Source organism: Perognathus longimembris, chromosome 17 (genome assembly GCF_023159225.1).
Source record: "Perognathus longimembris pacificus isolate PPM17 chromosome 17, ASM2315922v1, whole genome shotgun sequence".
Lineage (NCBI taxonomy): Eukaryota > Metazoa > Chordata > Mammalia > Rodentia > Heteromyidae > Perognathus > Perognathus longimembris.
Window position 1 is genome coordinate 15,281,225 of NC_063177.1, and position 56,012 is coordinate 15,337,236.

A 56,012-nucleotide genomic window follows, 5' to 3' on the forward strand; every position below is an offset into this window, starting at 1 on the left:
TCTTTCTGATAGAGGCATAAAATTCCATTGTGTATATGTACCACATTTTCCTGATCCATTCGTCTACTGAGGGGCATCTGGGTTGGTTCCAGATTCTCACTATGACAAATTGTGCTGCGATGAACATTGTTGTGCTGGTGGCATTACTGTGATTTTGCTTGTGGTCTTTTGGATAGATACCCAAAAGTGGGGCTGCTGGGTCATAGGGGAGTTCTATATTTAGTCTTCTGAGGAATCTCCATACTGCTTGCCAGAGTGGCTGGAACAGATTACATTCCCACCAACAATGAAGTAGGGGTCCCTTTTGGCCACATCCCCTCCAACAATTGTTATTGTTAGTTTTCTTGATATATGACATTCTTACTGGGGTGAGATGGAATCTCAATGTTGTTTTGATTTGCATTTCTTTTATGGCCAGTGATGTAGAGCATTTTTTCATATGTCTCCTGGCCATTCTCATTTCCTCATCAGAGAAGTCTCTTTGTAAGTCTTTAGCCCACTTGATGAGGGGGCTATTGGTTCTTTGCGGTTTTGTTTTGGAAGAGGGTAATTTTTTTAGTTCTGCATATATTTTAGATATGAGGCCTTTGTCCATTGAATGGCCCGTAAAGATCTTCTCCCAGTCTGTGGGCTTTGTGTTTATCTTGCGAGCTATGTCCTTTGCCATGCAGAAGCTCTGCAGTTTGATGCAGACCCATTTGTCCAACCTTTCTTTGATTTGTAGCCTTTCTGGGTCTTTGTTAAGGAAGTTCCGTCCTGTGCCAAGGAGCCCAAGTGTTTCTCCTACTCCTTCCTTTAGTGTTTTCAGGGTGTCTGTTTTGATTTCGAGGTCTTTAATCCATTTGGAATTGATTTTGGTGCAGACTGATATATAAGGATCTAGTTTTAGTTTGTTGCATGTGTTGAGCCAGTTTTGCCAGCACCATTTGTTAAAGAGGCTATCTTTCTTCCATACTATTGTTTTAGGTCCTTTATCAAAGATTAAGTAGGCGTAGTTCTGTGGGTTCATTTCTGGGTCTTTAATTCTGTTCCATTGGTCTTCGGGCCTGTTCCGGTGCCAATACCAAGCTGTTTTTATTACTATAGCTTTATAATACAGCTTGATGTTGGGTATTGTAATTCCTCCAGCACTGTTCTTTCTGCTTAGGATTGTTTTTGCTATTCTAGGTCTTTTATTGTTCCATATGAATTTCTGGATTGCTTCCTCTATTTCATTAAAAAATGGTGTTGGGATATTAATGGGTATTGCATTGAATTTGTAGATAGCCTTAGGCAATATTGCCATTTTGATTATATTAATCCTCCCAACCCAGGAGCATGGGAGGTTTTTCCATTTCCTTAGTTCTGACTTAATTTCGTTTTTTAAGCTTTTAAAGTTCTCATCAAAGAGGTCTTTCACTTCTTTGGTTAAGGTTATTCCTAGGTATTTTATGTTTTTGGGGGCTATGGCAAAAGGAGTTGCTTTCCTGATTTCAGCCTCGGTCTTCGGGTCGTTAGCATAGAGAAAGGCCGTTGATTTTTGAAGGTTTATTTTGTATCCTGCAACTTTGCCAAAGTTTTGGATCACCTCTAGTAGCTTGGGGGTAGAGTCTATGGGATTCTTTAGGTATAGGATCATGTCATCTGCGAAGAGAGAAAGTTTAACTTCATCTTTTCCTATTTGGATCCCCTTTATATTTTCTTCTTGCCTAATTGCTCTGGCTAGGAATTCTAGTACTATGTTGAAGAGCAGGGGAGAGAGTGGACATCCCTGCCTTGTTCCTGATTTTAAAGGGAATGGCTTTAGTTTTTCCCCATTTAGAGTTATGCTTGCTGTTGGTTTGTCATAAATTGCCTTGATTATATTCAGGAATGTTCCCTGGAATCCCAGTTTTTCCAGGGCTTTAAGCATAAATGGGTGCTGGATTTTATCGAACGCTTTTTCCGCATCCAGAGATAAAACCATGTGGTTCTTTAGCTTGCTCTGGTTGATGTGGTGGATTACATTAATTGACTTGCGTATATTAAACCAACTTTGCATCCCTGGAATGAAACCAGTTTGATCATGGTGTATGATTTTTTTGATAACCTGTTGAAGTCGATTGGCCAGAATTTTGTTGAGAATTTTTGCGTCTATGTTCATCAGGGAAATCGGTCTGTAGTCCTCTTTCCGTGATGAGTCCCTGCCTGGTTTTGGGATGAGGGTTATACTGGCTTCATAGAATGAGTCTGGTAGTGAACATTCTCTTTCAATTTCATTGAAGAATTTGAGAAATATTGGTGTGAGTTCTGTCTTGAAGGCCTTGTAGAATTCCGCAGTGAATCCGTCTGGACCTGGGCTTTCCTTGGATGGGAGATCATTTATTGCTGTTTCTATTTCAATACTGGATATGGGTCTGTTTAGAAGGTTTAAATCTTCATGTTTGAGTTTGGGGATATGAATTTTTTCTAGGAAATCATCCATTTCTTCCCAGTTCTCGAATTTGTTGGCATAAAGGTTTGCAAAATAGTCCCTTATTATTTTCTGAATTTCAGTTATTTCTGTGGTGATGTTACCTGTTTCATCTCTTATCTTGTTTATTTGAGTCTGCTGCTTTCGTTTCTTGGTCAGGTTTGCCAGGGGTCTGTCTATCTTGTTGATTTTTTCGAAGAACCAACTCTTTGTTTTGTTGATTCCTTCGATGGTTTTTTTCGTCTCTAATTGATTTAATTCTGATTTGATTTTAATTATTTGCTTCCGTCTATTGACTTGGGGTTTGGCTTGTTGTTCTCTCTCAAGGAAATTAAGGTGCTTCTTTAAATTATTGAGTTGCTGTTTCTCCAGTTTGTTGAAGTATGCACTCAGAGATATAAATTTTCCTCTGAGTACTGCCTTTGCTGTGTCCCAAAGGAGCTGGTACTTTGTGTCCTCAACTTGGTTGAATTCCATAAACATTTGAATTTCCGTTTTAATTTCTTCAATGACCCTCTGATGGTTCAGCAGTGTGTTGTTTAGTCTCCATGAATTATAGAATTTTCTGTGGTGGCTGATTGAGTTGAACTCTAATTTTATTCCATTGTGATCTGAGAGAATTCAGGGAATGGTTTTGATACTTCTGAATTTGTACAGATTTTCTTTGTGCCCTAAGATGTGATCTATTTTGGAGAATGTTCCATGTGCTGCCGAAAAGAATGTGTATTCTGTCCTTGCTGGGTGGAATATTCTGTAGATGTCGGTTAAGTCTAGTTGGTCTATGCAATTATTTAGTTCTGTGGTTTCTTTGTTCAGTTTTTGGCGTGTTGATCTGTCCAGAGGTGATAGTGGGGTGTTAAAGTCCCCAACTATCAATGTGTTTGGGTCTATGAGTGTTTTTAGAGTCAGTAGTGTTTGTTTGATGAAGTTGGGTGCTCCTGCATTTGGTGTGTAGATATTTAGAATGGTTATATCTTCCTGTAGGAGAGATCCCTTTACTAGTATGTAGTAACCTTCTTTGTCTCTTCTTACCTTTTTTAATTTGAAGTCAATTTTGTCTGATACTAGGATTGCAACTCCAGCCTGCTTATGGGGGCCATTTGCTTGATAGATTTGTTTCCAGCCTTTCACTTTTAGAAGATGTTTACTTTTGCTGGATAGATGTGTCTCTTGGAGGCAGCAGAAAGATGGATCTTGATTTTTGATCCAACTTATGGGCCTATGTCGTTTGATTGGAGAATTAAGTCCATTAATGTTGAGAGTTAGGATTGAGAGATGATCGTTTGTTCCTTTCATTATCACTATCTTGCTTAAAGCTGTGTCTTCCCATTTCTTTTTTTGGCCAGTCCTGGGGCTTAGACTCAGGGCCTGAGCACTGTCCCTGGCTTTTTTTTTTTTTTTTGCTCAAGGCAACACTCTGCCACTTGAGCCACAGCGCCACTTCTGGCCATTTTCCGTATATGTGGTGCTGGGGAATCGAACCCAGGGCCTCATGTATATGAGGCAGGCACTCTTGCCACTAGGCCATATCCCCAGCCTCCCATTTCTTTTTTCTTTTCTTTTTTTTTTTTGGCCAGTCCTGGGCCTTGGACTCAGGGCCTGAGCACTGTCCCTGGCTTCTTCCCGCTCAAGGCTAGCACTCTGCCACTTGAGCCACAGCGCCGCTTCTGGCCGTTTTCTGTATATGTGGTGCTGGGGAATCGAACCTAGGGCCTCGTGTATCCGAGGCAGGCACTCTTGCCACTAGGCTATATCCCCAGCCCCAGCCTCCCATTTCTTGATCTGATGTTTACTATTTAGGGTTCATTTCTCTGTCTGTATTGGGATCTTGATTATTTTCTGCAAAGCTGGTTTGGTGGAGATATATTGTTTCAGTTTTTCCTTACTGTGGAAGACTTTTATTTGACCTTCGGCTATGAACGAGAGTTTGGCTGGGTACAGAATTCTTGGTTGGTAGTTATTTTTATTTAGTGTTTGGTATACTTCATTCCAGGCTCTCCTTGCTTTCATGGTCTCTGCTGAGAAGTCTGGGGTAATTCTGATTGCTTTTCCTTTATATGTGATTGTTTTCTTCTCCCTAACAGCTTTGAGAATTTTTTCCTTGCACTCTACTGAACCTGTTTTGATCACTATATGTCGGTGGGATGTCCTATTCTGGTCTGGTCGGTTTGGGGTTCTAAATGCTTCTTGTATCTGTATAGGCCTTTCCTTCTGGATATTTGGGAAGTTCTCAGCTAATATTTTGTTAAATAGGTTGCCTATCCCATTAACCTCTTTCTCCAAGTTTTCCTCAATACCTATTATCCTTAAATTGGGTTTCCTGATCGTGTCTTGAATCTCCTGTAGTGATCTGTTTTGTTGATTGGACTGGATTTGTATTGATTTTTGATCTTTCTCCATAGAATCTAAGGAATCTTCAGCTCCTGAAATTTGCTCCTCTGCTTCAGTTAGTCGGGACTGTAAGCTAGCTACTTGATTTCGAATCTCTTTTCCTTCTGACTGGTCTTTCCTGATGATTTCCATGTCATTTCTTAGGTCTTGTATGGACTTCTTTCCTTCATTAACTTCATTACTTTGGTTTTGAGTCTTGTCTCTTAAATCTTTAAACTGGTTAGCTATCTTTTCATTTGACTCTTGAAGTTCATTTATCTTTCTATTTGTGGATGCCATAAAATTCTCCATTAATTGTTGCTTTGCCTCCTCACGCTCTAGAATAATTGACTGAGGAGATTCAAACTTTTCATTTATCATGTTTATCAGTAGACTTTGTAGAGCATTTTGGGGGTTCTCTTCTATGTCTTTGATTGACTGCTCTGCTTCCTGCTTGTTTTGAGTGGGGGATAAGACTTCATTGTTTGCCATCTTTCTTGTGTTCCTTCTGCCCATTTGGACTGGGAATGCCAATCTACAAGCACCTATGAGCACCGTTTAAGACCCAAAGCAGCCCTTATCAAGCACTGTTGTGTAAATTTTACAAGTTCACAGTTATATACAGATACCCTGTATACCTGTCTATAAAATTAGATTTGGTGTTCCTAAAGAATACAATTTCAATATAGCAACTGATCCTGGGCCCTGTAATCAGTAGTTACTTATTTACTGTTACAACCCTATAAGCAGTTCTTGTTTTTATATTAAGTTCTTTTAGGACTGGCTTTCTCTATGAACCCCTTTGATTCACTCAGATTAAGCTGGGATACCCTCTATCCAATAACCAGGAGTCAATGGAAACTGGAGGTCCAGGCAGTAAGTCTGGAGGTTAAGTTGGAGGTAGTAAAGAGAATAGAATAAAATGTATTGGGGAGGGGTGGTGGTGGTTTTGGTTTAGTTTCAGTGACGTGGAAATGTGGAGAAGAGTAGAATCAGTAGAAAGAACAAGGTTAAAATGATTGACAATGGAGAGTTAGCAGAAAAGAGTGGTGGTGTTATTCATAGGAAAGTAATTTTTAGAGAAAGAGAATGCAAAGAGAGAAATAAAGTAAAGATAGTGGAAGACAGATGCACAAAACAGAGAAAAATTATTTAAAAAATAAAAAAATAAAAAGGAAAAAAAAAACCAGAAAAGGAACAACCCAAACAAACAGCAAAGAAAAAAAAACTTGATAAAACAAACAGGTAAAAATGGAAAACAAAACAAACAATCAAACAAAAAAACTGACGACGTTTCAGAAGTGAAAAGAAAAAGAAAAAAAAATGGAGTCCTCCTTGTCTGGGTGGTCTTTCCCGTCTCTGGTTTCCTTGCAATGGTCTGCAGTCTATTTTGCTGCTTGGCTGTGTTTGACTTGATTTCAGTTTGCAGGGGGTGGTTCTGTTCTGATCCTTCACCTCTGTTGGTGCGATCCTGGGTCTCTGTGGTTTGCACAGCTTGCTGGCAGTCCTTGGCGTCCTCTGTAGATGGGGACTTGAGGAGTCTCAGGAACCGTAGCTCCTCTGTCTGCTGTGGGGCCGCTGCCTTTAACGCCTGGCTATGAATAGGCTGTGGACTCAGCAGAGCGGGGCACCTTTGGCCTGTTTTATCCAACTGAGAGTTGCTTGCCTGGGGGAGGCTACTTGCTCCTGGGCGGGGCGGCCTCCTTGGTGGAGGTGGCTATGGAGTGCAGCTCTGTTTCGGGCTGGGAATTGGGCTTCCTCTGTGACGGGACTGTTTAACTTTCTCAGAAACTGTTTGTTCCCCTGTCTGGTGTTTCTGTGCCACCGGGAGCTGCTCTCTGCATTCGCTGTAAATTTAGAAATTCTGGCGGGCAGGACGGGCAACTCTGGCTGAGCCGTGGCCCAGGACATGCCTCCCTCCTGGGCAGGGTGTGTTCTCCTGGGCGGAGGTGACTCTCACAGGTCGGTCCCTCTTGCCCTTTTCAAAGATGGCTACTTTGACCTCACTTTCCCCAGGCCCGCTTTAGTTCCAATCTGGTCTGACCCAATGCCAGTGGCAAAGATGGTGCTTTGCTCTGGTGGTGGGGGAAGGGTTGCCTTCCAGAAGCTGCTCTGTGGGCGCGAGTGGGAATGTCTTTCGTGGGGTACTCACGCTTTCTCTGTGATTTCAGGTCGTCCGTGCTCAGCCGCCGTCTGGAGTATTTCTCCCTGGTCTACGCTGTGTGCTTTAGCTGCATGGCTTGCGGGTTGCTGTGCCAGGCGCTGTGCCGGCGCCGGCACTGGCGTGGCAGTGGGATGCTGCCCGGAGCTCAAATCTGTGTTTTCAGACGAGCAAAGTCGATTTTTCCTTCCTGGCCAGAATCCCTGTACTGTTAGAACTTACTGTAGCTGTCTTTCTAGGCGTAAAAGTTTCTATGGGGTGATAAAACTACGGTGTCGGAGGGAGCGCAACTAGTGCTCTGCAGCTCTTCCGCTGTCTTCTCCCCGGACATTACATTTTGATAGGAATTGAATTGATTGCTTTAAATAGCACACACATCTATATAATAGTAATTCTGCTAAGGCATCGGCCTTATGCTTTGTGGCATCAGTGGCATTAGCCACTGACACCTGGGGGGAAGCATTTCTTCCTTTTGCATCTTATAGACTAGTTTGAGGAGCATTGCTGTTATCTTTTTAAATTGTGCCATACTGGGGCTTGAACTCAGGGCTTGGGCACTGTCACTAAGCTTTTGTGCTTGTGGCTAGCACTCTACCACTTGAGCCATGGCTCCACTTCTTCCTTTTTTTGTGGTTAATTGGAGACAAGAATCTCAGACTTTCCTGCTCAGCTAGCTTTGAATCTTGATCCTTAGATCTCTGCCTCCTGGGTAGCTAGGGAATACAGACCTGAGCCACCAGAGCCTGGCTGGCTTTTCAAAGAACTAACTTTTGTCTAATTGTTTCAGTTGTTCTTTTAGTATCACTTTTGTTGATTTCTGCCCTGACATTTGTTATTTATTTCCTATTTCTTTTGGGTTCAGTTTGTTCTTATTTTCCTAACAGTTTGAGATACATGCTAGGGTATTGCTTTGAAATTCCACTGACTTTTTATTTATTTATATTTTTATTATCTTTAAGTAGTTATACAAAGGAATTGCCACTTAAAGCAGTTTATGGCTACAGTGCATCTTCATAAAAATCAAATTCCACTGACTTTTTAAATGTAGGCATTCTTATCTAGCAACTTTCTTCTCAACACTATCTTTTCTATGTCCTAATGGTTCTGATAACTTATGTCACCATTTTCATCTGATTCTAGGGATTTTTGGATTTCTTACCTCATTTATTTACTGACCCACTGATCAATCAAAAGCAAATGATTCAGTCTTCAAAAGCTAGATCCTGTGGCATAATTTATCGTTATTAGTTCCTAGTTTTATTCCATTGTGATTTGAGAAAACTCAGGAGGTTAGTGCCATTTCATGTATTTGTTAAATGTCCAATGTTGAAAAACATTTGCTTCAATTATACAAGAACTCACAGCTAAAAAACCAACAATTGCACACTAAAAAAAGCATCTCTTGGAGTATAATTTTCCAGGATCACCTAGGCAAGACAAAAAAAAAAAAAAAGTCCTTCTCTTCTATATATTGACCAGTTCTGTAACACACCCTTTTAATAGAAGGTCCCATGGTGAGAGAAAATGTCTGGAACAATAAACATTTCGGTGTTAATGTTAGTATGTCTGTACATTTATTGGATCAAATCATGTAAAAGTCCCAATTGCGAGCACCAGAGGCAGAGGGACTTTCATTCTTAGAGCAGACTCTACTCATCTTACAGAAGACTCAAATCTCAGTAACAAGAATTCTGGATCAAATCAGAACTGTATGAATTTTAGTTCATCCATTCATCCATTTCTTCAACTCTCATTAGCAAATCTCACAGCTTCTCTTTTTCATTCTCCTACTATTTCATCCACTCCTTACCACAGGACCATAGTCCTAGATGAAGATGACACTCTTTCTCCTTTCTGTGCCTCAGTCCCCTTCATCACAATTCATTTACGTAGTAGTGCACAAGGACGGAGATCTGATCATTTTTCCTGCATACTTATTTTCAAAGCTACAAATAATACATTATTTCTCAACTTGTTTCTACCTCTATAGTCCTATGAACTAAGCAGTAAGGCTGGACTTACAAGTCATAATTTGCTGCCTCTTATCTTGCACCTCTGCATTTTCTCCTGAATATTGCTGTCCTCTCTTTATGTTTCTTTCCTCCATGTATCCTTCAGACTTATCATGTCATTTGCCCAGCGGAACATGTTGTATGTGTCTAGATCAGGTGAGACCTGCTTCTGTGTTCCCACAGCATCCTGATCCATCCTGATCCATAATGATCAATACCCTGGAGCACTGGTTTCTAGCTGACTTAGAGTTTATCTGATCGCAAATTCCATGCAGGTCAGGTCATGTCTGACTAACGAACACAAAAAAGCCAGCACTTGGGATGGTGCCTGAATATCTTTTTGTTGTTGTTGTTGTTGTTGGTCTTGGGGCTTGAACTCTGGGCTTGGGTGCTGTGCCTGAGCTCCTTTGCTCAAGGGTCTACCAGTTGAGCAACAGCGCCGCTTCCAGATTTTTCTGTGATTAATTGGAGATAAGAACTTCATGGACTTTTCTTCCCAGGCTGACTTCAACCTCCAATCCTCAGATCTCAGCCTCTTGAGTAGCTAGGATTACAGGAGTGAGCCACCAGTACCTAGTGGACTTTGGAGAGATTCCCAAGAGACAGCCTTTCAACAAAATCTGACTCCATGTAAACAAGACCTAGGAGAGGCACAGTGCTAACAACAGACACATTGTGCCAGTACTGGGGCCCAAATTCATGGCCTGAAGTTCTTGCCTGGCTTTTCTGCTCAAGGCTAACACTCTACTATTTCAGCTACTCCTGGATGTGGATGCAGCTTTTTGGCACTTCATTGGAGGTGAGAGTCTTTGCTGCTCAGGCTGGTTTAGAACCACAGTCCTCAGGTCTCAGCCTCTCGAGTAGCTAGGATTATAGGCTTGAGCCACCAGTGCCTGGATGGATTAGACTTCTTTGAATTTTTTTTTTCCAATCCTGGGGCTTGAACTCAGGGCCTGTGCACTGTCCCTAAGCTTCATTGTACTCAAGGCTAGCACTCTACCACTTGGGCCACAGTGCCACTTCCCACTTTTTCTGTTTATGTGGTGCTGAGGAATCAAAACTAGGGCTTCATGCATGCGAGGCAAGCACTCTACTGCTAGGCCATATTCCCAGCCTTTCTTTGACTTTTTGTATGTTCAAATATGGAGAAATTTAAGAAATAATAAAATAAGAGAATTTCCACAGTTCATGTTCAATTCTTTCTCAGGTCAAGATTTCCTCACCTTTCTAGGAAAATCTTAAAAGCACTCATCACTGTCATTATCCCAACCACCCTATATATGTCATACTACCTCCCAGTGCCATGCATCACAAGGCCATAAACTGACATTTGTGTGTGTGTGTGTGTGTGTGTGTGTGTGTGTGTGTGTGTGTGTGTGTGCCAGTCCTGGAGCTTGAACTCAGGGCCTAGATGCTGTCCCTGAACTTTTGTGCTCAAGAATAGTGTTCTATTAACTTTGAGCCACATGGAAGTTTCTGGCTTTTTAGTAGTTAATTAGAGATAAGAGTCTCACAGTCTTTCTGGCCCAGGGTTGTTTTGAACCTTGATCTTCAGATCCATGAGCCATTGATGCCCAGCTAGCTGACATTTTAATTGCTTTTTTCAATCCCTGTTCTTTGCACTTGGCAAGGTCATCATCAGGATGAGGTAGTGTAGAGCAACCAAGTTTTCCTTGGTAATCAATATCAAGTACCAAGGCTGAATGACACCTCTGTCATTTACATATTGGTTTAGAGAAGAATCCAGACAGTCTAGAGATGTGGACCATTTAAAAAAGCTTATTTATTATCCTTTTACTTTTCCATCTTGAAAAGTGTCTGTCCAGTTCCATTGCCAATTATTTTTCATTACTTAATTCTTTCCATTCTTTATATATTCCAGCTAGTAAGCCCTTGTTGGATGAATAACTGGCAACAACGTTCTCTTATTCTGTAGATTTTCTCTTCACTCTATTGACACTTTCTTTTGCTGTGTGGGAACTTTCTGACTTCATTCAACAGAATTCATCAGTTCTTATTGTTATTTCCTGAGCAATTATGGTCTTGTGCAGTAATTCTGTACTGATGGCTAAATATTGAGGAGTTTCCGTTATGTTTTGCTAACAGTTTTCAAGTTTTCTTGGTTAGGTGGTGTTTAGGTCTCTTGGACCTTTCTGCCCAGTCTGGCTTTGAGCCAATCTTGATTCAAACAAGATTTAAACCTTTTGAGTAGCTAGGATTATGTGAGCAACCTATGCCTAGCAGTTTTCAACTTTAAATTCCTACAGTAAGTCTTTAATCCACTTTGAGCTGATTTTATGTGTGTGTTGGTGGGGGAGGGGTACAGGGTGAAAGACAACTATTGAGCTTCACTCTTCTACCCAGCACCATTTTTTAAAGAGGCTGTATGGTCTTGAGTGTATGATTTTTAGAGCTGTACCTGCTTGACCTTATTAATGGCATACTAAAGTTGCACTTCATCTCAATCATAATGGCTACCATAAAAAAAGCAACAAATGATAGTAAGGATGTAGGGAAAAGGAATCCTATTCTGTAGTGGGAAGGTAAACTAGTCAGGTCACAATGCACACCAGAATGGAACTTTCTCAAAAAGTTAAAAATAGAACTTCCAAATAATCGAGCTCTGCCACTTATAGATATATACCCAAATGAATCAATATCTGCACACAGTAGAGAAACCTGCATAACCATGTTTATTTTGCAGTATTCACAATAGACAAACTATGGAACAGACCTTCTTCACCACTAATGAATGAATGGAATAAAAAATGTGATGAGCTGGACACTGGTGGCTCAGGCCTATAATCATAGCTAGGAGACTGAGATCTGAGGATCACGGTTTGAAGTTAGCCCAGGCAGAAAAGTGACAGTGAGACATTTATCTCCAATTAACTACTCAAAAAACTGGTAGAGCACTAGCCTTGAGCAAAAGAGCCCAAGGCCTGGGCAGGCTCTTAGTGTGAGCCCCACAATGGGTAAAAGAATGTGATGTTTATACAAAAAGATGTTGGTTCACTTGTAAAGAAGAGTGAAATTATAGTATTTGCTGTGATATGTATGGAACTAAAGATCATTGTGTTTAGTGAAATAGTTCAGTTCCATAAAGAAAAATATTATTGCATGCTCTTTTCTCATTTGGAGAATCTAGAGGAAAAATGAAAACATCAGTGTCTGTAGGGAGCGGATCCAGCAGTTATTCTCACTTTGATCTCTGGCTGTGTTGCTATCACCAGGATATGCTAAGTGCAAGGATATTTGTTTACTAGTATCTCTGCCACTACCCGGAATTGCTTTGCTATGTCCGCTTTGCTATGTCTGCTGGAGTACATTCCTATGTTAATCAGCCTCAGCCTGTCTTTACTGCCATCAAATGTGAACTTCAAAGCCTCTTTGTGTTCTTGAATTTTAGCAACCCTATGCTATTCCCTGGTTCCAAAACTGCATATAAGCTGGAAGTTAAGAATAAACTTGGCTGCAGTCTTGAGTTACAATCTTAAGTTGCAGACTTCCCGACCCCATCTTTGCCTCTTGTCTTTTTTCTCTTGTCTTGTATTTTTCCTTTTCTTTAATCCTCGCCCCCCTCATTCAGGATTCCCTTTTCACTGCTGGCTGGCTCCGGCAGAGTGGTGCCCGAACAGGGACTTGTACATTTGGAACGAGGGCAGAGGACCCCGCTCAGGTAAGGACGTCTGATCACTTGGGAAGGAGAGCGGGAGAGTGAGATAGTCAGGAGTAAGAAATTATGGGACTAAGTAAAGGCTGCATGCTATATGTGCAGGCCCCCAAAGGCATGCTTCATGCCCGGGCAGTGAAAGTTGGCCAAAGTCACTTAGAACATTTCTTTCACTTTGTTGAGGAAGCATGCCCCCAGTTCCCAGAAGAAGGAACCAATAACTTAGAAACTTGGTAGAAAATTGGAAAAAAGACTCAGGAACATTATGATGCAAATGGCCCTGAGAAAACCCCAGTGGATGCTATTATTCTTTGGTATCTGGTCCGAGATTGCTTAGATCTTAGACATGAATGGATTAGATTCAATCAGTTGATCAGAGAAACTGAACAGGGATCTGATAAACGTTGCCCAGCCCGGGAGCGTATGCTGCTGCCCAGGAAGAGCTGAGAAAATTAATAAGATCTGAACCCAATGGGCTAGATATTACATTCCTGGGACATTGCTTGGGACAATTTTATGGGCATAATTTCACATCATTGTCACTCCAACAAATTACTTCACTTTGCCTCTTCTTACCATTAAGTGAGGGCAATGCTATTACGGATAAAGCTACTCAAATTTTTCTCACTCAAATTGACTTAGCAAAGCAATCACATGCTGCCCACCATCAAAACAGTCGTGGCCTTACATCAGCAATTTCATATCACACGTGAGGTGGCTTGTCATATTGTAAAAACTTGTCCCAACTGTACTACCTTCCTACCTGTGCCCTCCAACGGCATTAACCCTCGAGGCTTAGTGGCCAAACATGTTTGGCAAATGGATGTTACCCACATTCCCTCTTTTGGACGGCTCCGCTTTGTCCATATTACCATAGACACTTACTCTAATTTTACTATGGCTACTCCTCTTATCGGGGAAGCTAGCAATCATTGTATCTCCCATGCCCTATGCTGCTTTGCTACTATGGGACTTCCTAAACATATTAAAACTGATAATGGTCCAGGATATGTTGAACGAGCTTTTCAAACTTTTTGCAAATCTTACCAAATTGTTCACTCTACAGGAATTCCCTATAATCCTCAAGGTCAAGGAATTTTTGAATGGGCCAATGGTTTGTTAAAATGTCAAATTTCTAAATTAAAAGGGGGGGGGGAATTATACCCCTCCTCTCCTGTTAATATTCTTTCTCATGCTTTATTCGTACTAAATTTTTAAAATTTGGACTGTAATGGCCTTTCCAAAGCACAGCGGTTCTGGGAAAAGAGAGAACAAAGAGCTTTTGCCAAAGTTAAGTGGAAAGATCCTTTAACAGGTGCTTGGCACAGGCCCGATCCAATATTGACAAGGGGTCAAGGACATGTCTGTGTTTTTTCACAGGATGACAATGATGCCCGCTGGCTACCTGAGCGTTGCGTTCGGATTGTGGAAGCTCATCAGAATGGTACAAGCACTGACCCACTGGGCTTACATGCCAGATCCACCGATTGTGCACCCTGTGACTTGGGAAGGAGCTGAGGTGTTCGTCCATGTCAACAGATCAGCATACAGAACTAATTCTCAGCTGGTGGACTGGTCCGGAGCCAATCTCACTAACAAGTACAACCCAGGTCTGTGGTGGATGAATGGACACCCTCAACGTCATGTCTGGACATTAGTGGCTGCCCTAAATAATGTCTCCTGGCCCACTTCTTCTTTAAAAAATATTATGAGTTGTGTAACACCTCCTTATGCCATTATGTATGGACCTTTTAATATTTCTATAGGAGCCATGTATTTCAATGTTACTTATACTAACTGTTCTTTTACAAATTGCTTGTATAATGGTCTTACTGATTCTGTAATTGTTATTAAGCAGCCTCCATTTGTCATGCTTCCTGTGAACATATCTTAAGCTTGGTATGAAGAAACAGGTAGTCAAGTGTTAATACATTTAAAAGAGCTCATGCACCCTAGACGATATATAGGGCTATTGGTAGCAGGCATTGTAGCCTTTATTTCCTTTGCTGCCTCAGCTGCAGCAGCTACTGTGGCTTTGACACAAAGTGTGCAGACTTCTCACTATGTTAATCAGCTTGCTCATAATACTATGCAAGCCCTGCACTTTCAAGGCAGAATTGATGATAAGGTAGAACAGAAATTAGAAGCATTGTATGAATTTGTGTTGTCTCTGGGAAAACAAATTCATGCTTTACAAACTTTGCAATGGGTGCGCTGTCATGCTGGGTTTGACTTTATCTGTGTGACCCTCCATAAATATAATGGGTCAAAATATCCTTGGGAACAAGTTGTAGCACATCTAAATGGTATTTGGCACCATAATAATTTGTCCTTAGATCTCTTTCAACTCCATAGGCAAATAGCTGGACTAGAACAAGCTCCACCTCTGGACTCTAAAGTGGCAGAAACAGCAAAAGAACTGTTTGAACAACTTCAACAGTATATCCCTTCCTTGACTAATGTTAAGGGGCTGATAATGACATTGCTTGGCCCAGGGATACTTTTGCTGATGGTTTTCCTATGCCTTCCTTGTATTGTACACATATTGCAAAACTCTTTCATGAGTGTAGCCAGTCAGCTGCATAAGATCAAGCTCCAAGTGAATGAATTTTCCCCTGAGAGGAACCGCAGCCAGAGACGGGTGAGAGGGGGTCTCAGTCTGACCAACCTATGACAGGGCCTTCAGCTTTGCTCAGAAGACGATCCCGAGGACGGGTAAGGCAGGCTAGGTGACCCACCCAACCTAAGACCGGAGGGTTTGCTTCTTTAAACAAAGATGGGTAGATGTAGGGAGTGGAGCCAGCAGCTATTCTCACTTTGATCTCTGGCTGTGTTGCTATCACCAGGATATGCTAAGTGCAAGGACATTTGTTTACTAGTATCTCTGCCACTACCCAGAATTGCTTTGCTATGTTTGCTTTGCTATGTCCTCTGGAGTACATTCCTATGTTAATCAACCTCATCCTGTCTTTACTGCCATCAAATGTTGTGAACTTCAAAGCCTCTTTGTGTTCTTGAATTTTAGCAACCCTATGCTATTCCCTGGTTCCAAAACTGCATATAAGCTGGAAGTTAAGAATAAACTTGGCTGCAGTCTTGAGTTACAATCTTAAGTTGCAGACTTCCCGACCCCATCTTTGCCTCTTGTCTTTTTTCTCTTGTCTTGTATTTTTCCTTTTCTTTAATCCTCGCCCCCCTCATTCAGGATTCCCTTTTCACCGCTGGCTGGCTCCAGCAAGTGTTGGGGACACTCGGCTTCGAGTGCTTCTCCCGCCGGCAGGCGGAGCAGGGGGATAGGAGTGGCTAACAGCCACACAGCCCCAGGGCAGGAGAAGAGGCGGCCAGTCAGGACCACCCCCTTAAAGCTATAGCCGGTGCCCAACATCTCCCCCTTTTGTTTTTTGAACAGCAGGAGGTGCCCTACTTGAGAGTGCACCTGTTTTAGGTTGCCTTCCCCATGGGAGGTCGTACCTGTCTTTAGCTAACACCCTAGCTCTTCAGGCAAACCTACCTGCAGGGCCTGCCAGCCCAATGAGAGAACTCGGGGAGAGTGGGATTGGCATTCGAAAGAAAGCCCTGTTATTTCTGCCTTATGCCTGCGAACCACGGTAAGCAGCGGATTCTGATGGGTGTTGTGACTAACCTCATGGGATTCCCAATTGGTTAAAAGCAAAGGCCACTGTTGTCTGGACAGCCCTAGCCCATTGCTTACAATATAGGAGACCAATTTGTCTAGCGAAAGGCAATGTAAACATGATGCAAATGGGAACGTAAGGCGGATATAAGCACAAGCAATTGTAACACAAGGCAGATGTAAGCATAAGCAATTGTAGCACAGGGCAGATGTAAACATAAGCAATTATAGCACAGGGCAGATGTAAACATAAGCAATTGTAACACAGGGCAGATGTAAGCATAAGCACAAAGCAAATGGAGGGCCTCTCATCTGGCTCAGTTCAGAGGAAATAGGAGTTCTGGCCTGTTTCGGTGCCACTCAAGATAACGCAGACAGCATTCCCTTTCCCCGGTGGTGAGGTAGAGGCAGGTTCAAGCTTTGGCGACTCTGGTGGTCCACAGCAGCCAAGGTGCTGGTAACTTAACGCATGTGGTTAGTAAACACTTTATCATAAACATTGGAGCAAGGTGCTAAACCCTTACACCTATCTTGTCAACACTTTATCATAAACATTGAAGTAAGGTGTCAGAACCCTCAGCTCCTGTTTCCCTCCAATGGGATCCCCTAAGTCTAGCAGCAGGGGGAGAGCAAAAGGGGAACAATAATGCAATACCCCTTTCCAGTTCTTGTGCAAAGCCGTTGGCAAAATTGCCACCGCAAAACATTGAGCCAGAAAGACGCCAAGGCGGAGTCCAGGAAGCGAACAGGGAAGGGAAAATGGCTGCCTCCGGTGTCATCTACCGCTGATGCATGCAGGCAGGCTTCCCTTATTTCCATGGAAGAGCAGGGAGGAATCCACCACTGTCTTTGTTTTCTCCCTAGAGAGAACAAGGAGAGACATTCCTCAAGAGCAAGTGCCCTTGGGTGGACATTTTGATGAACAATATTTTAAGTCTCTAGCTGCTATCCAGATTGGACTTGGTTCTCCAGTAAGGAAAACGCATGCGAAGCCCCTTCTCACACTGATAAGTGGGTCTGGGCCTCGCCATGCTCCTGTTAGGGGGTCCTTCCAACCGACTTCCACCTTTAAATAAGGTGTCTGGTTTGACCAATGTCTCTGGAAAGTTGACAGAGGTTGGTCCTTGGAGAGATTTAAAATATTTAATGTAAACATAGCTATCCTTAATTGGTCATGGGGGCTGCCCCCCTTTTTGTTTTAATAATTGGTCCTTTAGGGTTTTATTATGCCTCTCAATTATGGCCTGACCCCTCAGGTTGTATGGTATTCCAGTGGTATGTTTAAAATTCCACATTTGGAAAAATGTCTGCAATGGCTTGCTAATAAAGCAAGGTCCATTATCTGTCTTTACCTGTAGGGGAAGCCCCAGGATAGCAAAACATTGTAGAAAGTGGCTTTCAGCATGCCAGGCCCTTTCACCTGAATGGGCAGTTTCCCAGCACGCGTGTGAGTGGGTGTCTATGGACATAAATATATATTTTAACCTTCCAAAGGGAGCATAGTGGGTTACATCAGTTTGCCAAATAACATTAGGCTTAAGGCCTCTGGGGTTAACCCCAGAAGATTGCAGAGGTGGGACCTGCAGAAATGGCATACATGATCTGCACGTCCTGATGATCTTTTTTAAATCCTTCACAGGAACTGAAAGGAACCTCTGATGTAGCCCTCTCCAATTTAAATGCGTACGCTCATGGAGTCTTTGGGCCATTTGAAGGTTTTGAGGCTGTGTAACAGCTGTAGCTATAACAGTCCCATTAGTGGCCAGATGATCAGCCATTTGATTACCTTGTGCAAGGTTCCCAGGTAGTCCTTGGTGCCCGCGAAGGTGCTGCAAGAATATAGGCTCAGCCCATTCTTTTAATAGAGACCTGACTTGGATCATTAGAGGAGTAATTGGATTTCTATCTAATTTTTTTTTTTTTTTTTTTTTGGCCAGTCCTGGGCCTTGGACTCAGGGCCTGAGTACTGTCCCTGGCTTCTTCCCGCTCAAGGCTAGCACTCTGCCACTTGAGCCACAGCGCCGCTTCTGGCCGTTTTCTGTATATGTGGTGCTGGGGAATCGAACCTAGGGCCTCATGTATCCGAGGCAGGCACTCTTGCCACTAGGCTATATTCCCAGCCCCTATCTAATTTAATATATGAGGACACCAGGGTTGGTAACAGATTAACTACATACAAACTGTCAGAAAATAGGTTCATCGGCTGTTTGACATGGGTTAATGCCAGGGCAACTGCGTACAGCTCATTAAACTGTGCAGACCCCATAACTGCCTCAAAGTAGTGGGTGTTTTCTTTCCCAACAGCAGGGGAGGAGGCAGAATATACCACCGCGGCAGACCCTGCCCTTCCCCCATCTGTAAAAACATTTACAGCCTTGATAAGAGGCCTGGTAGAGAAAAGTATGGGAGGGGTCCACTGTAACCTGGAAAATGAGGTTACCCACCTCGAAGTGCCATAATGGCAGTCTAACTTCCCCATAAAACCCTCCAAGGCACTAGACACCTGGTTATTGTTTCTTCTAACCCATTCAAAATCTGACAGCTGGTAGGGAATGACTAGCACATCAGGATCTTGCCCACAGTGTCTCAGAGAGGTATCCCTGCCCTTAATTACCAGGCCAGCTAGCTGGTCTAGCTGGGGATAAACCCTGGGAGGTCCTCCTACTGATGTGTGCACCCATTGGAGAGGCTCGCCTGACTGGGTAATAACGGCTGAGGAAAGCTCTGAGCTGGGAAGGATCCAAAGGCAAAGGGGGTACTCAGGCTTACAGCGAGCCAACTGTGCCATATTTAGGGCCATTTGGATTTTTTGGAATATTGCTTGAAGTGATGGGTTATTGTAATAACATCAGTGGGGGCTTTACCCTTTAGAGAGTCATGGAGCGGAAGCAGCTCCTCTGTAGGCAGATGAAGCCAAAGCCTTAGCCAATTAGTCTCACCCAACAGTCTTTGCAACTCCACCAAAGTAGAAGATGACTGGAAGGATATCTGGGGCCTAACGGGGCAAACAGAATCTAGTCTAAGTTCTGCCCCCGAGATCTTAAAGAGGTATACCTTCTGAATCTAGTCACTGGCTATATGCAGTCCCCCTCTTTGCAGGAGTGTTCGTAACCTCCTATAGGCGGGGTCCAGCACTTGGGCACCTGCTGCCCCAATAATGATGTCATCCTTATAAAATAATATCTGACTGGCTCTGAAGAGGTTGGAGGACCTGTGACACAAAATGTTTTGTTTTGGTTTTTTTTTTTGGCCAGTCCTGAGCCTTGGACTCAGGGCCTGAGTACTGTCCCTGGCTTCTTCCCGCTGAAGGCTAGCACTCTGCCACCTGAGCCACAGCGCCCCTTCTGGCCGTTTTCCATATATGTGGTGCTGGGGAATTGAACTGAGAGCTTCATGTGTAGGAGGCAAGCACTCTTGCCACTAGGCCATATTCCCAGCCCCCAATGTGACACATAATGTTGACAGGAGGCTAGACTATTAGCCATGCCCTGAGGTAGGTAGGACTACCCACTCATACCTTTGGTCTGGCCCCTGGTAGTTAACTGAGGGGACGGAGAAGGCAAACTTCTCACAGTCCTGCAGGTTAAGGGGAATGGAAAAGAAACAGTCCTTGATGTCAATTACAATGAAAATCCAATCCTGAGGAATGGAGGGGATCCATGGCAGCCCCTGTAAAGGGGTGCCTGCAGGAATTATCCGCTCATTAATTTTTCTTAGGTCCTGTAACATCCTCCATTTACCTGAGGCCTTTTGTATAACAAACACAGGGCTGTTCCAAGGGCTTAACGAGGGTCTAATATGTCCTAGGGACAATTGTTCTGATATTATTTCCTTTAATCTTTCTAACTTTTTAAAGGAGAGTGGCCACTGTACCACCCACACTGGGGGACCCAGGAGCCATTGAATGGCGGGGATGGTAGGAACAGTGGCCCTTAGAATTGGGGGTGAGGCCCTGTTGGAGGAACGGGAGCCTGCTGCCCCGAGGCCTTAAAGGGAGGCACTCCCTGATAGTCGCTAGGGTCACCTGACAGGCCATGACCTTTGGTGATCGAGGCCTCAGCTTCCCCTAAAATACCCCGTCCTAGCAGATTATCTGTTAAGCCCGTCATTACCAGGGGATGCACTTCTCCCTTATTACCATCCATATCATTCCAGGCAAGCCAGTCCCTGGTTACTTCACTCCCAACTTTACCCCCCACCCCTGACGTCTGAGGCTGGGGGTCAGTTGCCACCACAGGGGAACCTCCTCTTTTCTTAGTATAGTCCGGTCTGCTTCGGTGTCAGTTAAGTATTGGAACCTTTTCCTGGCTATAACAATTTCTGTTTTTGGCTTAATTCCCGGGACTATTGGGACTGCCCAGTGGGCCTCAGGCTGGTCACTAGGCTGGTCGCTAGACTGGTCGCCTCCTTTGGGTGACGGGGCTAGAGGGCGCCCCACTATTAGTTTAAAGGCTTCCCCCCAGCATCAAATATGGACTTGCAATCCTTTCACCAATGAAATCCCTTCTTGCACCGGGGTGGGGGGCAAGGTGTTTTAGGTAGCACCTTAGCCTAGCCTGAGGGTTGTCCTCATGAGGCATGAGACTTTATGGGGCCTGAAGGACACTTCCTCTTAAGGTGGCCTTGGCAGCCACATCCGTAACAGCGCCCCTTGCTTACCTCATTGGTCAGGGCAGGATCGGGCTCCTCAGTAAGCGAAGCAGTCAGCGACTGTGTCTGGTGGACCTGAGTACTGATATCCTAACAGGCAAATACCCAGGTTTCCATAGGCCTATCCTTCATTCCTGCACAAGCTAGTTTCTGGTCTGGGGTCATTCCGTCCCACACCAGGGCCCTGACAAGTTGGTCCAGCTGGGACCCAGGAACCTTTTCCTGAAGACTTCCCTCCACCCTCTCGATAAAGGCGGCAAGGTCTTCTGTTGCCCCTTGAGTAACTATTATTTTCAGGGTCTTTGAGGGCCTCTTCCCTAAGCTTTACCACGCCATCAATCCCAGGGTCCACACCTGCTCCCTATAGGAGGTGGGAAGAGCGGCCTGTTGAAAGCCTGTAGCATACGGATCAGTGGGCCCAAACAGCATTTCAAAGGTTATGGGAATTGGGGGGTTGGCAGCTTGATATCTCTCAGCCTGGGAACAGCATGCATGCCTAAAAGAGGCACACCAGTGTATGTACTGTGTTCTAGAAAGCAGGATCTGACCTAAGTGCCTCCACCCCTGGGCAGTGGAAAATCGATGAGCCAGGCCACGGAGGAGGGCCTGGGCCCAAGCAGAGTTGGGTCCCCTTTCAGCGACCACTTTTCTAAGTTCTCAAAAGTCCTTGGCCTCCCAAGGTTCCCACCTGTTTGAGATGCATCCCAGTTCAAAATCTGCCGGGGCGTCCGTGCTTGGTGAGTGAGCGCCACGGCAGCTGCAGAGCAGCAGCTCGGCAGGCTTCCTCGGGTCCGTAAGAGTCAGGGCAGAGTGTCCGGTGGGGGAGGGGTGGTGCAACAGCAGAAGCTGTCGCCTACCCCACTCCTCTGCCGTGTGCCTTGGGAGCACGGCATCTGGTCCTGGACCCTGGAGGCCAGGCCCATAACTGAGGTCAGGCCAATGCTCATCCGTGGTTCCATGGGGGCGGGGCGTGGAGCCCCCCTCCTGCTGGTTTGTGGGAGGGCCGTCTCCCTCCCCTTCAGGACTCTTCTTTGCAGCCCTTTCCTGAACCCATGGGTTCTCTCCTGATGGGTCTGGGGAAAAGCAGGCTTTAAGAGATTTGATGATTGGGAAGATCACAATAGGAAGTTCCTCTCCCAAGTCAGATTCCTTGCCTTCCAGTTCCCTTGCCCCACCCAGTCCCATGTCTCCCACAAGACAGCTTTAATCAACCACAGGGCAGCACTAGGCAGCTCCTCCCAAATCCGTGTGGCATAAGAATCTGAAATATCCGGTCCAGTATTTTGGAGCATGAACCTTAAAATCTTAAGAGGCGGGTCGCTCCACTGACTTTGGGTTTGCCCCATGGGGGATGCCCTTACCTCCGTGAAGGGTTACTTGGCTCGCCAGTGGAGCTTCTAAGCCCAGGTTCGTTCACAGCACATTCGTTCGCCCCACGTGGGTGCCTATTATGTCAGGGACACTCGGCTCCGAGCGCTTCTCCTGCCAGCAGGAGGAGCAGGGAGCATATCCCAGGGGGGCAGAGTCGAGATGAGGTAGAGCCATGAAACCGCCCACCTCAAGCCCCCCTTATGTTTAAAGCAAGACTCAGGACGCAGGCGTCTTTTGGGGAGCCGTCAGGCAAACATCCGTTTAATAAAGGGAAAGACAATTACATTTATAGCAGTAATGACGTCAGGAAGAGGAGGGACTTGGAACGGTTAACTAGGTACTAGTGATAGGCTGATGAGCTGTCCATCCAAGGGTGGCATCCTAGGACCTCCTCCACGGGTTAATATCACATCCCACAGGACCACCCTCTTGGGCTCTGGCCAGCGCCATTTTGACACACATGTGCTTTGAGATGGGAGGCGGGGCTGGTTAGCTACCTCTTCCGGTTCCGGACCCAGAAGGGGGAAGGAGTGGCTAGCAGCCATCAGCCCCAGGGCGAGAGAAGGGGCAGCCAGTCAGGACCGCCCCCTTAAAGCTGTAGCTGGTGCCCAACATCTCCCCCTTTTGTGTTTTGAACAGCAGGAGGTGCCCTACTTGAGAGTGTGCCTGTCTTAGGTTGCCTTCCCCATGGGAGGTCGTACCCATCTTTGGCTAACACCCTAGTTCTTCAGGCAAACCTACCTGCAGGGCCTGCCAGCCCGATGAGAGAACTCGGGGAGAGTGGGATTGGCATTCGAAAGAAAGCCCTGTTATTTCTGCCTCATGCCTGTGAACCCTGGTAATCAGCGGATCCTGATGGGCGTTGTGACTAACCTCGTGGGATTCCCAATTGGTTAAAAGCAAAGGCCTCTGTTGTCTGGACAGCCCTAGCCCGTCGCTTACAATATAGGAGACCAATTTGTCTAGCGAAAGGCAATGTAAACATGATGCAAATGGGAACGTAAGGCAGATATAAGCATAAGCCTTGGTGATTATCTTGTCTTTTACTCTCAGATCTGGACTCCACTGGGATGCAGAGCCTTTTAGGCCCAAGGATGTGTCGAGGTGAGATATGAGCAGGGATGGTGCCAATGTTAGTGATGGCTGCTGATGGCATTTTCAATGTCAGCCATGAAGGAAGGGAGCAGGATGTTGGGGTTAGGGTATTGGACATCCTGGGTGAGTTAGCAGGAGAAATAATCTACGAGTGCCTTAGTGTCTTTTCAAGCTTGCCTAGTCTGTGTGATAATCTCCAGGACAAGTTTTCAGGACTGAAATCTTTTCCTTTTGCCCTCTTTCTGTCTCTCAAGATTTTGCTACTCTGCAGAAGTATTTGGTTTAAGGGTCACTATTTACAATCTTGTTACTAACAACAGTGCTTATAGTTATTAATTCGCATGCATTTTATTCTCCTATGATCACATTGTTTCAGTACAATAACTGTGTGAGATTGGATTTAGTACAGTACTTCTTCAGCCTTCTTTTATTTTACTTTAATCTTTGCAGTTTTAATAAACTTGGAACAGGTCTCCTATCCAAGGCCGTGATTAAAATGATCCAAAAGAGCTCAATAATCTGCATTTCAATGGTAAAGCACGTATTTGCTCCTACATGCAGTTATTCATGGGCTATTCACCTCCATCACATTGTGATTTATTGAACACGCAAAATCTGAGCTACAGCACCAGAATCAGGCATTTCACAGAAACCCAGGTGAGTTGAATGCATGCTAATTTTAGAAACATTGTTCCTGAGAGATTCTTATGTGCATCCATGTTGAGAACTGTAGATTTTATTCCTTCAGAAGAGGTGGCATTTGTTGAGTTACCAGCACTGACACCAGCAGGTGACCTCTGCACATGATTCCCCACAAGACACAGGTTTCACTTACTCACAGGAATGTAGACATGGGGTTCTATGGTCCTTCATTAATTCTCCCTCGATTATATCAATGCTTAATATCCAAGTGCACAAACTGTTAATGCAGCTAAGTCAAACGCCACCTGCTGGGTGAAGACACAGCAGTGGATTTGGCTGTTATTTTAGAGACAGAGCTTTCCCCATCTCTCTGTGCAGCCCTCTGCATTGTCAGTATCGAGACGTACTGAAATTTATTAGTCAGGATTATTGAGAAGAAAACAGAATGGTTCAGGAGGATTTATCTGAAGAATAGTGCACACCCTCTGAGTGACTCACACGTCTGCTACCTAAGACCTGGCAGCAGCTTGGAATGGCTACAGGCCTGGAGGCTCAAGTTTTGGGTTCTACAGCATTTCAAAACAGAGTTCTTCAAGAGACTGAAGTATCCCTCTTAAGTCCTTCAACTAATATTCCTTCAACTGATTTCATGTGGGTTATCCCATGAATGTCTACTAATTTAAATGTGAAGAATATTAAAATTCCCTTCTCAACACTGATGAAAGTGAACTATATAATTCGTGGGAGGAGATGGAAGGGAGGAAATGGGAGAAAACGAGGGAACAGATGACACTGTATGAAAGGAAATGTACTTATTACTTGACACATGTAAATGTAACCCCTGTATATCACACTATAGTAACAATAAAGTAAATTTAAAAAACCACCATCACAGAAACATCATGACTTGGTGTTTACAAAAACTTAAGAGTCTAAGCTGATGCATCAAATAATTGATCAAAAATGATATAATTGGCTGTGGACAAATTCACAACAGGGCTAAGCAAAATATATACTTCCTTTGTTCTTCTCCCTATATTTATAAAATGCTCATTCTATTGATTTTTCCCTACAACAATGTAATTAATGAGCACATGTGGAGGGAAGCACAAGGATTTGTCATCAGTATCAGCTCTCTAACATACCATAATATTTTTTTTCAGAAATACAAAATCACATCTGTGAAATGGATCATAGATTGTTACAAGTTAGTGATGAATGGGTTACTCTAATGATTCTACCTTAAGGGAATATTTAAGAGGAGTAGTTATTCTAACTGAATTTTCTGCTTTAAAGTTTGAAAGAATGTATGGAACACAGCCACATATATTCACGAAGCTTTTGTTAGAGGCAGGTGCTGTGTCAGTCACTGGCCCTGCTGCAGGCATGGCCTTCTGTGTATGGAATACCAGCTAGCAGGGAAGTCAGGTGGAAACCTGTGATCAGGGTTCTTGAATGTTGTGAGATGAGCATAGGATGCATTGAAGCTCTGGAAGAGGCTTTACCTTGTCTGAGGAGGTTGCACTGCAAAGCCCTCATCATGTGATGTATACCTGAAGGATAACTTGGAGAAACCAGGGGAAGAGACAGTAAAAAAGATGAAGTGAGACAGGAGAAACAGCTAGTGTTGGTGACTGAGGGAAGGAAGTTATGAATATTAAGCTAGGCATGATTTTAGGGTCACTGCTTTGGAGTTAGACTCATGTCAGGTACCAAAGCATTTGTGCCCTTGAAAGAAAATTTACATTTATCTTAACAGCAAATAATCCATGGAAGCACCAATTAGGAGAGAGATGCTCAGATTACTACCTTAAAATGCCGCAGGCTGAATGAAACAATTGGTTAGAATGGTCTGCAGGATGGAGAGATATCTGCACATCTATTTTTAATGGTAATCTAAGATAATACAGTGTATTGGTTTCTCTTGGGGTATATAAAGAATTTAAGAGGACAGGGTTTAAAAAAATCCTCAGGCCCACCAATATATAAGCTGATGAGTCAATTTCAGTTGCTTAGGCTGCTGGCTGGACAGGCTAGGAGAAAAACCAATGCATTTGTAACTGAAAGGAATAGACAAAGCATTTATGGAAAGACAGAGAACTGAAATATGTTTAAGACTTAAGGAAAAGTTATAAAAAGCACCTAGAGTGTACACATTAAGTTTAGGAATTATAATGCTATTGCTATAAATCATTTTCAAACATGTCACTATTCATGAACCTAGAAATCGATTCAGATTTTCAATGATGGTTACTTTCTCTTAAAGATAATAGAGTCATAATATGACAGGAAGGAACCCAACTATCACCTCAGAGTTCCTCCTCCTGGGCCTGCCCATCAAACCTGAGCACCAGCATCTGTTCTATGTCCTGTTCCTGGCCATGTACCTTACCACTGTCCTGGGGAACCTCCTCATCATGGTTCTCATTCGACTGGACCCCCGTCTCCACACATCTATGTATGCATTTCTCAGCAACTTGTCCTTCTCGGACCTCTGCTTCTCCTCAGTGATGGTTCCTAAAACTATTGCAGAACATGGAAAGCCAAGTCCGGGCCATCACCTACTCAGGCTGCCGCACACAATTATACTTCCTCTTCTTTTATGGAGATCTCAAAGGCTTTCTCCTTGTGGCCATGTCCCATGACCACTATGTCTGGTTCCTCCCTCCATTATACCAACACCATGAGCTCCAAGCTGTGCCTGGGTTTGGTGGTGCTGTGCTGGCTGCTGACCACATTCCATGCCGTGCTGCACACCCTGCTCGTGGCCAGATTGACTATCTGTAAGACCAATGTGGTCCCTCGCTTTTTCTGTGACATATCTGCTCTGCTGAAGCTGGCTTGCTCTGACACCCATGTTAATGAGTGGTGATATTCATCATGGGCTGGTTTATAATTGTCACTCCATTGCTACCTCATCATCATGTCTTAAGTACGAATTGTCATTTCCATCTTCAAGGTCTCCTCTGCTCGGGGTATCCACAAGATTTTCTCTACCTGTGGCTCTCACCTGTCTGTGGTATCACTGTTCTATGGGACAATTAATGGTCTTTATTTATGTTCATCAGGGGGTAACTCTTGTGAAGGAGACTGTCATGACAATAATGGACACAATGCTCACTCCCATGCTGAACTGCTTCATCTACAGCCTGAGGAACAGAGACATGAAGGGAGCTTTGAGAAGAGTCCTATGAAAAGGGAAAAAATCCTCTCTACCTGCAAGAGTAACACTTGGAGTTCTAACATAATTTTATCTAGTTACTGTAGTAAGATTGGAATTTTAGTCTAGATTAAAAAAATTCACAATGAGAGCTTCTTTTAAAAGGGCATGTTTAAGGGAATGTGGCTTAGCGGTAGAAAGCTTGCCTAGCATGCATGAAGGTTTGGGTTCAATTCCTCAGTACCACATAAACAGAAAAAGCCCTAAGTGGCTCTATGGCTCAAGTGGTATAATGATAGCCTTGAGCAAAAAGAAGCCAGACAGTGCTCAGGCCCTGAGTCCAAGCCCCAGGACTAGCAAAAAATAAAACAAACAAATGAGAAAAAATGGCATGTTTAATTATCTAACTTGAGGTTAGGGACAAGAAAGGGAAATGGGAGAGAATGGAGGAAAGCTAACACTGATCAAAAAGTATTGTACTCATAACCTGGTTTGTGGAATTGTAACCCCTCTGTATAACTATTTAATACTAATAAGAACACTAACTATGTAAGTATATACAAATGTATTAACAGAAATATGGTAGATTCAAGGGAGAACTCAAATAGTGTAATTCTTTAGAAAGGCAAAGTCAAAGTTCAACAAAATAAATACCAGGAAGCAGGTCTTGAAAGGTATGGGATTTGGTCTAAGGGAAAGAAGTAGATGAATGAAGAAGAGAAGTGGGGGGGGGAGGGGGCAGAGAATGAAGTAAAGAATTCAAGATATAGCCTACAAAATTAAGAAGAGTGAGGGAAGGGGTAGATAAGGAGGGCTGGGTGAGAAATGCTGAGCAAGATGTATTACATTCATAAACTGCTTTGTTAAGTGGGAATTCCTTTGTACAGCCACTTAAAGAAAAAAAAGGAAAAAGTGAAGAAAGCATGCTTCATAACTTGTCAATATGTAATAGAGGAAGATTACCTCTGTAGTTGAATTAGGGACTTCGACCTCTGTAATCTGGCTACATGCATTTCTTTGTTTTGCCAATGTGATCTGGAAAACTATAGTGTGAGCGCTAAATTTCTTTTTATTTTAAAATTTATTTATTAATTAAATTTTTTTGACAAGGTGTTGTGCAAAAGGGGTACAGTTACGTAACAGGGCAGTGTGTACATTTCCTGTGATATCTTACACCCTGTTTTCCTTTCCCTTCCCTAGATCTGGTAGACATATATACAATACACAGCGTACCAAAAACATATACAGTAGCCACATGGCATACTCCAAAGGAAATTCACCTAGGACTTTAAATATAATGTCAACAATAGAATTTGCTTATCCTTGTCTTATATAATCATACATACATAGCTTTTGAGCTATTGTGATCCACTGAGAGGTCTATTTTTGTCCTTTTTATGTTTAGTATTTGTTTGGTTTTAGTTACATAATGTAAGGTCGCTGACCCAAACCTGTGGGAAATACCATTTGACAAGAAGTTTTTGGTTTCACAGACCTGGTCTCTACTGTCTCCCCCTCCCCCCCACCCTAACAGTCATATATCAAGGAGATCATGCCCCTTTGTTCTCTGTGTTCTAGGCTTGTCTTGCTCAACATTATTTGTCCAAGTTCTGACCATTTCCCTGTGAATACCAATATTTCCCCATTTCTAATCACTATGCAGTATTCCATTGTGTATAGGCACCATATTTTTTGGATCCATTCATCTGTAGAGGGGCATCTGGGTTGTTTCCATATTTTGGCTATTGTGAATTGTGCAGCGACAAACATGGAAGTGCAGATGTCTTTTTGATATCTTGAGACCTGTTCAGGATAGATGCCTAGGAGTGGTATGGCTGGGTCATAGGGTAGGTCTATGTTGAGCTTTTTGAGAAACCTCCATACTGTTCTCCAAAGTGGTTGTACTAATTTGCACTCCCACCAACAATGGAGAAGGATTTCTCTTTCCCCACACCCCCTCCAGCATTTGTTGTTGCCTGAGTTCAGAGTATAGGCCATTCTAACTGGAGTGAGGTGGTATCTCAGGGTTGTTTTTATTTGCATTTCCTTTACTGGCAGGGATGTTGAACATTTTCTCATATGTTTCTTTGCCATTTTTATCTCTTCTCTTGTGAAGTCTCTCTTTAGCTCCTTTTCCCATTTCCTAATTGGTTTACTGGGCTTGGAGGGGCTTAGTTTTTTGAGTTCTCTGTAGATGACCGATATTAGGCCTTTGTCTGTTGCTGTGCTGGTAAGGATCCTTTCCCATATGGTTGGCTGTCTTTCTATTTTGGTGGCTATGTCTTTAGCTGTGCAGAAATTTTTATTTTGTAGTAGTCCCATTTGTTGAGTCTCTCCCCTATCTGTTGTGCTCCTGGGACTCTATTCAGGAAGTTCCTTTCTGTGCCTATAAGTTCTAGCGTCTTTCCTACTCTGTCCTTCAGTAGTTTCAAGGATTCAGGTCTGATGTTGAGGTCCTTGATCCATTTTGAGTTGATCTTGGTGCATGGTGATAGGCTAAGGTCTACTTTGAGTTTTCTACATATGGCTGCCCAGTTTTCCCAGCACCAGTAGTTGAAGAGGCTATGTTTTTTCCATTGTATGTCTTTAGCTCCTTTGTCGAATATCAGATGACTGGTTTTATTTCTGGGTCTTCAATTCTATTCCATTGGTCTGTTTTTATACCAATACCAGGCTGTTTTTGTTATGATGGCTCTATAATAGAGCTTGAAGTCTGGTATTGTGATACCTCCTGCACGGCTTTTTTTTTTTTTTTTGCCTAGAATTGCTTTGGCTGTTCTAGGTCTTTTGCTGTTCCATATGAATTTATGGGTTGCTTTCTCTATTTCAGTGAAGAATGTAGCTGGGCTCTTGATGGGGATTGCATTGAATTTGTATAACAATTTGGGCAATATGGCCATTTTCACTATATTGATTCTGCCTACCCATGAGCATGGGAGGTCTTTCCATCTCCTTGTGTCTTCTTTGATTTCCCTTATTATATTTTTATAGTTTTCATTAAATAGGTCCGTCATGTCCTTGGTTAGGTTGATCCCTAGGTACTTTATTATTATTATTATTTTTTGGCTACTGTAAATGGAATTGTTTCCATATTTTCCTTTTCTGCTTGTACATTGCTGGTGTACAGAAAAGCTGCTGACTTTTGTGGATTGATTTTGTATCCTGCTACTTTGCCAAAATGGTTTATTAGGTGTAGAAGTTTGGGGACTGAGTTTTTGGGGTCCTTCAGATATAAGATCATGTCATCTGCAAATAGGGATAGTTTGATTTCTTCTTTGCTGATGTGGATCCATTTGATGTCCTCCTCTTGCCTTATTGCTATGGCTAGGGATTCCAGCACTATATTGAAAAGAAGTGGGGAGAGTGGGCATCCTTGTCTTGTTCCTGAGTTTAGGGGGAATGATTTTTGTTTCTCCCCATTTAATACAATATCAGCAGTTGGTCTGTTGTATGTGGCTTTTATTGTTTAAAGGAATATTCCATCTATTCCTGTTCTCTCCAGAGCTTTTTAATAAGTATGGATGTTGTATTTTGTCAAAGGCTTTTTGGGCATCGACTGAGATAACAATGTGATTCTTGATTTTAGTTCTGTTTATGTGGTGAATTACATTGATTGATTTATGGATGTTGAACCATCCTTGTGACTGTGGGATGAAGCCTACTTGGTCATGATGTATAATTTTCTTGATCAGTTTCTGGGTCCTGTTAGCTAATATTTTATTGAGGAGCTTTGTGTCTGTGTTCGTTAGTGATATTGGTCTGTAGTTCTCTTTTTTTTTTTGTTGGGTCTTTGCCTGGTTGGGGGATGAGTATAATACTAGCTTCATAGAATGAGTTTGGGATTTCTCCCTCTGTTTCTATTTCGTGGAAGAGTTTGAGGAGTATTAGTATTAGCTCCTCACTAAAAGTTTTGTAGAATTCACTGGTGAATCCATCTGGGCCTGGGCTTTTCTTTGTTGGGAGGCTCTTGATTACCCCTTGTATCTCGCTGTAAGTTATTCGTTTATTTAGTTGATTTATTTCTACTTGATTCAGTTTGGGCAGTTTATACTTCTCTAAGAATTGATCCATTTCTGTAGAATTATTGTTTTTTAGTGAGCAGAGGGTCTGGAAATAGTTCCTTATGATTGTTTGAATATCGTGTGTATTTGTTGTAATTTTTCCGGTGTGGTCCCTGCTTTTATGGATATGAGTCTCTTCTTTTTTTTTTTTTTTTTGTAAGTGTTGCGAGGGGTCTGTCAATTTTATTTATTTTCTTAAAGAACCAACTTTTAATTTTATTTATTTGTTGAATGGTCTTTCTATTTTCAATCAGATTTATCTCTTCTTTATTCTTTGTGATCTCTCTCCTCCTAGTCATTTTAGATTCGATCATTTCTTGTTACTCCATATGTTTTAGTTTCTTCATGAGGTTATTCACCTGCTCTGCTTCCATTCTTTTAGTGTGAGTGCTGAGGGCAATGATCTTGCCCCTTAGCACTGCCTTAGCTGTATCCCATAGGTTTCTTTGTGATGTATTTTCATTGTCGCTGTGGCTTATGAATTCATTAATTTCATCCTTAATTTGGTCTGTGACCCAAGTGTTAGATAACAGTGAGAGGTTTAGTCTCCAAGTATTTGTATAGCCTCTGTGGTAACCGTTCTTATTGAGGGTTACCTTTATTCCAGTGTGGCAGATATAATACATGGGATGACGTCAATACTTTTGTATTTGCTGAGGTTCTTTGTGTGGGCTATAACATGATCTATTTTGGAGTATGTTCCATGGGCTGTTGAGAAGAATGTGTATTGGGTCTCTGTAGGGTGAAAGACTCTGTACAGATTTATCAGATCCATTTGGGATATGGTGTTACTTAAGTCTTCAGCTCCCTTGCTGATCCTCTGGGTGTTGGATTTGTCTCTTGGAGAGAGTGGAGTATTAAAGTCTCCCACTATGATTGTGTTTGGGTCTATTTTGTTCTGTAGTTCTGTGAGAATTTGCTTGACATATGTAGGGCCTCTTTTGTTCAGTGAGTATAAATTTATCACCATGATGTCTTGATTCTGGATTTTTCCTTGTATTAAAATGTAGTGCCCTTCTTTGTCTTTTTGAGTTGATTTTAATGAGAAGTCCAGCTTGTCTGAGATCAGGATGGCTACTCCTGCCGTTTTGGTAGGTGCCTTTTCTTGGAAGATCTTGCTCCATCCTTTCATTCAGAGCCTGTTTTTGTCCCTTGCTGTAAGATGGGTCTCTTGAAGACAACAGATAACAACTTTTTGTTTACGGATCCACTGTGTTAGTCTGCTCCTCTTCATTGGAGAGTTTATACCATTTATATTCACAGAGATCATGTATAAGTGTGTTTTTTTTCCCTTCCATTTTCCTCATTTTCCTGTTAGGCTGTTTTTCCTCTCTTTTTTAAAATTATCTTTATTGAGCTGCTCTTCCTTTTGGGCTCCGGTTATTGTAGTTTCTTTCTGTTTCTGTCTGGGGGTCCTGTACATTTTCTTTCGGGTGGGGTTCCCCTCTTAGAATTCCCTGTAAGGCTGGTTTTTTATTCACATACTCCTTTAGATTCTCTTTGCTATGGAAAGATCTGTGTTTTTTTTTTTTTCTCAAAGGTGAATTCTAGTTTTGCTGGATATCTAATTCTGGGTTGGCAATTGGTGGCCTGGAGGACTTGGATTGTGTTCTTCCAGGATCTTCGTGCGTTGTAGGTTTGTGTGAAGATGTCTGCTGTGATTCTGATCTTTTGTCCATTGTAATACAGCTTTTTCTTCGTTTTGTCTGCATTCAGAATTTGCTCCTAATTCTTGAGATCTGAGGTCTTGATAATTATGTGCCTTGGCGAGGATTTTCTAGGATCTGGTCTGCCAAGTGTTCTATAGGCTTCCTTTACTTTGTTGAGGTTGCTTGTGATATTGGGAAATTTTCTGCAATAACTCTATTGAAAAAATGTTGTAGCCCTCTGCTCTGGTACTCTGCTCCTTCATCTATTCCAATTATATGCAGATGATATCTCTTGTCCTTGTCCACTAGCTCCTGGATTAGTCTGCCCTGGAGTTTGCCCATTTCTTGGAATGTGGTGATCTTCTGGTCCTTATCAGCTGCATCATTGTCCAAAAGAGAGATTCTGGATTTGATATGATCAATTCTTTGTGATGTGGCTTGGAGTGTGGCGTTTATGGATGCCAGTGAGCTGTTTATGGTTGCCAGATCAGCTCTCATCGTTGTGATTTCCTGTTTTAAAGAGTTGTGTTTTGTATCTATTTTTTCATGCATTTCGTTTCTCAGGATGTTAAGGTCTTCTTTAACGGAGGAGTACACTGTATCCATTTTTGTTTCCATTTATTTCTTGATTTCCTGTAGATTTTTTTGAGACTTCCATTCTAAGCTCCTGTATCTATTTTCTGAATTTGGTCCTGAGGCTTTCCATCATTTCTTCTTAGTCTCATTCGTTTTTTTATTCTCCATCTCCTCTTTGGTTGTACTACTTTTTGGAGCTGACGAGTTGGCTTGTTCTTTCATGAAATTTGTAATATTTCTTTGTGATTTGTGCATCTGGAGATCTGTAGGTGGTGACCTTGGCTTGGCTTTGTGCTGGTTCCCGCTGGTCCATCAGTGGAGACTTGTTTGTGTCCTGGCTTTGGGTTTGAGTTTGGCTGTTGAACCTTACTGCCCAATGGGTGAGCGTGACCATCTCCGTTGTTGCCGAGGCAGTCACCCTTACTGCACTTGGTGGTGGGTAGGTTCTGTGTTTTTCTCTTCAGGACTGTGCCCTGCTGCTGTGTTGTGCTCACCCTTGTGTGTCCCTGATGGGAGTTTGCGGGTCGCTGATTCAGCATGGCGTGGAGACTTTTCTCTTCTTTGATTCTTTTCCCACTAGCTGCTGTGGTCAAAAGAGCTCACCTCTCAGATTGAGAATTGCCCCTGGGGGGGGGTGTTGGGGTTCAGCTTTGGCCTTGAGGGGGAAGAGCAGAGGAGAGCGCTCCAAGACGCTGCCCTTCCTCCATCCCTGGGGGAATGCGGAAGCAGGCCACAATTCTCTGGGTCCGGAACCAGAAGAACTGGCTTTGCGACCAGCCACCAACTTTCTCGCCAGCCCATGTGCTCCCCATTTTTGCGGGCTTTGCCCATGGGGTGGTACTATGCAAGTGACGTTAGCTCATGAGGGGGTCTTATGACAAGCTCGCCAGCCTATCGCCAGCTCCTGGTCTATCACCCCTTTTCTCGTCACCCCTACTATATCAACTGTCAGCCACTCCCTTATTCAATCAGATTTGCTCTTGAAGCGTCTCCGAGATCCGTCTGCACCTGGCTTCCTTCGTGGGTAAGGAGGGAGGAAAAGGGATCTCATTCGGCCCCGTGTACCTGAGGTCTTTCCTGAGCCCCCCCACTCCACTCTGGCCTTACCTGCGGGTCCGGTGACCAGGGGAGAGGGTGAAAAAGGGAGCAATTAGATTAGAGTAGAGCCTGACACCCCTGTGCCAGGGGAGGCAACCCGAGCCCGGCGGGGTGGGGGCTCGCCCACCTGTGCGCAGTGTGCCTATCATAGCGGGTGCTGCTGCTGGGGAACCCTGCCCACCTGTGCAGAGTGCGCCTATCAGAGTGGGCGCTGCCGCTGGGGGGCCCTGCCTATCTGTGTGGAGTGTGCCTATCAGAGCGGGTGTTGCTGCTGAGGGGGCAGCTTGCCCACCTGTGCGCTTCCGTGTGGGGTTGGGCAGGAGCTTCTCCTGCTGGGGGACTAGCAGGCTGACCCATGCTGGCCCTCCAGGGGGCACATGCGTGTGTGCTCTAGTGCTTCCTTTGGGAGTATGCTGCCCCGAGTTGTTGGAGGGTGCTTGTGCCCTCTTGCGAGTCTACTGTAGGGGGCAGTCTGTGTGGACCCCAGCAGGTCCAAGTGTCTGGGTGCGGGTTGGTGCTCATGAGCTCTGTGCCTCCGCTGTGGGTGTGTGTGTTCTTGGGCCCAGGTGATCCTGCTGGGCTGGTATTGCTTGTGACTGTTGTTCAAAAAGTCTGCATGGACCAGGGCGCCTCAGGTGGCATTCCAATGCCTACCAGTCCCTGGGTCCCTGCTTGGGGGGGGGGGCTGGTGTGGACAGGTTCAGGCTCCCCAGCTGGGGATTTGGGGGATGCTGGTCTAAGGTGTTTCCTGGTCATTTTGTTGAGTGCTGCTCTGCTTCTGCTAGTTCCTGTGTCCTCCCAGAAGCTGTAGGGTCCTAGAGCTGCCAGATATGGGGTTCTTTTGTTCCCTTGGGGTAGGGAGGGGAAGCTCTAGCTTCTTTGTAGGGTTTGGGTCTCTGCTGGAGCTGGTTTCCCATTGGGGGGGCAATGGGGAAATTACTGGTCCTGGGTTGTGTGTGTGTCCTGTGCTGCTGTGGGCTTTTCCGGGCTGGAGTGTGGCGATCGGTCATTTGGTGGTGGCGGTCCTGGCTCTTCCCATCCAGCTCTCCTCATCTGAGCCATCCGGTTCCCCTGCTGTTTTTGTTGTTCCAGGCTGTTTGGTCCCATGCCTCCGGTCCCACGCAGTCATCTATCTCGGTTGGTCTGTGCTCAGTCTGGGGCCCTTGGAGCTCCTGTTGTCTGGACTCTGCACTCCTGGCGTGACTTTTTTGGTGGTTGCTTCTCTGGTTGCTGATGGTTTGCAGTCCTGTTTACCAGCTCTGATTCCCCTTTCCCAGCCTGGCCCTGTTGGGGCCGGGGTCGGTGGGGGGGGAGTGGGGGAGGCTACCCTGGAGATTTTCCGGCTCCGTGCAGGTTATAGGCTCTTCTTTGTTCTTTTTCATTTCCTGTGTTTCTCTCCTGGTTCTGGTTGTTGGGTTTGCTGGTCTCTTGATGGGGTGTTGGGTGTTGGAGTTCCCAGCTCACTATTCGGTTGGAGTGAGTTGGGGTGCCTCCCTATTGTGACAGCGCCATCTTCCTCCCTAAATTTCTTATATCCTTAAGTTAATCCAGCATTTTATCATTTTATCCAGACTTCTCCTTGATTGGGAATCATGATATGTTATATTTTTAAACAAGGCTTCATGATCTTAGTCATCACTCAATAACATCTGAGTATCTCAACCTCACCATCTTCTTTTACTTTCTACATCCTCTTTCTGAACAAATTTTGACATTTAATCTCTCAATTTCTTCATAATGTTTATTTACATGTGTACATTATTATTTTGACTTGTCTTGACCTGAGTCAAACTTTTAATCTTTTTGTAGTACAGTGTCACTGTTATAATTTTGTCTCTACCATGAATTAATTAATAGCCAGAAACCCTTAAATTTATTTCCTCAGTACTGTGAAACAAAGCAAAAGGCTAGTAGAAGATCTGAGTTTTTAAAAACGACTATGTCTTTTATATTACTATTTTGAATTTGCCAAAGTTCCATGTATATACACTGTTATATCACTGTTTTGCACACTAAAATAATAAGAAGTTCATCATTTTACCACAACACATGTCAATAGTTGACTATCACTAAGTTGACAGAAAAATGTATTTCTTCAATTTCTCTTTCCTTCCTTCCTTTTTGTCCAGTCCTGGGGCTTGAACTTGGGGCCTGGGCACTGCCTGGGACTTGAACTCAGGGCCTGGGCACTGTCCCTGAGCCTCTCTATGCTTAGGGCTAGCACTCTATCACTTGAGCTACAGCTTTGTTTCTGGCTTTTTTCTGAGTAGTTTATTGGAGATAAGAGTCTCGCAGCAACTTTTCTGCCCTGGTTGGCTTCAAACCATGATCCTCAGATCTCTGCCTCCTGAGTAGCTAGGATTACAGATGTGAGTCACTTGTGCCCATCTCAATTCCTTCATTTTCTTTTTATTATTCATTAATTCCTTTATTTATTGTGATTTTGGAAGTGATATACAGTAGGGTTACATTTACATATGTTAGGTAATAAGTACATTTCCTTTTGTATGGTGTCATCTGTTCCCTCATTCTCAATTTCTTCCTTTTAAAACTCCTAACACTAAAATGAAATGGACCAGGTTTCCAAGGTTTGCCCATTTGCTTCTTAGACTTCTAACTGATGGCACCTGAACTTATCTCTTTCTTCCCCTCATATACTCTACTGACCACAATACCAGGCAAACCCACTTTCCTCCGGAGCCCCTCTTTCTTATTCTCAACACAACTTTGAAGGGTAGGTTCCACTCAAAAGCTGATTTGTGCCCTTTATCTCATAATTTGCCATATCACATCCTATCTATCTGACCAATCACTGCTGTAAGTACATATCTGTATCCTAAAATTATATACTTTGTGAGAATAAGGGGAAGCACAGAAATTCAGGGACAAAGGTTGAACAAATGCCACAATGGTAGGTGTGGGACACTGTTGAATATGAACTATAAACATGTGGGTGGGATGGGAAAACTTGGAGACAGTGAGGAAAAGGGTGACATTGTCCAAAAAGGAATGCTTTTCCTGACTTATGTAAACATAACCCCCATACATCACCTTTATAGGAACAATAAAAAGATTAAAAAATATATAATTGTTCGTAGAATTTGTCATTATGCCTTTCCATGGAATATTGTTATGAATTATTTGTTATTTTCCATGTTATTTAAGATAATCATTTATAATAATCTGAATTTTAGTGTCATATTAATACATAAATATCAGTGACTACACAAAAGATTAATATTTAATTAAATTACTCTATAACTCTGGAAATCAGTATGGATGTTCCTCAAAATATGAGCTCCCCTGTGACCCAGGAATCCCATTTCTGGGTATTTACCCAAATGACCACAAACAAGGCTACACTTAAGCTACCAGCACAAGTATGTTCATTGCAGTATTATTTACAATAGCTAAGATATGGAATAAACCCAGATGCCCCTCTATAATGAAAGGATCAAGAAAATGTGGTATATAGACAGGATGGAATTTTATGCTTCCATTAGAAAGAATGACATTGCTCCATTTGTAAGGAAATGGAAACATTTGTAAAAAAATAGTATTAAGTGAAGTGAGCCAGACCCAAAGAAACATAGGCTCCATGTTCGTCTTCATTTGCAATAATTAGTATATGTCTAGGATAGTTCTAGTAGTGGATCACAATAGCTCAATAGCTATGTATATGTGACCATATAAAAATGATGCTATTTGAAGTGAACACCAAAATATGGAAACAAGAAGTTTTTTTTTTTTTTAGTGTACTATTTCATTTCATTTCAGTTATTTCATTTTTCTTTCATTTTTTCCCTTAGTTTTATCCCTTGTTACTGTTTTTTCTTTTGGTACCCTTTGACTTGTATATAAGTTTATGTGATTTGGGGATAAGAAGGGGAATCACAGAAATGGTGAGGCAAACGACAAAGGATGAGCCAATGCAACAGCGATACAAGACAATACATTGGAAATGAGCTTTACAACTTGGATGGGAGGAAAGAAAGGAGGGAAGAAAAGCAGGAGAAAACAAGAGAAGGGGTAACAATGTTTGACAAGAAATGTACTAATTTCCTTAGTAACTGTAACCCCTCTGTATGTCACCTTTACAGTAAAATAAAATAGAAACCTAATTAAAATGGCAAGAAGAATGGATATTCAGTAGCATTGAAAATTAGGTGTAAACACTAAAGGAAGCAATAAATTCCCACTGAGGAAGGGAGTTTCACAACAAAAGATCTATATACTAATTCTACATATTAATCCACTGTTACATAAATATGTTAAGGATGCCTCTATTCTGTAGGTTTTCTCTTCTCTGTTGACTATTTGATGTGCACTGTTTAAATTTGATATAATCCTATTTATTAGTTCCTGCTTTTGTTTCCTGAGCTATTGGAATCTTATTCAGAAAGACCTTGACTATGCCAATAGATTCTATTTCCCCTTATTTTCTTCCAGTGATTTCAGTGATTTTGGACTTATTTTAAGGTCTTTGATCCATTTTGGGTTGTTTTATGTAGGGTGTAATTTCAGTTTCTGCATGCAGATGGTTTTTTTCCCCTGATGTATGGATTTTTATGCCTTTGTGAAAAATCACATCACCATATCTACTTAGGCTCAGTTCTGGATCTTTAGTCCAATGTGTCTTCTCTGTGCTGGCACCATTCTGTTATTACTACTATTTCTCTGTAGTATAATTTGAATCCAGATATTGAGATATCACCAGCACTGTTCTTGTTTAGGATGTTTTTGGCTGTTCAGAGGCTTTTTGCTTCCATATGTATTTTAGGGTTGTGTTTTCTATTTCTATTAAGATTGGCATGAGAATTTTGATGGGGATTGCATTGAAGTTATAGATTGCTTTCAGCAGTATGATCATTTAGCAATTCTTATTGTTAATCCATGAACATTGGAGATCTTTACTTCTTCTAGTGTCTTCTATAATTGCTTGTTTTGGTACTTCGTAATTTTCATTATAAAGGTCTTTAATATCTTGAATAAAATGGTACCTGCACATCTTTGAAGCTATTGTCAATGGCACTGCTAAGATTTCTTTTTCAGAAAGCTTAACATTGATATATAAGAGAGCTAATAATTTTTGTGTGACAATTTTGTACTCTGTTGCTTCTGTGAGGTTAAAGACCAGCATAGGTTAATATTAGCAAGGCTCCTGAAATAATATAAGAAGAATAAGATACACTAGCTATGTGGCGAGTGCATCCCTGTCATCTGAAGTAGGAAACTTACAAGTTCAAAAACATCCTGAGAAACACAGTGAGAGACTATCATGAAAACTCCACTAAAATAGAAATTATGTAACTTTCTGGGGAAAAATGCATGCAATTTGAGATGATTGCATCAAGTGAGATAAGCCAGTCCCATCAAGACAACCATTGCATGTTTTCTCTCGTTTGTGAAAGCTGGAGGGTGGCATGGGGAACAAGGTCTTGAAAGGCAAAGGATGACTAGAAAGGAGGAGAGGGGAGAAAGGAAAGGGATCATAGGAAGGAGAATATAATACAGTCACAGTAGGGTGAATATAATCAAGGGAAATTACATGCATGCTTGGAACTACTCTAGTTGTACAAAGTAAGGGAAGTTTACATTCCCTCCAACAGTGCAGTCGTATTTCCTTTTGGTCACATTCTCACCAGCAGCTGTTATTATTAGTTTTCTATTAATGGACATTTTCAAATGGACATTCTAACTGGGGTGAGGTGGAATCTCACAGCAATCCCACTCCTGGGTATTTACCCAAATGACCACAAACAAGGCCACACTAAAGCTACAAGCACAACTATGTTCATTGCAGCATTATTTACCATAGCTAAGGTATGGAATCAACCCAGATGCCCAGTAGATTAATGAATCCATAGGTGAATGGATCAAGAAAATGTGGTAAATATGCACAATGGAATTCTATGCTTTTATTAGAAAGAGTGAACTTGCCCCATTAGTAAGGAAATGGAAAGACTTGGAAAAATATAAGTGAAGTAAACCTGACCCAAAGAAACAGTCTGCAGGTTTTCCCTCCTGTGTAATAACTAGAATGTGTCTAGGATATTCTTAGCAGAGAATCACATAGCTCAATAGCTCCGTACATATGGCCATATAAAATGATGCTTATTGAGGGGCTGGGGATATGGCCTAGTGGCAAGAGTGCTTGCCTCATATACACGAGGCTCTGGGTTCAATTCCCCAGCACCACGTATACAGAAAACGGCCAGAAGTGGCGCTGTGGCTCAAGTGGCAGAGTGCTAGCCTTGAGCGGGAAGAAGCCAGGGACAGTGCTCAGGCCCTGAGTCCAAGGCCCAGGACTGGCCAAAAAAAAAAAAAAAAAGATGCTTATTGAAATGAACTTCAAGAAATGGAAGCAAGAGGCTTTTTATTGTTCTATTTGCAGTTATTTCCTCTCCCATCAATTGGTTTATTCCCTGTTGACACTGTTTTTGATTTCTGTAGCCATTGTCTTGTATATAAGTTTATTTGTTTGGGGGAAGGGGAGGGAAAGGAAAGGAAAGGGACAAAGGGTGAACAGATACAACAGTGATATTCACTAGACATTATGTTGGAAATGATCTTTACAACTTGGAGGCAAGGGGAATTGGTTGGGAGTGGGAGAAAATGAGGGAGGGGTAATACTGTTCAAATAGAAATGTACTTATTACCTTACTTATGTAACTGTGACCCCCAATGGCTATTCTTCTTATTTCTGAAGTGGGAAACAATGAAAAGAAACTAGAATTAGATGGTTCCCCAACTTCCACAGGCTCAACTCATAACCGTCTGTGATGAAGGGAGTTTAACCTCACATTCCAGCCTACAAAGCAGTAAAAATATCAAGCCAAAACAGTCGATGCTACAAAAATAGTTAAAAGTATATTTACACATATTTTTCAAAGTACCAACTGAAAGAGAGACATCATTTAAAGATTTTTTTTCTATCCTCTAGCTTATTCTCCCAGTTTTAAAGTTATGAATTCTGTGACCTCTAGCTATTAATGCAATCTAGGAAAAATCAAATTGTACAAATGACTCTGATAAAGAGAAAAACTTGTTCAGTATCTGGACAGGTTAGAAAAGACGATGCAAAAACTGAAAGTGAAGAAGAAGTAGGGAAGGGTAAAGATCCAATTACGTGAAACTTTGTTCAGATAGAACATACAGAAAGGAGACACTAGAAGACTGTGAGGTTGCAATGTTTGGGTGTCACTGAGTATTACTCTAAAAACACGGAGCACTATTTTAAAAATGATAGCCTATACTCAAAGCACAATTTTGGTTAAAAGGACAAAATCTTGGGACAACTTAATATAAGGAATGAAGATCACATAAAACAGTAGTTCTTACACTATACTTTTCCAAGATCACCTGGGTAAAATGAAGTACAAGGGATACTCAGATAACTGATTAACTCAGACCATGGTTCCTAGTTTTACTACCTCAAAGCCTCCTCTCTGTTATGTATTGGATAATTAGTAGTGTTGGTCTGTCTGTTTATCTATCTCTTCAAATGTTTGTATAACTCAAAAGACCTAATTATTGAATAAATAAATATATCATAGAGTGTTACAATTTAACACACCTAGGTATATGTAGGGTGCATCTTGATTAAACTCACGTCTTCCATCATTTTCCCTCCCCCTTCCACATATCCATTCCACCATCTGCCAATCAAGTTTCCTTTTCCATAAATTCACACCGACTTTTATGATTATATTTATTCCCCCTTTTTCCATCTATCTGCTTATTTACAACTAGCCTATCACCCCATTGAAAAGATATTTTAGCTTCATAATAACCATTTTGTTAGGCTATTGATTGCTCAGAAGGTCTATGCAATGGAGTTTCATGCCTATATATACTACATGTTTGTCATCATATATATATATATATATGTATGTTTACCTAGAAGATGTTATTTTGGATTAATGATCCATATATAAGAGAAAACATTCACTGTTTGTCTTTGTAGGCCTGGCTTACTTCACTATGACTTTCCCCAGATATATCAATTCCCCTGCAAATGACATAATTCTTCTTGAGAGATCAGTAAAATTCTATTGTGTACACACACACACACACACACACACACACACACACACACACATATAATTTTCTTGGCCTGTTCATCCATTGTAGGGCATCTGGGCTATTATTAACAGTGCTGTAGTATTATTCTCTATTAGCACAAGTTCCCCTCGTGAGGAAAAGCTGGAATAATATTCCAATATCAGTATCAAAACATTATGTAAAAATCCAAAGTGTTACCATTATTGGAAAGAGGGAATTTTCTTCTTATAAAATATTCTTCTCAGGGCGCCATTCATGTCTCTGTTCCTCAGGCTGTAGATGAAAGGGTTCAGCATGGGGGTCACCACCGTGTACATCATCGCCATGACAGTCTCCTTCATGGTAGAGTTATCAGCTGATGGACATAAGTAGAGAGCACCAGCTGTCCCATAGAACAGTGACACCACAGCGAGATGGGAGCCACAGGTAGAGAACACCTTGTGGATACTTCTAACTGAAAGGACCTTGAGGATGGAGGAGACAATTCTTGCATAAGACATGACTATGAGTAGAAATGGAGCGACAATTATAAGACATCCCATGATAAATATCACCAACTCATTGACATGAGTGTCAGAGCAGGCCAGTTTCACAAGAGCAGACAAATCACAGAAAAAGTGGGGGATCGTGTTGTTCCCACAGAATGACAGTCTGGCCACGAGCAGGGTGTGCAACAAGGCATGCAACGTGGTCAGTACCCAGGACAGCACCATCAGACCCACACACAGCTTGGGGCTCATGATGCTGGTGTAGTGTAAGGGGAAGCAGATGGCCACATAGCGGTCATAGGCCATGGCCAAAAGGAGGAAGCTCTCTAGGTCTCCAAAATACAGGAAGAAGTACATCTGTGTCAGGCAGCCTGCATAGGGGATGGCAGGGACTTGGCTCTGCATGTTCTGTAATAGTTTGGGCATGGTGACAGAGGAAAAGCAGAGGTCAGAGAAGGACAAGTTGCTGAGAAGCAAATACATGGGTGTGTGGAGATGGGGGTCCAGTCGAATGAGGACAATGATGAGGAGGTTCCCCAGGACAGTGGTAAGGTACATAGTCAGAAAGAGGGCATAGAACAGATGCTGGTGCTCAGGTTTGATGGGCAGGCCCAGGAGGAGGAACTCTGAGGTGATAGTTTTGTTTCTTTCTGTCATGCTTTGTCTGCAGTATCTTTAAGAGAAATGATATTGTTCCTGTAAATCCAAATAAAAATAAATGTATGTGCATGTTTATGTTCTGTTAATTGTTTTCAATAATTAACCACACCCTCATCACAAATATAATCTTCAAACACCTTATGATACAATCTATATAAATTTAATGACTCTCAGTCATTGACAGTTTTTCAGTTTTGTGTACTTTCCAAACATACTATTTATTAGCTTGTGAAAGACAAGATGTATTAAGTTTTCTTTACCTGCCTAATTGATCATCCTAGACAACTTTAGTTGGTTCTTATTCACTGTTGGTCCTGGATGATTTTTTCATATTCGTTCTCCTTAAAATTCTATATATACTCCTGAGGAAAAAACTGATGTATCACAATGCCTTAGGTTATCATTTAGCACGCACATATCCATGGCTCTCTAATCTACAAACTCTGTATTCCATTAAAAATATTAAGTAGTTGTACAAAAGAGTTATAATTCCATTAGTAATACAAGTCTTAAGAAGTGCTGCTTTAAATCCTACCTCACAGAGCTGCTACTGCTTCAAAATAAAGAGAACATTGGAGAGTACCTGGCATGGCAGGTAAAATTACTTATTTTTTTGAGACTCAAAATTAATTAATTAATTCATTTATTTATTTTATGTACTAACTTTCAGTTGTTCTTTTTTATTGTTATTATAAAGGTTATATACATAGGGGTTAGTTACATAAGTCAGGTAATGAGTACATTTCTTTTGGGACAATGTCACCTCTTCCCTCCCTCTCTCCCAGTTTTCTCTCCTGTCCCCACCCACAAGTTGTATAGTTCATTTTCAGCACAGGGACTAGTGAGTACCACTGCTGCGTTTGTTCACTCTTTGTACCCTGATTTTTGTGCCCCTTTGTCCTCCCAAAGATAAACAAGATAAAAGAAAACCAAAGCATCAACAAAGGAAAATACTCTTGATTCATTTCCTGGAGTACATTTTGATAAATATTATTTTATGTGATCAGATGTACATAGGCACTGTGATTTTGTGTCTGTCTCCTAAGAATATTCTCCTTTGGTCTCACTGTGTGTGAATGTCTAGAGTTCTGTATAATTTCCCATCCTTCAGTGTATATTTAGATCTATCTTCTGCATTAGTTTTTTAAAAGATAGAAGGTGGCCATTAACTAAAGTATTTCTACAGTGTGGTAACATCTTGGGATATTATCATATTGAGATATGACAAAGGGGAAAGTTACCATACCTGAAAAATTATCCAGCAGGACATCAAATTGCCTAGTAAGTAAATCAAGCCCTTCAGCATGGAAGGATAAGGCATAGGAGAAGGAAAGACAACTGGTTCACCCTCTTCCCACCTGCCTGATGCCAATGCCATGACCCTAAATTTGGCCACCTTTTATTCTTTATAAGCAAGGAAATATCAGTCTCTCTCATCATCACCCATATGTGTGCTATCTCCGCACACGTCCCCCTTCTAGACATCCCTGGGCAGATGAGGATCTGGATCCCAGTGGAGTCCAGATGTAAAGACACGGTAATTACCCAAGACCAAAGCTGTTAAAGTCCTCGAGAGGTGACCCATTATAACCACTAACCACACCTGATTATTCTACTTTTTAAAAGATTTTCTTCAAATATTATATGAGTCACCCTTTTCACCCTTCCCCTTCTTCCTTCCTACCCATCTCCTCAAGTTTCCTAGCTCAGTTTTCACATATATACATAGAGTGTTATGGCTTTACCTGGGATTCCTCTTTTCATTCATCCACACTTGCCCTCACCCCCCCACTTCCAGTACCCACTCCATTTAGTAGAGACAAGTTTCAGCTTCACATCTGAATATTGTTATAGTTTTTGACTGCTTAATTGGAGATAAGTGCTTCTCAGATTTGTCTGCTCGGGCTAATTTTTTTTTTTTTTTGCCAGTCCTGGGGTTTGGACTCTGGGCCTGAACACTGTCCCTTCTTTTTGCTCAAGGCTAGCACTCTGCCACTTGAGCCACAGCACCACTTCTGGCCATTTTCTGTATATGTGGTGCTGGGGAATCGAACCCAGGGCCTCATGTATATGAGGCAGGCACTCTTGCCACTAGGCCATATCCCCAGCCCCAACTCGGGCTAATTTTTAACTGTGATCCTCAAGTCTCAGCTCCTAATTGGCTAGGATTATAGGCGTGAGTCACTGATTCCTGACTTAGTCCTGCCATTTGTGTAGAAAGTCAATTGATCCCAGTTTAGTTGATATGTGGATTTATCTTAGGTGCTCACTTTATTGCTTTACCTGTATTCCTGTCCTTTCAGTAGTTTTGTTTTTGCTAGTCCTGAGGCTTGAACTCAGGGCCTGAGCACTGTCCCTGGCTTCTTTTTGCTCAAGGCTAGCTCTCTACCACTTGAGCCACAGTGCCACCTCTGGCTTTGTTTATGTGGTGCTGAGGAATCGAACCAAGGCCTTAGTGGATGCTAGGCAAGCACTCTACCAGTAAGCCACATTCCTAGCCCCCCTTTAGCAGCTTTGTAATGTAACTTTATGACAAGTTCTAAAATTGCATACTATGAAGAATCTGCTTCAACTATTTTGGAAATCTGGGTTGTCTTGCAATTCCTTGTACACTTTGGGGAGGAGCCTTTTCCAAAACGGCTATTAGGATTTTGGTGAGGATTTTAGTGAGTCTATAGATACCTTTGGTTAACACATTTTTCTAACAATGAGCACAGATTTCTTTTGATTTATCTGTCATTGATTTCTTTTAGCAATGCTTTGTAGTTTGCTGTGCATGAGTTTGTAGCCTCATAGGTGTCTTTTTTGTTATGTATTTTGTCTCCTTGGTGTTATGAAATATTTTTATTTGAACAGTAAATTGTACAAAGCATATGGTTTCATGATAACACTTCCAAATATGACTATAATTTATATTCGTGAGAATCTATTATTCTTTGAGTTTCTCTCAAGTCCTCTTTTGCCCTCCTCTCACATCCATTGAACTACATCTTATGCATAACAGTTTTCATGCTTTCATATTATTAAAAGTCCATATTCCACATGGATGAGAATATATATATATATATGTATATATATATATGTATTTAGCATTCTGAGTATGGCTCATTCCACTATTCCCCCCCTCCCCCCTAATGACACAATTCTCACTTATGGATGCCTAAGATTACAATGTGCATTGACATACTATTGTGCTGCTTAAGCTCCTAAGCCTGTTTCATAACTTGGCTATTGTGAATAGTGAGTGCTGCAAGAAAAACACATGCAGATATATCTATTTTATGCTGGCTTTGATTCTTTTGGATATATAGCCAAGATAGTATAACAGGGTCATGAACCAGTTCTATTTTTAGTTTTTTGAGAAACCTCCATACTGATTTTCATAGTGGGTACACTAAGTTTACATTCCCACCAGCTGGGTGTGAAGATTGCTTTCTTTGTCCTTGTATCCTTGCAGCTCTGTGTATGTGTGTGTGTGTGTGTGTGTGTGTGTGTATGTGTGTTCTTCACAAGAGCTATTCTGACTTGTGTTGGGCTAGCGCTATACGTCCTTCCATGTAGAGATCCTGGGCCTATTTGCCCCCTCCGTGTGGTACCCTTTCCCTCTCACGCATATCCTCTGGCCAGTAGGAAGTAATGCAGGAGCGAGGGCCACGGATAAGCTCTGGACCGGGTGTGGCCGCGAGAATGCCCTCCCCCCCCCATATTCTCCAAGGAGGCCAGGTACGCATGGACACCTCGGAGTCAGCTTCAGAAGCTTCCCAAAGTTTTATTCAGGGGAGGGGTTTATATAACAGTAATGAAGAGGGAGGGGGAGGGACTGACCAGTTGCTAATGATAGGCTGGTGAGCATGTCCATCATGGTGATGTCACAGAACTTCCTGCAGAGGGGGAGATTACAGTCCCCCCAGGACCAATCCTCTGGGCTCAGTATAGTGCCATTAGGACCCGGGGAGAAGATGGGAGTGGATAGCATCTAAGCAGTCCCAGGTCTTAAAGGTATAGCCATCCCCTACAGACTTGGGTATGGCAGAATATCAATGTAGTTTTGATTTGCAACTCCTTTACAATTAAGGCTGTGGAACATTGTTTTTCATATATTCCTTCTCTTGAAAACTATTCAAATCACGTGTCCATTTATTAATCGGGTTATTTATTCTTTTGGTGTCTCATTTTGGAACTCTATGTACTCTGGATATTAATGATCTATCCAAAGAATTCCTGGAAAATTCTTTTTTCCCATTCTGTAAGTTTACTTTTGATTCTGGAAATAATTTATGTGATGCATTCTATTTAATATCTTGCAATTCCAGTTTTCAGTTCTTGTTCTTATTCAATATTGTTCTTATTTCCTAAGATATTGGAGTTCTATTCAGAAAAGCATTATCTGTGATGACAACTTCAATGCATTTCCTCTAGCAGTTTTCAAGTTTCTGTCCTGACCTTAAGCTTTTCAATCCATTTGGAATTGAGTTTTAAATTTTACTTTAGAATTAGCATTCAGTAGTAATATGAGGGGGTTTCTTAAGACAATTTGTATGCAGTGTTTTTATACTTGCTTTAAAAATATTGCTGAACAAATAATGTTGAGCGAGACAAGCCTAGAACACAGAAAACAAAGGGGCATTATCTCCCTGATATATGACTGTTAACAAAGGGAGATGGAGAGACAGTAGAGACCAAGTCTGTGAAACCAAAACCTGCTTGTCAAATAGTATTCCCCACAGGATTGGGGCAGCGACCCAACAGTATGTAACTAAAACCAAACAATTACTCAACATATAATGGTCAAAAATTGACCTCTCAGGGGAATACAATAGCTCAAAAGCTATGTATGTATGTTCATATAAGACTACTGTCGACATATTGTCTAATATCGACATTACATTTAAAACCCTAGCTGTACTTTCTTTGGCGTGGTCAAGTGGCTACTGTATATGTTCTTGATACATTGTATATTGTATATATGTCTACCTGACCTAGAGAAGGGATAGAAAAACAGGGCGTAAGATATCACAAGAAATGTCCACACTACTGCCCTACTATGTAACTGTACCCTTTTTGCACAATACCTTGTCAAGAAATTTGTGTTCAATTAAAAAAAACATTGCTGTTCAAATCTCATATTTCCTTACCTTTGTCTCTGATAATCCCTGAAATCTTTTCTTCTGTTTGATAAAGTTTACTGATGATGCTTTCTACTGTATTTTTGATTTATTGAGTTTTCTTCTCTGGCTTATTTTCAGAAGCTGAAAATCTCTAATTTCTTATTCACATTGCTGACTTACCCATGTCTTCAATTGATTTATTTACGTCATGTATCTGTTCTACTGAACCTTTTTGGGCCACTTATGAGTCTTTTGTTGGTGTTGTTATTGGTCATGGGACAAGGGCCTGGTCACTATCTTTGAGCTTTTGTGCTTGGGACTAGTGCTCTAGCACTTTGAGCCACAGCTCCATTTCCAATTTTCTGATGGTTAACTGGAGATGAGAGTTCCATGGACTTCCTTGCCTGAGCTGGCTTTGATGAACTGGGATCCTCAGGTCTCAGCCTCATGAGTTGCTAAGATTATAGGCATGAGCCCCAGGACCCAGCAGAACATTCTTAAAATTAGGATATTGAATTCTTTGGAATGTCTGTCATTTCAGTGCCATTGAATTTGGATGTTGAGGAGTTAAGGATTTTTAGAGGATTTATATAAATATATCTTGTGTTTCTAGTTGAATTTTAGCGTTTATTGAGATGGTAGGTCTTACTACTATGCTCAGAGGAGAAAACAGATAATTGCAGTAAAACCAACCATTCAAAAGCTAACTGAATATATACATAATGGAATTCTATGCTTCTAACATTGCCCCATTCATAAGGAAGTGGAAAAAAAATCACATTAAGTGAAGCCAGACCCAAGAAACATAGACTCCATGTTTTCCCTCATTTGTAATAGTGTATGTCTAGGATATCTCTACCAGAGGATCACAATAGTTCAATCACTATGTACATATGATCATATAAGATGATGCTAAGCGAAATAAACTCCAAGACATGGAAACAAGAGGTTTTTATTTGTTATTCTTGTTTTTAATGTACTGTGTGAAGTTATTTTTTCTTTCATTTTTCTTCCCTATGGTTTAGCCCTTGTTGTCACTGTATTTGATTTTGATACCCTGTGTACTTATACACATTTATCCGAATTAGGGAAGGGAAACAACAAAATGGTGAGAGAAAGGACAAAGGGCAAACCAAAGCAACAGCAATACTCACAAGTCACTATGTTGGAAATGAACTTTCCAACTTGAGAGGGATTAGGGAGGAGGAAAAATGAGAGAAAAATGAAGGAGAGGGTAACAATGTTTGACAAAAAATGTTCTCATTAAATTACATACGTAACTGTAACCCCTCTGTGCATCACCTTGACAATAAAATTAAATTTAAAAAGCTTACCAACATTTTAAGAAGAAAACAAGTGTAAATATAAAACACACTCCCCAATCAACATAGAAAAGAAATAAACGAAGGTACTTAGAAGACAAACTAGGAGCTTGAAAATGATCAAGCTTAATAATTATGAATTTTATTGCTTATAGTAAGTAATAAAGAGGAGGATGGGGGGAAAAGACATATAGAAAGGGAAGGGAATAAGTGAGATATTACATATGGAAATAATAGTAAGATGTAGCACATTATAGTAGATACAAAACAATAAACATAAAACAACAAAAGAGAAAGATAAACATCAATATTTCTTTTTTGTTGATACTATATGGATTATTTTCTCAGAGATCTTGTGATGTTTTTCTGTAGAGTTACTATTTATGTCATTCTGCCATCTACCATATTTTCCATTAAGGACTAGAGAATGGGAGACATTTCCCATGTTAAGTTTTCGTGGCATATCTCCATTTCTCATAGTTAGCTCATCAATCAGTGAGAGTTCTTTGTTTTATAAATGTAAATTGCAGAATTCCATCTGATCTCCATCTCCTGTTTACTGTTTCTTTCCTTTAATTCTCCCCCCAAATTCCAGTGGTATTCTTTTTAAAATTTTAATTTTATTGTCAAAGTGATGTACAGAGAGGTTGCAGTTAACTACGTTAGGTAGTGAGTACATTTCTTGACAAACTTGTTAACTCTTCCCTCATTTTTCTCCCACTGTTCTCATCCCTAGCTCCCCACCCCGGAGTTGTACAGCTATTTTCCAACACATTGTCTTGTATCTGTTGCATTGTTTTGCCCTTTGCCCTTTGTCTCACCATTCTGATGTGCCCCTACTCTTCCCTAATTCAGATAAACATATATGCATTATCCACAGTACCAAAATCAAATACAGTGACAACAGGGGCTAAACTACAGGGAAGAAAAATGCAAGGAAAAAGAAATAATTTCACATGGCACATTAAAAATAACAACAACAATGAAAAACAACTTGTTTCCATATCTTTGAGTTCATTTTGCCTAGCATCATCTTATTATATGATGATATGTGCAAATCTTTGAGCTACTTTGATCCTCGGCTAGGAATACCATAGACATATACCAATTATTACCAGTGAGAGAAAACATAGTCTATGTTTCTTTGGGTCTGGCTCACTTCCCTTAGTATGATTTTTCCCCCTAAATCTTTCCATTTCCTTATGAATGGAGCAATGCCATTCTTTCTGATGGAAGCATAGAATTCCATTGTGTATATCTATCTATATATATCTCTACATATCTATATCTATCTATCTATCTATCTATCTATCTATCTATCTATCTATCTCACATTTTCTTGATCCATTCATCTACTGAGGGGCATCTGGGTTGGTTCCATAACTTAGCTATGGTAAATAATGCTGCTGGTAGCTTTAGTATGGCCTGCTTTCCAGAGTGGTTGAACAAGTTTACACTCCCACCAACAGTGTAGTAGTGTTCCCTTTTGGCCACATATCTGCCAGCATCTGTTATTTTTTTTCTTGATAATAACCATTATTACTGGGGAGAGTTGGAATCTCATTGTTTTGATATGCATTTCTTTTATGGCCAGAGATGTTGAGCACTTCTTCATGTGTCTATTGGCCATTCTCATTTCCTCCTCAGAGAAATCTCTCTTTAAGTCATTAGGCTGTTTATTAATGGGGCAGTTGTTTATCTGAAGCTTTGTTTTGGGGAACTTAATTCTTAGAGTTCAAAGTATATTTTAGATATGAGGCCCTTGTCTGTTGTATGGCTAATGAAGATCTTCTCCCAATCTGTGGGCTTTCTATTTACCTTGAAAACTATCTCTTTTGCCATGTAGAAGCTCTGCAATTTCATGTAATCCCATTTGTCCAAACTTTCTTTGATTTGTTGTATTTCTGGACTTTTTTTTTTTTTTTTTTTTTTTGGCCAGTCCTGGGCCTTGGACTCAGGGCCTGAGCACTGTCCCTGGCTTCTTCCCGCTCAAGGCTAGCACTCTGCCACTTGAGCCACAGCGCCGCTTCTGGCCGTTTTCTGTATATGTGGTGCTGGGGAATCGAACCTAGGGCCTCGTGTATCCAAGGCAGGCACTCTTGCCACTAGGCTAGATCCCCAGCCCCGACTTTTTTTTTTAACATAGTTTCTACCTGTGCCAAGGAGCCCTAGTGTTTTTCCTATTCCTTCCTGTAATGTTTTCAGGGTATCTGCTTTTACCTCAAGGTTTTGATCCATTTGAGATTGATTCTGGTGTAGGGTGATATGTAGGGATCTAGCTTTATTTTGTACAAGTTTTTAACTAATTTTGCCGGCATCATTTGTTAAAGAGGCTGTCTTTCTTCCATCATATTTTTGGCTCCCTTATGAAAGATTAGGTGAACATATGTCTGTCCAGTGGTATTCTTTTGAGGAATTTAAAAAATTATCTTCAGGTAGTTATACAAAGAAGTTGCCATTTAACAGTGTGAGTACACTATCTTGATCATTGTCACCCCTTTCAACAACTCTCCCTGTACCAGTGCCCTCAAATGCTATATTTCAGATTTGTGTAGATGCAGGAAAGCACTACTGCCTCTAGTCTGACCTATTTTCTTCATTTCATTTTCTTTGTGCAAGCAATGTGGCCTAGACACCATTCCTGGGTTCTTTTGCTTAAGGCAAACATTCTCCAACTTGAGCCAGAGCTGTTTTTAGCTTTTGGGGGTTAATTGGAAATAAGAGTCTTGCAGCTTTTTCCTATGCAGGTTGGCTTTGAGCCACTGTTCTCAGATCTCAGAATTCTGAGTAGCTAGGATTACAGATGTGAGTTTCCAGCACCCAGATTGATCTCTTTTTGTTGTTGTTGTTGTTTTTTTAATATGGGTCATTGACATTGTGCAAATATTCAGTTGAGTTTTGTGTTTATCTTACACTCTGAATCTCTGTGAATTACCTCAAGTTTTTAGTCTTTAGGATTTTTATATAAATAACTCTATACAGCCATCTGTGAATGAACAGTTACTTTTTTCCTAATTTGTATATCTTTTAAATGTTTTCCTAATTTCTCTGGATAGGACTTCCAACAATTTGTTGAATAGTGGGGATCCTTGCCTTGTTGCAGATCTTTACGAGAGTGTCTTTTAGTCTGTCATCATCAAGTGTGAGATTAGCTATATGTTCCTCATAAATGTACATTAACATCTTGGTACATTTTATTACTACTTCTTTGTTTTTTCTTATCATGAATTGCCATTGAATTTTTACAAAATGATTTTCTTATACTGATTGAGATAAACATGTATTTCTGAACTTTGTTCTACTAATGTATTTTATGGTCATTTTTTATCTTATATTGAGTCACCATTGCATTCTTGGAATAAGGGCCTTGGGATATAGTGGTTTCCTTTAACGTAGTGTTTGATTTTTTTTTCTTATTTATTGTCAAAGTGGTGTGGATTTGGTTTTATTGCACCTTTCAATTCAAAAATTATCTGGCAATTGTTGGATTTTGTCACATCAGTTTCACTGATTTGGAAGTTGATTAAACCATTCAATATTTTTTTGTTCTTATATGTCAGTCAGTTTTGCATCACTGTAACAAAATACACAACCAGGACAACTTAGAGGAGCAAAGCTGTCTTTTAGCTCATAGTTATAAATGTTGAGGTCCATGTTCACTTCACTCCATGTTGATGGCCTGATTATGAGGTTGTAAAGTGTGACAGAAGGGTAGGATGTACAAAAGCACATCTTTAACAGTGGCACTCTGTTTCAAAACATCAAATGCCTCCATGGGTAATTTTTTTCTCTATTTGCTTGCCAAACTTCCTCTGGGTAAAATTTCATACTCTTAAAATATTTCAAAGCATTCAGTCTGATCTTTGATGGTTTCCCCAACCATTCTTCTTTACTCAAAAATGCAATCTCCAAGGGCTGGGAATATGGCCTAGTGACAAGAGTGCTTGCCTCCTATCCATGAAGCCCTGGGTTTGATTCCTTAGCACCACATATATAGAAAATGGCCAGAAGTGGCGCTGTGGCTCAAGTGGCAGAGTGCTAGCCTTGAGCAAAAAGAAGCCAGGGACAGTGCTCAGGCCCTGAGTCCAAGCCCAGGACTAGCAAAAAAAATGCAATCTCAACTGACACAGGGCCCCTTGGCAATCCTCTAAGCAAGTGTGAGTAAGCATCTACTTACCTCCTGATTCCTGCCATTTCCATTCCACAGAGTATAATCAGGTGTGATCATACACTGAAATCAGCCAAAACACAGGCCTCTGAGGGAGTGCTTTTAATGAGTTCCTTTAGGATCTAAACTCTCCTGTGGTGCAGGACTTCTTAGGCCTCAGGGATAAGTAGAATGAGAAATGTGGACTGAGGTGGCACAGACTTACCTGATGATTAATGGTTGTTACTTCAAATTCATACAAAGAATAAACAGGAGAAAGACCCTAGATATTCTGAGAAAGTTGGGAAGAGGGCAAATGAGCCTTGGAGCCCTTCCAACGTGAGACCTTTGATTTCCCAGGTCATATGGTGTTCTGTATGATGCCTTTTCAGGTATGATTTTTTTTTAATCTTTTTCCATCTCTCTGTCTTCCAAGTCTTTCCACATTATACAAACACTATGATGGAAGTTCACCCTTTATACTTTTTATTAATGATAGCAGTTGTTAGTACTGTTTAGTGTATTCTCACAAGATTGTGTCATTTAACGTAATGACACCTCTGTGAGGAAAGCATTTAATACAGAGTTTCTCACCAGTTTGTGGTAAAAATACTCATGGAGCTTTACAATACTTTGTGTCAACCCTTCTACCTAAGAAAATTTGATCACATTTATTCATAGACAACACAGAATCTGTGCTTTCAAAATGCATTGTACAATTTTCTGTAAGTATGGTCTATAGCCTATAAGAGAAAGAGTTACAAAGGTAAAATTTGAACCTTTATGCATCTGTGAGACAGTGGAGTGTGAACTTGGGTCCTCATGATTAAGCAGGTGCTCTACCACTTGAGCCATGCCTCCAGTCTTGAACTTTTACAGTGTGAGAATACACATCAAGCCCATGGAATCAAAACCAGGACTTGACACAGAGTAAGTAGGTGCTTCACATGCAAATTGTTTTTCACAGCACCTTCTTCTTCAGTCTGAGCACACACATCAACTAGGAGAGGGAGATGAGAAGCATTACCCAGGGAACAACCAAGGCTCAGGTACCCAATAGAGGTATTGTCAGAAAGTGATGTCTCTGTTTTATGATGACTAATAAAACGTAGATTCTGCCATGGGTCCCCCTAAATTCCTAGGGAAGCACCATTCTGAGAAGTCAGGTATGTAAAATTTCATTGGTATGTAAAATTTCCCATACTACAACACCTACACATTATGTACAGACATGATTAAAAAACTGGTAGTGTGTCCTGATTAAATATCATCAACAAAATGAAAATTCCTGAAGTGGACTCAGTTTCGTCCCTTTAGGGGAGAGGCTTCCTAAGTGCCTTATCCCTAGTCTTCTCAAAGGCGTCTGAGGTATGGAGATCTGGAAAGGAACTAGCATGATATCCTAAAGGTAGAAATAAACTGGAATGATGTCTTAAAGGGGAAAATTATTTCTTTCTCCCCATGTGACTCAGTTTGATTTTTTTCATCCAAGATTAGTGAATCACAAGAAAAGAAAATATTATACATATTGGATTATATGATTTATGTTTTGGATACACATTTTCATGAAACAGTAGCCACATTCATACACTATGCCAGGTGCTGGCCATGTTGCACACCTTAAAGCAGACAGGGCTTTT

At 41.6% G+C, this 56,012-nt stretch overlaps 1 protein-coding gene and 1 pseudogene across 1 annotated transcript; one reads left to right on the forward strand and one right to left on the reverse strand.

The window, feature by feature from the left end:
* Window positions 1-26,321: 26,321 nt before the first annotated feature.
* On the forward strand, window positions 26,322-27,233 carry LOC125365485 (annotated as a pseudogene).
* A 15,614-nt stretch (window positions 27,234-42,847) lies between these two features.
* LOC125365819 (olfactory receptor 1468-like) lies at window positions 42,848-43,792 on the reverse strand. The gene has a single exon (XM_048366071.1). The coding sequence runs from the start codon at window positions 43,790-43,792 to the stop codon at window positions 42,848-42,850; it is 945 nt and encodes a 314-aa protein (XP_048222028.1).
* Window positions 43,793-56,012: the final 12,220 nt, after the last annotated feature.

What these genes read in the sequence shown, in the direction of transcription:
- LOC125365819 (XM_048366071.1), bottom strand. Translation starts at nt 43,792, where the DNA reads ATGACAGAAAGAAACAAAACTATCACCTCAGAGTTCCTCCTCCTGGGC.